At 39.8% G+C, this 72089-nt stretch overlaps 3 long non-coding RNA genes across 5 annotated transcripts; 2 read left to right on the forward strand and 1 right to left on the reverse strand.

Moving 5' to 3' along the window:
• Nucleotides 1–27952: 27952 nt before the first annotated feature.
• On the reverse strand, nt 27953–36059 carry LOC144305145 (uncharacterized). Its single transcript, XR_013372181.1, has 2 exons — nt 34516–36059; nt 27953–28338 (listed from the first exon to the last, which is right to left on the reverse strand). It is a non-coding gene; the product is annotated as an uncharacterized LOC144305145 (long non-coding RNA).
• On the forward strand, nt 35701–38152 carry LOC144305146 (uncharacterized). Its single transcript, XR_013372182.1, has 3 exons — nt 35701–35780; nt 36549–36709; nt 38023–38152. It is a non-coding gene; the product is annotated as an uncharacterized LOC144305146 (long non-coding RNA).
• Nucleotides 38153–41538: 3386 nt separating this feature from the next.
• LOC144305170 (uncharacterized) lies at nt 41539–43926 on the forward strand. 3 transcript variants are annotated; one of them, XR_013372209.1, is made up of 4 exons: nt 41539–41797; nt 42130–42261; nt 42412–42523; nt 43257–43926. It is a non-coding gene; the product is annotated as an uncharacterized LOC144305170 (long non-coding RNA). The 3 variants fall into 3 exon arrangements; XR_013372208.1 differs by having other exon boundaries at nt 41545–41797; nt 42412–43926; XR_013372207.1 differs by having other exon boundaries at nt 41548–41797; nt 42130–42222; nt 42412–43926.
• Nucleotides 43927–72089: the final 28163 nt, after the last annotated feature.

Genomic DNA, 72089 nt, shown 5'->3' on the forward strand with positions numbered 1-72089 from the left:
AACTCAGCCACCTTAGGATTTTTGACTTGGTCAATCAATTATTTGAACTCTGAATTTTGGATACAAATTTCTAAAAAACAACAACAACAAAAAGTTTTACAACAAGAACAAAACTACCTGTAATAGAAACTGACTTTTTTATTTGCAATAGAGATACAAATAAATAAAGACACAAATAAGTAAAGATACAAAGAAATAAAATTTCTTTGAGATCTTCAAATTCAGATTATGGTTTGTATTTTTTCTACAAGGAAGTTGAAAACTCTTCTTATAGCAGATGTATTAAATGTGTATGGAGAATAAATACAGATGTAAAACATTTGTGAATCTACCTTTATTAAGTAAATTTCTAACCAGTATATAAAATTCTGTCTGGTTTTAGAACAAATATTTGCTTTAATAGCCACACCATAAATATTTATCTGTGTCTGTTATCATTGTAAATAAGTAGATTTCATATTTTATAAAACTGAAAGAAACTTGTATTTAGAGAAAGATCAGTTCCAAATGGGATGATTGGTGAAAATTTTACTGAAAATGCATTTGAGCTGTCCTTTGGAATCTAAATGGGAATTGGACAAATAGGTGTGGGGAAAAGGCATTTTGTATTTTTGTGAACATGGAAAAAATACAAGTTATTAAAAGACAGTGGTTAAGGCCAACAGTTGGGTAAAGGATTAAAAAACAAATGGTTGGCAAGAGGAAAAGGAAGCTCTGATAAGTATAGACTCTAACTTGTTACTGAGAAAACTTCAGAACACAGCTTCCTTCTGTCTTTCACTCTTCTAGATATTGTACAAACCAACCCAGAGCCATCTGGCCTTAATATCATTTCTTTCAACGCTTTCTTTCTTGTTTGACTTTCAGTACCGACTATACTACAGGCCATATATTTCTTTATCATTAAGTAAACACTGATTTTTGAGGCAGGCTCTGTGCTGGCAAGGGCATAATAAGAAGAGTTAAATCCTATGTAGACTCCTTGGACTCTATTATGTACTCAAAAACATAAGGATGATAATGAGAGAGTCCTGTTCTCAAGGATTTTGTCCTGGATGGAAAAAAAAAAGGAAACACATGAAATTTCTAAGTAAGCTGATTTTGTTATCTCAAACACTGCATCTTTTATGACGTCTTGGTATCCACAAGCAGATGTGATGCATGTAGCATCCATACCTCCTTATGCCATAGAGTCTACCAGCAGTGGAGCTGGCCAAGCCCTTTCCTTATCCTCATCAATTAGACAGAGTATGCTTATTTATCTTTCTACCATATGAATTTAAGGAATTTAAGGATAGCCTATACGCCTACTATGTTGGTTTAAATCATCTGAGGAGTGAACTCAGCAATATCAAATAATGTTAAAAGGTCATGGAGATTGAGAATGTGGGCAAGACCATTGAAATTAGAGTGGCATTGGTGACTCTAGAGATACCAGTATCAGTAAAATGGAGATACCAACATCAGGTCAAGAACAGCTAAAGATAAAGTACAACCCATTCTGCTCTAACCTGATTCGTGCATTCCTAAATTTTGCCACTCTATGCACAGCAGAGCAGTTGCTTCTATAGCACTCACAGAGAAACTGGGGTTAGGATTGTAGCACTCAAAAACTGTCAACAACACATTAAGACAATAAAATGGAATAGAAAACTTTGCCAAACTAATAAAAACTATAACACAGTTTTAAACTAATTAGTCCAGAAATCTATAAAATATATTTATATCAACAAATAAATGTAAACAGTTAAGAAACATAACGTATGACATGTACTACAATAAATATGACACTTAACCTCGAAAAAGCCCTGGGATTTGTTTATGGAAGTGGACGTAGGGAAGGTTGTAGTAATCTGAGTCACTATGAAAGGATAGAAGGAAGATAATCTGAATGCAGACAGAAACTCACGACAGCACAGGGCCCGGGTGTGCTTGTAACACCCACAACTAACACTCAATGGCCAGAGGTCCCTGCTGATGTTTGGGGTGCGTGCAGGTGTGCGTATTGTGTATTGTTCGGTGGCTAGTCTCAGGTGAGTGCAGCTTTCCACATCCACCTAGCGCTTCTTGTGGACAATATCTCGCGTAAGCAAACACAAAATCTACATTTCGCTTATATTGTTCCTTAGCATATCACTCTTATTGGAAAACGTTCCATTTTCAAAACAAGCATGAGAGCAGAACTGACTATAGGTTGTGAGAAAGTGTGATAAGCTAATGGGTCATTTGTTCCCCTTGCTAAAATATCTCAACAGAATTTACTTGGACATAGCTATGACAGTATTCCGAGAGCAATAGTAGTAGTAGTATTCTGAGAGCAAAGCAATATTTTACGTAGAAAAATTATGAAAACCAGTAGATTTAACTCAAGTAAATGAAGAAAGGCACAGGGATCAAATAAATTTTGACTATCTTATAACAAGGCTCCCAAACATGCATATGTATCCTCAGGTCCCATACAAATTGCATATTTCTGTTGTACATAAATTCCAGCACCATATCCCTAGTACTTTCCTAATCAAATAGAGAAATTCTCCGACTCTGGTTCTCCATATTTTACTTAAGCTATTTTTCCAGGAGAGTCAGTGAAATTCACGTCTAGTTCAGTTTTTAATGTGTCACTAAGAAGACTTCATTCATTCAATCATTCATTCCTGGAAGCTATAGGCCTTGTTCCTTTCATAGCAATAATCAGGCATTTATTCTCTGTTCTAATTTCTTTTTCACTTGAAGATTTTAATTGCCAGGATGGGGGTGTGCGTGTGTGTGTATATGTGTGTGTGTGTATATGTGTGTGTGTGTTATGTGTATATACATTCTGTATATATGTACATATATATCCCAGAAGACATAGCAGCATTTGTGTATGTTATATATAGAGAGAATTTTAGTATATTACACATATACAATTTTTTTAAAACCCTATCCCTAGAAAATATGAAAATGAGGCCACAAAATCCAGTGACTATTATCCATAGATACACAAAGGCATATTTCTGTTCTTATAAAATGTTGCAAAGCTTTAGGCAGGCACATTTACATATCTAAATCCCTTGGCAATATAATTCAACCACCACTAGAGTTATTACAAATGAACTAGGGCATATGCTTATCAGAATATGTTAAATTCTCTTATACTGATAGTCTGTTTCAGCAAAAGCTTAATTTCAGATTACTGTAAGTGGCACGTGGAATGTATCCGGTGATGTACTTCAGTAATGACAGGATAAGAGAAATATGCAGGGGCACATTTCTCACAAACTGAAAGACACCATGGGCGATAGATCTTCTTTTCAACTGAAAGGTATTTTTACTAAAACCTTAAGTTTGTTTTCATTATTTCTTTAAAACCTCATGCCGAAAAAAAAAAAAAAAAAAAAAAAAAAAAAAAAAAAAAAAAAAAAAAAAAAAAAACCTCATGCCGTTTTATAGAAAAAAATTACGATTTCCACTGCTGGGGAACTGTTACCAATGCAAGCAATGGCAACATCAATTTCCGTCCAGTCCTTTTTTAAGTTTTTAATTTAAATTCTAGTTAACATATACAGTTGCTTTTTTAAAATATAAAGTTGGACTTACAGTCTATTATAAATCTCTAGGAGATACGAAGGGATTCATCCTAGATATTAGAGCTACAGCACAAAAACGTTACAATAGTTGTGTAGGTTTCTAATCTGAGAAATGGTGCCTAACACCCACCTCTGAGTTCCACTCACGAAAGCTGGCGAATCCGATTGTGAAAATAACTGCCGAAGGTGCCCCTCAAGATGTTGTTTCTTGTCTCTCAAATAGTTGTGATTTACTCTGCGTCACACAATAACCCTCTTTTAGAAATTTCATCTTTAATATTTGAGTAGGAAACATTAGGTCAAGTTACGGCATTATCTATATTATATTTATGGTGGATTTCTGATGAATCCAGTTTTATTGTGTGGTATACTAAGCATTTTTATGAACTCCCAAGTAGGATCGAAAAAAACTGGAGTTATTTGAGGCTGGAAAAATGTTTGAGTGGAACCTGAAACATAATCTGCAAACCACGGTTCCTCTTCATTTTATGTATATTTCAAGGGAAATTTAATTCATATGTTTCCGATTAATGCACACTTAGCTCATCAAACTTGTTGTGCAAGAGTTACTTGATTTCCAGGAAGCCTTTCTCTTTGCAAGCCATTTCCCTCTGTACGAGGAAGTCTAGTTCTGCCTGTGTTAGATGCTGTGCAAAACTGGAAACACTTCTGGTGCCTTTTTTTTTTTTTTAACGTGTCTGAGTTCATACTTTTGCTTGACGAGAACTTTTAAAGCAACCACGGCCCTTGTCTTCTTATAAAAGCAGTAAAAAGAAAATAACTGATATACTAGATGTGACTTAATCAAACTCCACAAATTAGAAAAATAATTTGTGAATTTATATTACACTGAACCATACAATCTTTGACTGCAAAATGGCTAACATATGTTAGAAGCAGTAATGGAAAGAAATTGAACCAAAAGTCAAAGGATCTGGTTTCTAACCTCAATCCTGCCACACACTTTCTAGGTGACTTTAGAAGAATCATATTGTTTTTCTTTATCTTTATCTGTAAAATGAGGGGGTTGAATAACATGATTTCCCTGGAAACAATTCTTAAAATTCTGTCTAATTTGTAAACTCAGTATGCATTTTGTCAGTGGTAACATATATATGTGTATACATATTTATATATACATATGTAATACAGCTGTGTCTCAAAATATCATCAAAAATCTATTTTACTTCAAGAAATTATCTTAATTCACTAAAATAAGTCTATAGCAAAATATATCTTGGTCAAAATTTAACTAAAGTCTTACAAAAATATTTTCTATAATTTTTCTGTGACCTGCTTTTATGAAAAAGAAACAAAAGATATGGCAAGGACTGAATTATGGGTTAATATTCTTTCCAGACTAGATTACAGTGTTTACATATAACACACATGTACAGCTATTACATCAGTGGTCTTTACATGACAAGTAATATAACAATGACATTCCTAAAACCCTGAAAATTTTGAGATCATTTTCTTAAATAGGATAGTTTGCTTCACACTACGATAACAGAGTCCCTATGTCTCAGTAGTTTAAAACAACCGTAGATCATTTCAAGCACATGTCCTTTGCGGGTTATCTGGGGCTGGGCTCCATGTCGTCACTCAAGGATCCACGTGGATGGATATACTTCACTTCAGGCTTTATTTGACAATCGTGGCAGGAGTGGGATGAGCATGAGAAATCACTAACGGTTCTCAAGTTTTTACAGAAGCTGGCTTATAACCTCTGCTGTGTATTAGTGACCATTGCAAGTTGCCTAGCTACACGTGACCTTCAAACAGGTGAGAAAGCACAAGTCTAGCATGTACCTGGGAAGCAAATGAGAAATAAGTGGTAGACAGTGTCAGTGACTCCCACAATGCAGAGAAAAATGTGATTTTTAGTGTAGCAAATTACTTAAGAAAAGAAAGTTGACTAACCTTAGATTTTTGAAATCCAGAGTGTTTTTTTAATTGAAATAACTTTAAAAACCATATAATTAACTATCCCCTAATCTTTATTTTAAAATGCTAATTTCAATTAGTACATTTAAGAATACAAAATGTTATTATACTTAATGCTAAAATTATTCTTATAAAATCGTTTTTTAACTTAATAAGGACATTCATGGGTTTGACAAATTTATAATTTTAGATAATAGCTAATATATATCATTTCCTTTATACATATCATACATTCTTTTACTTATACATATATCCTCTGTGCCAACAATTAGTAAAAATTATTCTCAATGTGTATTCCAAAAAAGAAACAATTTATTTGTATTGTCTTTACTCACATATCTTTGAAGTATTGGTTTATTACCATTCTAGATTGAGACATGACCTCTCCAAGTCTTCCTTTTATAGATGAAGAATTGGTAACTCAAGTGATGCCTCCCTCAGTCCTTACCAGTATACTTAGAGCTCAATTTTTTCATTTTTAATCACTTCTTTTCTACCTTATTGAAGTATGATCAACAAAACTGTATATATTTGAAGTGTACAATATCGTGATTTGATATTTGAATATTGCGACATGATTGCCACAGTAAAGCTAATTAACACACCCATCAACACAGAATACTTTTGTTTTTGTAATGTAAGCACTTAGGACCTACTCCTTTTGCAATTTTCAAGTCTACGATACATTATTATTTATAGTTACTATGCTGCATACAAGGTTGTCAAAACTTATTTATCTAACAACTGGGAGATTGTACTCTTTCACCAACATCTTCTCATTTCCCCAGGCCTCAGTCTCTGGCCACTACCATTCTCCTTTTTGCTCTGATGAGTTTGTCTTGTTTGATTATTTTATCTAAAAAATCAATAATGTTTCTTTTGTTTGGACTATTTTAAATATGGTTTAATATAATGCCAAGTAGTGAATTTTCTGTAGGTTATCTGATTCTTAGAACATTGAGCATTCTAATGGAACTCCTACAGTCTGCTGAATATTGGGGGAGAATCTAAGTGCTATCTCCAAACTTTTTGTTGTTGTTGTTAGTTGGTTTGTTGGTTTGTTTTCAGGGGAGAGGAAGGTTCTGCCTCAATGCCAAATGGACCAATGGTATGAAAAAGAGATTCTAGTTCAAAGGCATTCCTTCGCAATATGGTACTGCTTCCTCTTCTGTGCTACCACAGTGCATGTGGTATTGAGTTGAAATTAGGGCTTCTGTACTAGATTGCAAACTCCTTGAAGTCAAGTAGCAGGCTTATATATCTCAATAACTCTAGAACTTACTCCTAATTGGGTGAAACTTAATCTCTATTGAGTAAAATGTAAATGTCAAGTACTTCATAAAGTACTTGCACATATCTCATCTCACTTAACCCCCTCACACACTCAGGAAAGAGGATACTGCCCCCATTGTGCATGTAAGAATATTAAAGCTCAGATGACACAATTGAAAATACCCAATGCTGCATCAGGGTCAGGACAGGATGTAGACCTGGTTATTTTGAAGCCACGTAGGATAATATTTCCTCTATATCCTCTGTTTCATATATGAGGAGTCAGGCACAGAATAAACAGCCAATTAATAAGTGTTAAATGAGCCAATGTGATAATGTTGTAGAATTTTTAGCTGTGGAAGTCATGACAAGTAGTAGATAGTGTAGGATGTTGCCATGTGGACCCAAAGCACAAGGAGCACAGAGCATGGCTAGTTTTCTAGTCAACCACAGGAGGTGCTGAAAGAAAGGAAAGCTACCAGAATAAGGATTGTTAAAAGGTCAAAGCAGCTACATACCACTGGTCAGTTTATTATGAAATGAAAGGCACAGTGAGGGTAACAATGGAAGGACTAATGACCCCAAATTGTTTAATGGTAACTGACTCTTATTAATGATAGTTTGTTCTGTTGTTCTTTCCCTTTGTATAGCTGCATATAAAATTACTGATGTAATTCCTATCACTTTTCTAACCTAGTCATAAAATACATATTTACATTTTTACTTAAAATAATCAGAGTATCTAATAGAAATGAGACCATAACTATTAAAAATTCAATGCATTGCACAGAATTAAATTATTATTTCTCTTATTTCTGATTTTTTTTTTCATAGAAGTCAACTTTGTGGAGGCAAACAATGGCCTTGGGCTAATATTTACACTCTTTTATTTTAGTAAACTAGGAGTTTAGCATAGAGATGAAAAGAAGCACAAAGAGAGATGGATGTAGCTCTAATCTATTTTGATCCTACGTATCTTACTATCAAATTTGCCAACACTAATGTATTTTGGTCCTTATTTTCTTTTGGTTGAAATATTTTGATATTTACTATAATGGGAATTATGACAGTATGTGTATATATATATCTTCATACATGTATCTTTATACAATTTTGATCTCAGTAATTTCTAATAGAGTCTATTTTGTTTTTCTATATAGCTAACATTTTGGTACATTTTGTTGTACTTTCCTGTATAGCTCTTTAATATGTTCTGCTCCCTTAGTTTCTTGGGTATATTCTTCTAAATTTAAAATATGCTTCTGCTCACTTCAAGCTCATTTTGAATTCTGGACTTACTTTCCAGGGGGAGAATAAACACCTCCTTTCTGAAACATCTTCTCTAGCTTCTGTCAACAGCAAACATAATGAGTTTGCTTCTAAGACATCACTTAGGACACCGATGAAAATGCTAAGTAGCTTGTATTGTTGATCTTGGAAGCAGTATAGAATCAATTCTATAATCAATCAAGGCTGTATTTCTGACATTGTAGAGCTCATCGTGGTGATCATGACTCTCAGATAACACTTATTTGACTTTACAAGGTGGAGACAGGTACATCTGTTTATTACATGATGCAAAAGTAGTCTGACCTTAGATCACTGTGTTTCTAGAATAATGTGAAAGATAACAGTATTCTTCCAGCCATTTATTTTAAGAATCCTAAAATATGACTAATAAGAGGTAAATGATTACTTCTATAAATACAGTATTTTTCAATTAAGCCTAAAACATATTTTGATAGCCTTTGAGGGAACCAAAGAAACATACAGGACTTAATCACAATGATCTAAGGGAAGTCTATCATGATTTAGTCAAAATAATTGTACAGAATCCTCTAGTGGCAATATAAATTGAATGTTTGTGTTCCTCCCCTAAGATATCCATATGTTGAAGACCTAATCCCCAACAGGATGGTATTAGGAGGTGGGTACTTTGGGAGACAATTAGTTGTAGATGAGGTCATGAGAATGGAACCCCTATGATGAAGTAGTGTCCTTCTAAAAGGAAGAGACACTAGAGCTTCCTCTCTTCACCATATGAAGACACTAAGAAGGCCCTGCCTGCTAATCAGGAAAAGGACTCTCATGGGAGAACTGAATTGACCAGCATTGGTCCTGGATTTCCCAGCCTCCAGAACTGTGAGAAAGAAATTTCTGTTTTTTAAGCCATCCAGTCAATGGTGTTTTGTTATGGCGGTCCAAGCGGACTAACACATTTGGCATTGTGCTTTACGATTCAGTCATAGACTGAAAAGAATACTAAGAGAAATGGAGGATATTAATGAAAGAAACCAATACAAGTACCTCCGACTTGAACAAAAAGTCAAGTAATATGGCACACTGAAAGGGGCCCCGACCAAGGAGATCAGGGACTTGATTTCTGATATTTTTCTCTGCAACTGAGAAGCCAAGTGATCTTGCACCAAATACTTTACTTACCCCACCTCAATTTCCTTATCTTTAATATAAAATGGCTGGAGGAGATAATTTTTATGATTTGTTTTTAGTACAGAAATCTTACATTTCCAAATATTGAAAAGTAGAGCACTTAATTGTATGCATCTATATACATATGCACCAGTATATATGCACACATCTATGTATATTTAAATGTATACATGTCTTAAAGATTTGCAGTAAAATGCACAGTATCATGTTTTCTCTCCTTTCAATAAAAATACAAAGATCAATAACAAGAGGAGATATAAATTTATGTGAGAAGGATATGAAATGCATTTCTTAATGTCTCTAAGAATCAAGAATTTGTACAATGAGCTAATGACATAAATCCAACCAAAGAAATCAAGTAAATCTTTAGGAGCTACTAAAATGGACATAGTGAGGGTGGTAGATTTTTGAAGAGATGGGCATAAGGAGGAGGTTACTATTCTAAGGATCAAATTTTGCAAATGATTACTTATTATTGTCTCACTTTAGATTTAATATCCTTTATTTTTTACCTGGCTCAAAGATGTCTTGTTATAGGACGGCACAGCTATCTTTTCCTCACAAAAATGTATACATAGTTCATAAGTCTGTGAACTGGAAAATAATTTTTAATAAATATGTATCTGTTCCTCCTAACTTCAGGGTGTGGCTGAAGCATTCTGAGGTACGTTGCTTGCAAAAATGATACGTGCATCACACACCTGCTTCTCTGGTTTGGCTCCGATGCAAGGCACGGCTAAAAATGAAGTTTCCTCACTCATGTCGGTCTACAGGGTAATCACAATAGCTCTTTTATGCTATGTTTAACAGTATACTTTGTAAGCAGCACTTTTTCATATATATCATTTACACTTCTAGTACCCTAACTTCTTAGTCTACCCAAAAATCTAAGCTCACATCTTTGAATGGCAGAAAAAAATAAGCTTTTTAAGTTTTCAAAACTCTATTAAGGCCATTTGCTAGTTTTAAGGGAGAGAGACAGTGAGAAAAAAAAGAGGAATAAAGGAAGATAGGAAGGAGAAAGGAAAGAAGGAAGGAAGGGAAGGAAGAGAAGGAAGGGAAGGAAGGAAGGAAGGAAGGAAGGAAGGAAGGAAGGAAGGAAGGAAGGAAAAAAGGGGAGAGAAAAAGAAGAAAGAAAGGCCGGGTATGTGAAGGAGAGCATCGAATGAAGAAGGGTGAATATTATTGACCACAACACACCAGTACAAGATTCGTTCTTCAAACCACAGAAATCAGGTTACCAGTTTATTCACCAAACTGATTCTAATTTTGAGTTTAATGAAGAAAAATCATCTGAAAAACCATGCCATGTAAATACGGTCTTTATTTCAACTTTTGTCTACGACCATGTTTCTGTGTATGAAACGTATTTCCCCCCCTGAGTGATTTTCCACATTTGCCACACACACTGCCCCCTCCTCCTGCCTTGAAACCTGCCTGTATTTTTCTTTTATAAACTTTGACAGAAAAATTGGAAACTTTCTTACCAATTAGATAATAAAAACAACTTCCCCTATTTCTCTCTATTACTCAGGGAAATCTCAGTTGTGCTGTTTTCTTATTTCCTCAGGTTATATATGATCTTAATATACGCTCATTAATTCAGACACACTGAACATTTATTTTATTTGTAATTTTTCCTCCTTGGTATTCTCTGGAGATGCACATCTCAAATTTATGAGTGACTTGGGGGTAAGTAGTTATGCAGTCATGCTCCGCCTGCCTCGGTGTCACACATTCATAACGTGGAACACTCCATCTACACCCCAGCCACACATCACAGTCATGGTTCCAGTCGCGCAGTGTCCTATTGCAGCGTTTCATGTCGTGCCTTTGAGAGAGGCAACTCCTGATTAGACCCTGGGTTTCCCCTGTTTCTAATGACTGGACCCACTTGGCTGCTGTCCTGGTATAAATGGGGATGGTGAGCACGTCTTTGGTCTCCTGTAGCTGCAGAGGGCTCAGAGCAGACATAAAACAGGCCTACAGCTCTACAACATCTGAACAGTGTTTCCTGTCTGTAGTTCTCATTTTTACACTTGGCATGAGCTGCGGTGACCTTTGCCCTGTTCTTTAAAGAGATGCCTTTTATGGAGGTTAAGAATGACTTGGCCCCCAAGCTAACGGAGTCCTAGGCTCCCACTGAACTCCAACTGTGCCATATGTGCGTGGTGCCGTGAATGCTGATTTAGTGGTGTGGGCAGCAGTCCACCAGAACCGAGCACACTGAGATCACCACAATTATGTGACTTGAAGATATTTGTGTGCCCCACTGATCATTACCAGAGTTATGAAAGTTGGGCTTTGGGTTGCACTGAGCTGCCGAGTCGGCAGCATTTTGACCACATGAATTAATGATAGCGCAGAAAGAACATGCTACAGCTACTTGTGAGTATTCGCATTAAAGTCAAACATGGGACTTATCCTGGAAATAGTGTCTCAACCACTTGCTTCTGGATAGGGCTGCACACATTTGCTGTATCTCGTTCTCTACGTAGTTTTGACTCCACGTGCATCCCCGTGCATGGGATTCACTTGACTAAGAATCAATAATAAATTAAATGTATGTTTTTGCATAAAGTTGCATCCCTAAGAGATGATGAGAAAAACAAACGCTTCCTTTTGCTGGCCATTAGTATGATCATTTGGACATTCCTGAAAACTTTTGCAGGACCGAGTTCCTGGGAAGTAAATGTAATGTTTATGACATGAAGAATTCTCATCTTTTCAGAGCTGAAGTACAATGTTGTACCGTGCAAAATCTTTATTGAGATTGTCGGAGCATTGATTTAATATAAAATATTTTGATACTTTGTTTAATCAAGACAATGGAATACATATAAAACTATTTCCCTGACAAATTTCCCTTGATCTGTGATCAATGTGAAGGTGCTATCTTAATCATGGCATCTCAGAAATAGAGACCTTGCTACTTACTAGTTCTACTTACTATACTAACTAGGTCTATATTACTATTTACTATGATAGTAAATCTATTGTAGATCACTTAAAAATATATTATCTTGTCTGCCTTATTTCCCTCCAGGCCCTTGGAATAATAATAGAAGTGACTCTTGAGTTAATTAGTCCACTATGGCCAAATGCATCTACTTGTAGTAAATGAACAAGCAGAGCGCAATACTATGTCTCTTCCATTTATCACTCCCATTGACACTTTTTGGGCTCATTCAATGAGGAGTCTCAATCACAGACACTAGAAGTGATAAAAGTTAAGGAAGCAGATTCACTGTTTTCTGATATACTGTGTCAAAAACAAACTCCCAACATCTAAATATCTTTGAGGTCATGAAACGAAGAGCTAACAAGTAATTTTTATTCTCAAATTTAGGTTACTGAAATGTACTTCGACTGAATCTTTAGAATAAGAAATAAGTACAAAATCAAGAGAGGGCATTCTTTGGTGTTTACCCAAAGAATATCTATACCAAAACCTGCACAAGCATGTCTACAGCAGTTCAATTCATATTACCAAAACTTGGAAAAAAAAAAAAAAAACAACCAGATATCCTTTAGCAGACAAATAAACTGGATAACAAATGGATTTATAATAAATGGATAAACTGTATATATTTAGACAATGGAATATTACTCAGTGCCAAAAAGAAATGAACTAGGAAACCATAAAAAAGACATGAAAGAAATTTAAATGACTATTACTAAAATTAAAAAGCTGATCTAGAAAGGCTGCATGCTGTATGGTTCTAACTCTATAACATTCTGGAGACCACAAAGCTATGGAGACAACAAAAGGATCAATGGTTGCCAGAGATTGAGGTGGGAGGGGGTGGGGATGAGAAAGTGAAGCACAGAGGATTTTTAGGACAATGAAAATACCTTACGTAATAGTATAAATGATGGATACCTGACATTATGCATTTGTCCAAATCCACAAAAATAACATGAAGAGAGAACTTTAACGTGAACTGTGGACATGGGGCAATATGGTGTGTCAGTGTAGGATCCTCAGTTGTAGTAAATGATCCAACTGCCAAACTGGTGGGGTGGGGGTATTGATGGTGGGGAGGGCTACACACGTGTGAGGGCAGGCGGTGGACGGGGAATCTCTCTGCCTTTTATCCAGTTTTTCTGTGAATCTAAAAAAATGCTCTAAAAATATTTAATCAAAAACAATCAAGTAGACAAGAGTAAAAATCTGTATCTTGGTGTTAAAGATAAATTACCACAACATCCAAACTTGGCTTGGGCTAGACCATGAGCAAGCAGAGAGCAGGCTTCTATTTCATTTGTTCCTATTTCAGGTATCACCTAATCAAGTGTCTGACGTGACGTTGTTCAATGTATATATGTTGAATTGAATTGAATAGATATTAATTGCTGTTAACTACTTAAAATGAAGAGAAAAATAAATTGTATATCCTTTCTGGATGAGCCTTTGTCTTGAAAATCTTTCTCAAATAATTTTTATCTTTCCTTTTGCATTTATACTTTTCCCTCGCAGTTTCTTTTTCCCATTAGAAATGTATTTCATATAATTGGATGCCTGAATTCTTCTTTACTTGCCCAGAACAAATTCTCAATAGCCAAAGTTAAATGAAATCTCTAAGTCCAGCTAAATTTTCAGGAAGAAAATTTAAAAACCTGATTTTTATTTTAAGATTTTGTTTAGTAGATGATTAATGCTCTTTCTTAAGCAGTAAGTGTTGTGTACATAGAAAATAAGTATGTGTGTGTGTGTGAGGCCTATGAAATTCAATGACTTAAAAAGGAGATTTTAATTAGTATTTTAATTTGGCCATAAAACATGAGATTCTATAGCATGATACAAGAGTAAAAAATGTCTCCTTGACTTTGATTTGCTCAAAATCAAATGGTAAATAAGTCCAAATTAAAAATGACTAAGCATTCGGAGGTAGCAATATGTTTAAAAGCTTATGGTAATTGCATAAATTCAGAGAGGCATTAAGGGATCTGGCAACATGAGTCCAAAATTGAATTGCTCTGCATTATCGAAAAAACGAATTCCTTCCAACTATCAACTTCAACATTTGAAGTCTTAACATATAGATTCTGTGGGCACTTTGCTACCTGCAGAAAACCCAGAGAAAATGGAAAATGGTTCAGTCAATATGCTCGATAAACTGCTCACCTAATAGAGGGAAGGGCAAAAATAACTTCGAGCATTTCATTTCATGGAGAGCCAGCCGCGGGGACAGAGCCTCCTTGCTGCTCTCCGGGTGAGCGTCCGTGCTCCCCTCCCCGGATGGCCCAGCTCCGTACTCCCCCTGCCTGGATGGCCCAGCCCCGTGCTCCCCTCCCCGGATGGCTCAGCCCCGTGCTCCCCTCCCCGGATGGCCCAGCCCCGTGCTCCCCTCCCCGGATGGCCCAGCTCTGTACTCCCCCTGCCTGGATGGCCCAGCTCCGTGCTCCCCCTGCCCGGATGGCCCAGCTCCGTACTCCCTCTGCCCGGATGGCCCAGCTCCGTGCTCCCCCTCCCCGGATGGCCCAGTCCTGTGCTCCCCTCCCTGGATGGCCCAGCCCCGTGCTCCCCTCCCCACGTGGCCCAGCCCCATGCTCCCCCTCCCCGGATGGCCCAGCCCCGTGCTCCCTCTGCCCAGATGACCTTTCCAGGGGCTGTGTAAACAGGCTTGGGCCTTGGATCTTAATCCCAACTCAACTGTGAGAATGAGAAACTGTGTGTTGCTTTCTGAATGGTCTTAGAGAGTCGTGATGTATGAATTCAGGATTTTGCGATCAAAGCCCTCAGCCATTGTAGGCGCACCTGTTTCAGGCTCCGTGATTCGAGTGTTCTTCAGGAGCATTCCTGGTAGGAGACGCAGGGGGAGCGCCTTCCCATGGCACCTGCTTCCCCAGACGCTGCTGGGTTAATGGGCAGGTGCAGCGGCGCGTCCCGAGCGCCCTACGGGCCCAAGCGCCGGGGCTAGTGCTGGCGGGTGAGGCTCTGGCACCGCAGCGATCCGCCGCCTCAAGGCGGGAAACAGGTGAGCACCTATTTTTCCCAGATACAAAACAATGGGATACGGAAGACCTACTTACCGGTTATTCACCCTGCTGCCGTAAACCCTCGGTACCAACTTTATCCTGACTTCATGTAAAACCCGTGTATTTAAGACGTTGGTGTTCGGGAGCTCCTCGTGACCTGGCCCCCTTTTGCACGGGTAACCCCAAACCGAGCGAGCACTGCAGGTCCTGGAATATGTACCCAAGTCCTTCAGTGGAGAAGTTTCCGCAACCAAGCTTTGCTTTCTTTCTTATTCCTCAATACTTGTCCGACTTTTGGCAAATAAGCCCTCCCTTGCTGGTCGAAGGCACTGTAAGGGTAGAGGATATTACTTGTACCCTGCTTTAGATTTTTACTTTCTATTTTTTTTCCCTTTGACTTCATGTTTAAAAAAACTGCATCAGCCTTTTCAATGAATCATAGAGAAGCACTGCAGGACGGCCTACTGAATGCAGCCAAGGATCTAGGGCTGCTTCACTTCTACACAATCTTGGTCCAGGCCCAACACAAGTTAGTCAGTCAAAACCTTGGATCTAGAAGGTGGTGAAAGACAGGGGGGGCCCTGCGCTCTTGTGATACGGTGATGCCAGCAAACCAGGAAGGGTTTGCCTCGTGGCTTGACCTGACATTGCAAAATGCTTTGAAGTACTCTTCTCATGGCCTTTTGGCATCTGGTTTCACTTGTACCTAATAATATTCGAAAAGACTTGTGAAACACAAGTGGTAATTGTTTTTTCCTTAGCCACCAAATCTGCTGAAACAGTCTTACCTTCTTGTGAACCAAAAGACATCATATAACTAATATGTCTGGGTGCTGAGAAATGGGAGAATAGGAACAGATACCTGTACATTAAGCTGTAAAGTGAACTTAGACACTATTCACCTAATTATTTAGGAATTGTCATCCAGCTAATGGGACAGCACAGAATTCTCAAAGTTGACTCAATGCCATCCCACCAAGAGTTTTGTTTTTCTACCTTGTGATAAGAAATGGAAGCTTCTCCATGAAAAGAACATGCATGAGGTCTGTTTGCAAGGCAGATTTCAGTTGGTGCAAAAGATCAATCTTTTGCTTATTGTACTCATAAGGACACATAAGGATCTCATTAATTACTTAACTGAAAAAAGTGATGTGGGTAATAACTCCATTGACCATTGACAAAACACAACCATACTTGGTGCCTTTGAGTAACAAATGTTAATGAATATGGGCGCTTATACAATAAGGTAAGATCCATAGATTTGAGTATATGAACTCCTTTAGCTTATACACAGTCAAGACCAACAGATTCGTGGAAACAAACAATTAACAAAACAAGAAATATAATGGCAATAAAATGAATTCTTATAAATAATAAATGCCCATATAAGAGGAGACATAATTGCTTACTTCTGTAATGGATATAGAGTATTTAGTAAAGGAGAACATCTAGTACTAGATTCAAAGTATATCAAAAAGATTACTTGAGGATTGTATTAATAAAGTACAAATTGCTGGAAGTAATTTTGAAAGAAATTTTGGCTACTTTTCATAATCTGAAATGTAGTCTGATCCTTAACTCAGGATTTGCCTTTAAAAACTTATTCAGGGGATCCCTGGGTGGCGCAGTGGTTTGGCGCCTGCCTTGGGCCCAGGGCGCGATCCTGGAGACCCGGGATCGAATCCCACGTCAGGCTCCCGGTGCATGGAGCCTGCTTCTCCCTCTGCCTGTGTCTCTGCCTCTCTCTCTCTCTCTCTCTGTGTGTGTGTGACTATCATAAATAAATAAAAATTAAAAAAAAATAAAAATTAAAAAAATAAAAATAAAAACTTATTCAGAGCAAATGAAATCTGCTTGTTCTAGAAGCGATCTATAATTGCATGTGACGTATCAGACAAAGGGCTAGTTTCCAAGATCTATAAAGAACTTATTAAACTCAACAGCAAAGAAACAAACAATCCAATCATGAAATGGGCAAAAGACATGAATAGAAATCTCACAGAGGAAGACCTAGATATGGGCAACATGCACGTGAGAAAATGCTCCACATCACTGGCCATCAGGGAAATACAAATCAAAACCACCAGGAGATCCCACCTCACACCAGTGAGATTGGGGAAAATTAACAAGGCAGGAGACCGCAAATGTTGGAGAGGATGTGGAGAAAGGGGAACTCTCCCTCCTGCACTGTTGGGGGGAATGTGAACTGGTGCAGCCACTCTGGAAAACTGTGTGGAGGTTCCTCCAAGAGTTAAAACTAGAGCAACCGTATGACCCAGCAATTGCACTGCTGGGGATTTACCCCAAAGATGCAGATGCAATGAAACGCAGGGACACCTGCACCCCAATGTTTATAGCAGCAACGTCCACAATAGCCAAACTGTGGAAGGAGCCTCGGTGTCCATCGACAGATGATGGATAAAGAAGCTGTGGGCTATGTATACAATGGAATATTCCTCAGCCATTAGAAATGATAAATACCCACCATTTGCTTCGACGTGGATGGAACTGGAGGGTATTATGGTGAGTGAAGTAAGTCAATCAGAGAAGGACAGACATTATATGGTCTCATTCATTTGGGGAATATAAAAAATAGTGAAAGGGAATAGAAGGGAAGGGAGAAGAGATGGGTGGGAAATATCAGAAATGGAGACAGAACATGAAGACTCCTAACTCTGGGAAATGAACTAGGGGTGGTGGAAGGGGAGGAGGGCGGGGGGTGGGGGTGACTGGGTGACGGGCACTGAGGCGGGCACTTGATGGGATGAGCACTGGGTGTTATTCTGTATGTTGGCAAATTGAACACCAATAAAAAATAAATTTATTATTAAAAAAATTGCATGAGCATAGAAATAAAAACAGCCAATAATAGGAAAATGCCTGATTGACTTTTGTAGCACTCCATGATACACTATTATTCAGCAGTAAAAATTCATGTTTTCAAAAGTATTAAGACGTGAAAATGTTCCTACCCACGTCAAAGGTGAAAGTATAAAGCTACCTACAGAGTCTGATTCACAGTCTATAAAATATCTAATAATATGATCTAAATGACAGCTGAGGTGACCCTGTCATTAATATATAAAGATGCTTGAGTCTCTCAAACACAAAATCCAGTTATTATCAAGATTTTTTTTTTTTTTTGCTTCTCAGGAATTTGAGTCTCAATAGTCACTTAGTGATTTCTCCTTCTTATGGATGGTCCTACAGTAATTAATAATATTCTTCTTTTTTCCTTTAATATTTCCTTTTTATTTGGTAATATTTTAGTTGTATTTATTTTTGCTTCTGATATTGGTAATTTGTATTTTCTCCTTTTTTCTTAATTATAGTTTCTTTGTGTTAATCAAGTCTAGAAATCTTTTCTTTTTTTTTTTTTTGTTCCTTTTGTTTGTTTTGTCTAGAAATCTTTTCAATGAACCAACATTGGTCTGTTTTCTATTTCATTGACTTATGCTCCCATTTAACTACTTGCCTTCTACTTACTGCATTTTTTTGTTACTTGATTTTCTGTTTTAGAATTCCTTAGCTATAAACTTAAATTAAGATTTCCTTCCTTTTGGATATAAATAAAGTATAAACTTAACACTATGCACTGCTTTAGCAGCGTTCCACAAATACATTCTATTTTATTACCATTCAATTTGACATATTTTCTCATTTTCATTGTATAGTTTTCTTTGACCCATTGGTGATTTAGGATTGTTTTAATTTCCAAATATTTGGGTATTTTATAGATTTTTTTTTGTTCTTAATTTTTCATTTAATTTAATTATAGCCACCTATAAAATAGAACCTATTTTATAAGGTTTTAACCTTCTGACATTTATGGAAACATTCTGTGGTCCAGTGTATGGTCTATCTTTTAATTGTTGAAATGTTTGGATTTAAATCTATCATCTTGCTACTTGTTTTATATATTACAGGCAATTGAAAAAAACGTATTTTTCTGCTGGTGATAGATGTGATGTTCGGTCATTATTAATTAGGTTAGCTTTGTTGGTGTTTGTGGTGCACGTGGAAATGGGCTGTCCAGTTTTCTTTCAAGGAAGAACTAGCCATAGCACAACACACTGAGAATGTTTGTATGTCAGCCCCTTCAGATCCTACCTCAACCCCAAAAGTCACCTAACCGGAGGTCATGTCGTTCCTGGGAAGCTCACTTGTAGTAACCAGGAGAGGTGGGGAGATAAGGGCGCTGCTGGTTCAGCCCGATGTGGACAACTCTGACAGGAAATATTTTCTCCCAAGATTCTGTCTTGTGTTAAATGGAGAACTTGTCAGACTCACTTAACAGTTTCACTTCTATTCTTAATTCTGCTTTCTTCTTCCTTTCACAGGTGCTGACCTTGAGTATTAGATTGCCATGAAATCCTGCCAGAGTTTGCTTTAGGAGATCTACCTGATAGTATTGTTTATATAATTCTTGATTTTTTGCCAACTGTTTTTTTTAAATCAATTATTGATAGAAAGGACTATTACAAAATCTTCAGGTATGGTCATGGATTTCTCCATCTCCCACTTTTATGCTGTCAGCATTTCTTCATGAATTTGAAACTCTGTTATTAAGTCATACATATTTAGGATTGTTATGTCTTCCTTATGAATTATTCCTTAAATCATTATTAAATGCCCCCTTTCCCTCTTGTAACATTCTTTGGCTTGGAGTCTAATTTTTCTGATGTAAATATGGACACAGAATCTTTATCATGTGTATAGTTTGTATGACAGACCTTTTTCTGTCTTTAAATTTAACTTCTTCTTTTCTTTAACATTTTTCTTTTAAAAAACATAGAATTTGTTCTTGTTCACTGTCCACTCAATACATCTCCTTTTTGATTGGAGTATTGCATTCAACTATGTTTATTGTAGTTATTGATACATTAAATTTATCACCCTTGCTATCTTTTTTTTATATATTCTGCTTATCTCTTGCTCTTTTTCTTAATTTTCTTTGGAAAATGGAATAGCTTTTAGCATTCCATTTTATTAACTCTATGATATCCTTACTTACAATTTAAAAATTATTTTCTTAATGGTTGCTTTAGGGATTACAATATGCATCCATAACTTTTTATTGAAAATAAAAATCAACTCAGAAGTTAGGGGGTCTCATGATGGAACACTGATGGAAACAAAATAATCTAATTATGTTTTAAATGTATGACATACCTCCACCCAAGAGGGTAGGTGGAAATAATGACTTAAATAATTTTGGAAATTAATGAAAATAGTAAGACTAAAGACAAAAGGAACTCTACATAAACCGTATACTTTAATTGGTAAGCTTGTTTCTTACTGGGGCATAGGCTAACAATTCTGAAATCACCACATATACTAGGATTGGATAAATAAATAAATGGACGACCATTGGCAAGAGTCAGGTTTCTTACCCCTGGAGAGAAAAGTAACAGATGAGATAAAGGGGAGAAGCTAGAATGAACTTTCAGTACTAGATTAAAGTCAGAGAGCCATGTTTATCTTGTTATAAATGCAGGGGGGTAGATAAACAAATTATAGATCCATGCGTAGTCATATGTTAATATATACACATATATTTCCCAGCTGTGTCTGTTGAATAAGCCTAATGCGATTATATTATGGTAGCAATGTGGATACCCAGTGCCCAGATATTGATTTTTAATATCAATCCCCAATAAAAGGAATCAGGCCTCCTTCCAGAATGGCACTTCCCCTCTTTGGTCTTCCTTCCTCAAATCTATGACCTCAGTCTAATCACCAGAAAAACATCATATTTATCCCAACGAAGGATAGTCTATAAAATTCCTGATCAATTCTCCTCAAAACCATTGAGCTCATTGGGAATACCAGAATCTGAGAAATTGTCATAGACCGGAGGAAACCAAGAAGTCATAATGAATACATGTAATGCGATATTCTGGATAGAATCCTGGAAGTGAAAAAGGATATTGTTGTAAAAAACAAACAAACAAACAAACAAACAAAGCATAGAGCTTAGTTCGTAATGAGCTACCAACACCAGTTCATTAGTTGTGACAAATGAAGCATAGGAATGTAAAATGTTAATAATAGGGGAAACTTGTGTGGAGTATGCAGGAAATCTCTGTACTGTATATATTCTAAAGTAAAAAAAAATTATTTAAAAAATCTATTCAGAGCTAATAGCTTCCCACTTCATAGTTAGTATACCACCTTGACACTTCAAAACAATCACATGACCTACTTTGCATACATAATAACCTTACAGTAGTAGAATTTCATTTATTAATTATATAATGTAAGTCATTTTTACCATATTTTCTTCATTTATATATTTATGAACCCATTTTATAAAGTTAATTTGTGTTTAAACACAGTTGTCTTTTAAGAAAATTACAGAGAAAAAATATTTTATATAACTCATCCAGTGCTCTTTAATAGTTCCTCTATATCTGAAATCCATCTTATGTCATTTCTTTTCAATCTAAACATCTTTTTTTATGGCATTTTTGTGTACTACAGGTAAACTGGTAAAAAATTTTCATAGTTTTTGTTTAAAATATTTTATTTCATTTTCTTTTTTAAAAATATTATTTATTAATTTATTCATGAGAGACAGAGAGAGAGAGAGAGAGAGAGAGAGACAGGCAGAGGGAGAAGCAGACTCCATGCAGGGAGCCTGATGTGGGACTCGAATCCAGGACTCTAGAGCCACGCCCTGGGCCAAGGGTAGGTGCTAAACCACTGAGCCACCCAGGTATCCCCCTATTTTCCTTTTCTCTATATTTTCATTTGACATAAATTCTGGATGCATGGTTTTCTTTTGTTTCTGTAATTTAAAGATGACATCCCATTATCTTTTGCTTTTCCATTGTTTCTAAAGAGAAGTCAGTCATAACTTGCATCACTGTTTTTTCCATTTGTAAAGTGTCTACCTCCTCTGTTTTCTTGGTGTTATTAGTATGTTTGCTTTTTAACAGTTGGGTTATCATTGATCTAAGTGTGGTTTTCTTATCCTACTTGAGGCTTGCTGAGGTTCTTTGATATGAGAATTGTTTTTTTTATTCTATTTTTAAAAACTTGTCAGATACTATTTTGTCTGACATTTCTTTCTATTCTCTTTCCAAGACTTGAGTTACATGTATGCTAAACCATTGCTATTGTCCCTTAGGCTTTGTTCATTCAAGAGACTTACATTAGCTTCTTTAAAGTTTTTGTCTTCCAAATCCAGCACCTGTATCATATCAGGGTTAGTTTCCCTTGAATGTTATTTCTTCTGAACATCTGTCATATTTCCGGTTGTGTACTGGCAATTGTGGATGATAAAGAGACTCTAGATTCTACTGTCTTCTCTCTGAAGAATGTTGATTTTTCTAAATCAATTACTAGATGATCATACTGAAAGCATATTGGCTTGTTTTTATATTTTGTGAAGATCAATCTATGGAAACTTCAGTATTCTTCAAACCCTTCAAATTTGGTAGGTCTCAAATTCCAAAGCGTGGACTTCTTCAAGTCTTGATTTTAAACTTTGTTGAAATAGACTTCGAGAAGGCTGTACTCTATAGTGTGGTCCTTTCTTCATAATGTGGCAGTTTTGCGTCTCTGCCCAGTGCCTGAGGTCTTAATGAAGTGTTAATGATGTCTCTCCGTTCTGGCTCAGCCAGACCTCCAGCATCTGCTTGTTCTGATTAAACTCTAAGAACTCAGTTCTATTCTCAACCCAGAAGAAACTGTTTCCAGATAAGCCGGCCCTACATATGTGAAGTCCCACTCTCAGCCAGGATGCATGAAGGAGGACCTCGGACTGCCCCCTCCCAGTTCCCTTTTTCAGCCACATCACTTGTCCCAGACCCCATCTCATCTCAGCAGGGTGTATCTGCCCCTCTTGAGCTCTAGTTTCATGCCATACTGATAGAGAGACTGACCAGGGAGCACACGGAGCTTCTTTAGGAGTTTCCTTTTGTCAGAAATGACGGAATTGTACCGCTGTTGTCAACATTTGCAAGTGACTAACACAGAGAAAGTGCTTAAAGTTTATACTTTGTATTAAAAGAAGCATTTGTCTCATATATTTTGCCCAATTTTATGATTGCTTGCTGTGTAAGGCAGTTCAGTACCAATGTAGTATCGAAACCTGGATGCTCTTAATGAGCTCCTGATCTCAATTACATTTCATCCTGCATGGATGTTCTCTTTTCTCTCCTCTGTATTGACAGATAAATGAAATCCAGACACTTTTACTTGAGTTTTCCAAAAATAAGACAGGATATTTATATTTGTTATAGAATTTACTGAATTTTGGGAAAGAGAAGAATCTACATCACACAAATGCAAATGATCTTAAATTACTTGCTAGGTCTGCCTTTGATTTAACACGTTTTTGGGCACTGCAAAATTTCAAATGATCATCTTTCTGTCTGGTTTTCAGGCTCCTCGAACATGATCGACCTCTTTCTTCCTACCTTCACTTCTTCTCTTTTCACTACGTTCCCACCTCTAAGTGTCTCATCATCATTTTTTTAATGCATCAAGTTTAGCTTTTAGTTTTATTTTGCTGTTTATTTTTACAGGAAAGCCTCAGGGTCTCATTTTCCACATCAAAGGAGCTTAATTTCCTAAATAACATTCCCTCCCTAAGAAGAACTTTGGTGCCAGTAGATAAAATAATTATATCTATAAATGCATATTTGCAGAGATTAAAAATATGAATATTCAAATATATTATGCAAGTATCAATTTAAGTCATTCATTTGACAGGCATTTATTGAAAGCTTTCTGTATTTCATGTGCTGAGATTAAAAAGATGGAAAATGCATGATCTATCTTCTCCATGAACTTCCCATTCAAATCTGGAGGTTAAATCAATAGAAAACAATTTATCAAGTTCTATATCTGATTTGTACAACATGGTTTGCTATGGGAACATAGAGAAGATAATAACTCAGACAATTTGAATGGTGATCTGAGCTCAGATGTCTCTTTCTGAAGCTTTCCTTGGGTCTGATCATATAGCTTTGGTATTGGCTACCATCCCTCTCTTTATTCCTCTTTATAATTTTAACCACATTAATATATATGCCTCTACCACTAGAAAGCAAGTTCTGGGATGTTGGACCTTTGTTTGCACAGTAGCTAGCACACAGTAAGTGTAAGTATACTCAGTAAGTATACTCTGAATGAATAAATAGTGTGTGTCTTGTAATATGTGTCTTTTGATGCTTAATATGTGGATTTATTTGTTGATTTTTGATAAATGATTAATGTCTTCAAAATACAGTCTTTTATTAATCTTTTATGTGTTCATGATTGATTCTCTCAAGAATCAAACATATTTTCTTTGCTTTTCTTAATATTTATATAGATAAAATTATGGTCTTGATTTCTATGCCTTCATTTGTAAAGAGATATGCACGCTTTTGTTTTTAATCTTGTTATGCATATGATCTGAGGAAAATGTTTCCTTCTTTGTACTGTTATTTGCTCTCTCTCAAAAAAGGCAGTGTTGTTAGGTCTTTGAGGATTTCTCTCATTGATATATTCAGAAGATAGATTATATTCCTCTTTGATTGACTTCATACTTGCAATTGTAGCAGCAGGAGAAAAAAAAAAGTATTTTTAGGTGTGTTAGAAAGAAGTGTCAAAGCACCTCAGGCTGAGCAGACAGGCCAAGATCACACTCTCTCCTGATGTTCAAGACAATCTGTCCTTGCCTTCTCCCCACTCTGATTTGAGCTCATGCACATTTAAACAAGAAACCTTAACACTGATAGATGCATATTTACATAAGTAAATAAGGTGACAAGAAAGCCTTTAATTTTGGAAGTTATTATTGCTATAATAAGAGGGTGCGCCGTCTCCTTCTGCAACAAATTAATGTTTAATTGTTCAGAATCTGTTTAGGGAACTAGGTATCTTGAAAGATTTATAATGATATAGAATTGTCAGCAGGAAGAAACACCAGGACTCATTAGTTAGTTCCCCAACTTGTAGGCAGGACTGGATCCAAGCCTACCCCAACATATGGATAGCCTTAGGAAGGAAGACTTCTCAGATTATTTTCATACCTAGTCTAGTGCCTTGAAATGTTGTGTTGTCGAAAGAACTCTCTATAGGAAATCACAGATCCGACTTCTATTTTTAATACAGTTATTGGCTTCATGGCATTTTGCTTGCAAAACCTACCTGATTTGCTTTTTATCTGTAAGATAGCAGTGGTGAGACACAAGTATGTGGAAAGCTCCCTTGAGGGAAAGGTGTGTTTGGAAGAATGACATTATTTTCTAACCTTATAAAACAATAACTCTGGAAGTTATAAACTGCAAATATATGCCTTTAATATTAGGATATCATGATAATTCATTGATTTCATTTTCATAATCCCTTCTGGTGTTGATATTCAAAGTTCTTTCATAAAATTATGAATTTTAAGGCTGAAAAGTAATTTTAAAGTGTGAATAATATGCTCATGCTTTTGGTGAAGTGATTCATTACACATCCGGATATCTAGAAAGAGGAGAAATGCCTTGAACCTTTTAGAAGAAAGAAAACAACTAAATGCACATTCTTATTGTTGTCTAATCCAGGAATAGAAGGAAATATTTTCTTCAAGGAGATAAAACTAACTATTCTAATTCTTAAGGTAATATTTGGTATACTGGGACCCTCAGTGCTAACCTTGCATTCTGAGAATCCAGGATGACCACTACACACCCTCGCTCTGTGGACCTGTTTCTTCTTCAGAGAATAGCATGGGATGCTTGCTACAGATCATATAACTCACAGCCATCCCTGGTATCTGAATCAAAGTCTCAGAGAATGGGACATTTGTTACAGACATCTCAAGTGGTACTATTGCAGTACGTGCAGTTGATTCAAGGACCACATTTGGAAAATACTGTATTTGGACAGTATGAGTAAGAAAGAGGTATTAGCCCTCTGCAGCCACAGTGTGAAGTCTACACAGTGCAATGACTAAATTCAATGCATTCAGTCACCTCATGCTGCTGTTCTCTTCTATGATGCCTCATCTCTGACATTTCTATTTACTAATTATTTTTCTTGACGTATATTTTGGTTACATCTATTAAGCTGCGACTTATGCTCATTTTTCTTTCCTTCAAAACTTGGGTGCCTCAGAAAAGAGACCCCTTCAGAAGAATCTAAATCTTTAGGAAGGATCTTTGTGGTACTATGCAAAAAAGACCACCAGTTTTCCTCCCTCCCCTGTATCCATGCCCATTGTAGGACTCTTCCACTCTTGGCCTGAGCTTGGCTATTTGACTTGCCTTAGCCAACAGGACAGTGGGCAAATGTGACACAAGCAGGGACTTGAAAAGTGCTTGCATCCTTGCTGCTGTTGGAATCCTAGGAGCACCATGTGGAATGGCTGAGCTAGCCAACTGTGGGACGAGAGAGGGTGGCCCTGTGACTCCTGTGACTCTGCCTATAGCTCCCAAATACAACGCATGTGAATGAGGCCCTTTAGGTCACCCAGCTCTTTGGAGATCCGTAAGCAAAGTTGTTTTGCATATTTAGGGTAAAACTGCAGTATTGTGGCATTAGACTCATTCATTAATTGAAGTAAATAATTAACATGTTAAGATCATGAAAGTTGCAAGAGATGAGTTATTAAGGTATTTTCAAAAGCCAGAAACATTCTGGCTTCTGGTCGTGCAGTATTTTGACAACCTGCTGTGCTTGTATTTATAATTAAATAATTTATATATTTAAATTAAGTAATTGATCATCCCATTGCAAAATTTCTAAATATCCAACCAGGGAATACGGATGCCTGCAAAGCAAATGACATATATGACAAAGATGCCTACTGTGCATATCTACATGATAAGTTTATTGCATATTTTATATGAGATGAAACACAGTGGAAAATGAGCATATATGTGGTTAATAAACTACATACATGGTTTTAAATATGTTAAAAAATATAATTGTTAGGATAATTCAAGATAGGGTATTTTCTATAGTATATAAATATTATATACATACACATATCTCAAAACTTTTAAAATTGACTTTAGAGTAAATATTACATCGTTGCCAACACCTAAATTTAATACTGAAAACAATATAACCCCACTGAATACGCCCCTCCATGCCAAGATTATTGTGCTATTACAAATGAGACACTTGGCTTTTAGTTTGCTGAAGCAGTTATATGCAGGTACCTGAGATGCTTCATGTCCAAACAGGGAATTCTTAGGTACTTTGGAAGATTAGTTAATTAGAAAAAAGTGTGGTTTTGCATAAATGTTTGCACATGCATCTGTGTGCATTACCATAGAAGACATTATTCATAATAAGAATATTTATTTTACTTACTGTGCAGCAGCAGGAGGAAATTATATTTTTAGGCATTTGAGAAAAAAGTGGCAAAGTGCTCTGGCTGAGGATACCTGAGTTTACGTATCTATTTCAGTGTACGGATCTTGTACCATAAATGAAACTGTAAATATGGGCGATGGCCTCTCTTCAGCACTTACAGAGAAACTTCACACTGTATAAACATTTCTTACATTGACGAGAGCTTGTCTAGCTCCCAAGACATATGTCAAACCCATACCTTTTTATGCAACACTCTTACCCTAAATCCCATGGAAATACTGAATATGGACAGTAATAAATCTGTGGAAACAGACTGTAGAACAACTATTACCTCTAGTTTCCAAAGAAAAGTATTACAATAACTTTTCTTTTAAAAATAAATCAATTCCCTCTCTGGTTCCATAAAATTTTAGTTCACACTGGGACATGTGGACACCTGTTTATTTACAAAGCTTTCAGTCATGAAGACAAAGATTTAGAGAGTTGAGACAAGAATAAAATAAACTGGATGGCCTCCTTTTAAATCCAACTGTGACTTTCATCTTTGTCACAAAATAAGCACAACATTTGGCAAGATTGGAAGCCTCAACACCAGGCCAGTCCAAGTTGGCATGGAATCACCTTGACAGGCTCCCAGATCAGCAACAACTCTCAGCTCTGAAAAGGCTCCTTTTGCTAAATTTAACTTTCCCAGTGTAAAATGAATTAGCTGTTCCCAAGGAGAAGAAATGGCTTTAAGATGGAGGAGAGAGGGCATCAGGCTCCGTCAGCGCATCCAGGTATGTGAGTTCCCAAGACTGGTGAGAACAACCTGCACAAGAGAAACACAGTGTAAACACATTAGGATCCGCCTGCAAGTTTGGGAAGATAACTGATTTACTCTGCTTTGCTTTTCCTGTAGGACTGCATCATTTCCACTCTCTTTGGAGGCCATCGGGCCCAACAGAAAAAGTGGGAAAGATGGATAATTATGTTGTGTCTCTATGCAAGCAATCCGATGATGGGTCTCAGGGCTATTTTCAATGTTAGGTTTTATGATTGGAAGGAGCTCCAACTTTCTTCTGCCTAAATTAAATCTTTTCCTAGAATAGAACCCAAAGAAATACACGTAATAAAACAGTTGCAGTTCTGGCAGGGCTGAGTCATGCACACAGCAAGAACTTTGAAGTCAAGGATTATTTCCTCTTTATTTAGGTTCACGATTTGCACAGAGGGCTGTGTCTTTTCCCCTGTCACACAAAACATGTTGGTAAAACCCTGATGAGATGCTATAGCATAAGTGTGGTTATTTTAGGAATCATTTTGGCTCATGTCACTATAGAGTCAACCAGCTGTCAAGCAGCCTAAGAAAGTTACTTAAACTAAAGACTGTCTTAGTAAATTAAATATTGATGAAAAAGAGTCCTTAATCTCCGTCTGCCTCTGGACATACATTTGCTTAATTTCAGCTTAATTTACTTAAATTCTCAGTCCCTTTTTCTTTATTAGATAGTAGAAACAGAGAAGTTTATTATCCTGCCAGAGACAGAATTCTGTGCCACATGATGTAACTTGTTCCCCTTTTTTTGGACAAGTATGGCTCATTATATGCTCCTAGCTTTAATTTCCTTAATCAGTCTGTATGGATGGAAGCTCTCCCAGGCTTCATCTCTGTGTCAGTGCAGCATCAAGCACTGTTTGCTGCATTGTAAGTGCTGTGGCGTTCTGCAGCGAACGTCTTATGTATTTTGCTGGCTGGTATTTTCTTCTTGTTCATTTTGCTCTTCAGAATGCAATAGGCAGAGAACCTTAGGAAGCATCTGCTCTACGTTGTTCACTTTACCAGTGAGGGAATCAGATCTCTATGATGCACAGAAACATATCCGCACTCACACTGCTCATCAGAAATGTCAAATCAGAAATCAGGGCTACCTGTTCCTGGTTTTGCTTTTTTTCTTTCTGATAAATATGTTCCCCGGGAGCTCCTAGGGCTTTTCCTGGAGTCCCTTTCTATTCTTTTTTTTTTTTTTTTAAAGATTTTTATTTTATTTTATTTATTCATTCATGACAGACAGAGAGAGAGAGAGAAGCAGAGACACAGGCAAAGGGAGAAGCAGGCTCCATGCCAGGATCCGGACATGGGACTCCCTCCCGGGACTCCAGGGTCGCGCCCTGAGCCAAAGGCAGGCGCCAAACCACTGAGCCACCCAGGGATCCCCGAGTCCCTTTCTATTCCTACATCAAAAAACAGAGGCCTGTCCTATTTATCACCCCTTGACCGTACATGAAACTTTCTGCTAGAAAGATGAAATGTTAAAAGATGCTAAACACCTACATGGGTATCCCCAGTCTCATTGCCTTGCAGAGTGACTTAGACACGGAATTTTTATTCTTATTTTTACTTTTTTTTTTGCATTTTTATATTTTTCAGTTTTTTAATTGAGAGGACTGCCCCCAAAGAAGAAAAGCAGATAAAAAACAGGAAGCATGGATGTTCAATGTTATAATTTTTAAGGAAACATTTAAGTTCATCTTAAAAGTTCATTTTTAATTTTCTTGGAAAAATTATTTTTCAAAAATTCAATTCATTTTAAAATCAAGAAGAAAAATCTGTTGGAAATACATAATAGAAATAAATATATTCCACTGGAAGTTTTCCTTCTAGAAGGATGTACTTCTCCCAAAGGACTGGGGGTTCCCTCGAGACTATGAAATGGTCTCGTCCTCATGTACATTATCTCCAGTTTTTGTATTCTTATGGGTGAGAAAGACACAAAGTCAACTCTTCATGCATATTGAATCCCAACTTTGTTAGCCTTCATGCCATAAAGTCACTAGATGGCAAGAGCCTCTCTACCTTGAACACTGGAGCCCCCAAAAGGCTTGGACACACAAATGAAGTGTGGGTTCTCGGCAGCGCCCTGTGCACACTCGCCAGCCGACTTCGAAGGCCTCCGGACTTCTGCCAGGGATGGGTGTGGGTAGTCGCCGGGGCGATGAGGCCACCGCAGGGTGCGACACGGCCGTGGACAGCCGCCGGACTGAAGTCACATCAAGGTCTGTACACTATTTCTTTCATCCCTCAAAACCGTATGGGGCGTGCTCTCGAGCATCCTGAGTGTGAAGCCCAAGAACCCAGGAGGCCGATGCTCCGCTGGTCGGAAAAGCCCCTCGTGTGGGTTTGGACGGGCTGCGCTGATCTGACCCCACACATTAAACTGCCAGGCGGTGTACACATCTGTGAGTGTACACTGGGGTTTCTGACCCTAATATGCCTTCTTCCTCCTTTTCTCTTTAAGATTTTATTTACTTATGGGGGGGGGGCAAGAGTGGGGCAGTGGCAGGCAGAGCGAGGGGAGAAGCAGGCCCCCCGCGGAGCCGGGGCGGGACGTGAGGGGGACGCCCAACCGCTGCGCCCCGCCTTCAGAACTGATGCTCAACCCACCTGGAAGACACTGATCCTCGGCCTCGGCCTTGCCCTCAGAGGCCTTGGCTGGACCCTAGCGGGGTCTCCGGAGGGCTTGCGCATCCCGCTGCATCTTAGGGTCACTCCTGCAGCATCGCTCCTGGACCGAGCGCAGGGCAGGTGCGCAGGGATAAGAAGTACGAAAAAACTCAACGTAAGATCTAGACGTAAGAGTATTCCTATTGTTTATGTGTTTCCTTTCGTGTGTCTTTTTATTTCTTGTTTTCTGAATTCTTCATTGTCTAAAAATAAGTGTCTCTTCTCTCTCGCTCTTTCCTTCCCTCTGCTTCCCGCAGAGGCCACTTCCCGCGGGAGCCAACCGGGTGCGAGCGGCTTCGGCTTCGGCTTCGGCTTCGGCTTCGGCTTGGGCGGAGGCAGCCCGTGGTACCCGGGCCACGTGCCGTGTGTCGCCCAGGGGCCGTTAAACTGGGTAATTGTCTACGCGGAAGGGGTCGGCGCTAACAAGCGGAGCTTAGTCTCTATGTTCGATCCCTAAAGCGACGTGAGCTGTGCGGGGCTGAGGGTCAGCCTGGGAACCGCGCTCACCCACCGCAGCAAGCGCGCAGCCCCGGGACCCACTTCGGAGTCAGACCCGCTGCAGTCGCCGCAGGGCGGGGCGGGGCGGTGGGCGGGGCCGGGCGGTGGGCGGGGCCGGCCCGGGCGGGGGGCGGGGGGCCGGGGTGCCCGGGCCTCTGCGCGGTCGGTCCGGCTGAGCGCTCGTACGCCGCGTGCCGGGGCTCCGGGATTCCCCTGGGGGCCCCGGCGTGTTCCGGGGCCCAGCCCTCTCGTTGGGGCGACGGGACGAGGACTTGGGGTCCTGTTCCGAGCCCGCGCGGGCGAGAGGCCACCGAGGAGAGGCAGGCGGACCGCAGGCGGACGGGCGTCGGCGGGCTGTCCGGGGCTGGCCCTCCCGGCCCCGCTGCCTGCTCGGGGCTGCGGGCGGGCCTGGCGGGGTGAGGCCGCGAGGGCGTCGGGAGCTGCCCCCGCCGTGAGCGCGGCCACGAGGTCCAGGACCCGGCTGCTCTCCGCCCTCCGTGAACGTGTCGGCCCCGGCGGGGCCGTGCCCTGGTGCTGCGGCCCGCGTGTCTCAGAAGCCAGACGGTCCGGGTGGCCGAGCTCTGCGACGCCTCATTGAAAAGAAGAGCAGGGATCCCTGGGTGGCGCAGCGGTTTGGCGCCTGCCTTTGGCCCGGAGCACGATCCTGGAGACCCGGGATCGAATCCCACGTCAGGCTCCCGGTGCATGGAGCCTGCTTCTCCCTCTGCCTGTGTCTCTGACTCTCTCTCTCTCTCTCTCTCTCTCTGTGATTATCATAAAAATAAAAAAAAAATAAAAAAAATAAAAAAAGCAATTGGCTGGTCGACCGTAAAGAGAAGGACGTTTACGGTAATAAAAGAAAGAGGCTGCAATGGCAACGAACCCAAAATGATCATTTCGTAAGTGATGAAAACTGTGTGAATTTAGGTGGCTCTGGCGCCCTGGATGTCACATCTCATACGGTCACAAATTAGGAAAGAAATGAGGAAGAAAAGGGAGAGAAAACATTTGGAAACATAACTAGTGACAGGGACACTCTGCTTTGCCTTGGGACGGGGACTGTTTCAGATTTGAGGTTCTAAGGAAGAAAACTATTTTTGGAATGTAAGCATCCAAGCCCGGGGCCGCGCCGCCTGGGCAGGGGGAAGGCCGCGCTGCAGGCCTCGCGGCGAGGGGAGCAGCCTGGGCGCCCCCCAGATCCCTCAGGGGAAGGAACCACACCACCAAATACCAATCGAAAGGTCTCGAATAATTAGGACAACCTAAGCATCGTGCGGTGACTGATGCGAGGGAAACAGGAGCCTCATGTGCTCTTCAAGCAGAGGCACAAGCAGTTTGACTGACCTCTGTTCCAAAGACAAACACGTACTTGGTACAAAGGATTTTTTTTTTTTTTAAGACTTATTTATGAGAGAGATTGAGAGAGAGAGGCAGAGACACAGGAGGAGGGAGAAGCAGGCTCCATGCAGGGAGCCCGACGTGGGACTCAATCCCGGGACTCCAGGATCGCCCTGGGCTAAAGACAGATGCTAAACCACTGAGCCACCCAGGGATCCCCCAAAAGACGTTTTTAAAAGCTAATGAGTACTTTTTTTTTTTTTTTCTATTCCTAGGATAGTCGATTTTTTTCTGGATTTCGCTTTTCCCTTCAATGGAACTGATAGGAACCATTTATTCTCTATCCAGAAACTCCGAAATCAAAGAAATAAGAAGATTTTCTAAGTTTCTTGCTTCAAGTAGAGAAAAGCCACCAGAGAGAGGACATTCTCAGTGTAATTTCCCATGAATATTTTTTATAAGAACATAACTATATTCTTCTTAGTAATTTCTACTTGGGCTTTTGAGTTGGAGTAGCAATAGGCAAATATTCACGTTTTCGTTTAAGAGAACAAAACTTGCCTTTCAAAGTATAGTGTCCAGAAACCCAGACTCTGTATGGGATCCCATACTGACTGCACTGGTTTCTCTCTCTCTGTTCCATGCGGTCGCTTGGGATCCTAGGCAGGTGCTCTACTCTGTGCCATGGAAGCCTCATTCATCTGGGGGCCTAGTAATAGCACCCATCCCCTAAACAATGAGCCTTAAACAAATTAGCATTTCAAAATAAATTACTATTTCCAAAGTCTTTTGCTAAATTCCTGGCACATAGCATTTGCTATGTAACTATTAGTTATTTTTTACATATTTTTTTCTTTCTTTCCTTCCTTTTCTTTCTTTTTTAAATAAGATATTTATCTAGATAAAATATCCAACTAGAAAAGCACATCTGAGCTTCATTTTTATAATACATAGCTCCTCAACTATATCTTCAAAATATGAAGCTCCCAACTATGTCTTTTCTATACCTAGAAAAATAATCTAAGTCTGCTAACCAAAGTGGAAAATTAGGTATAACACTTACCTGCAGGCTTTCCAGCCCCCGCAGGGCGGAGCCTACTGAAGTAGCCCTGCCTGTATGAGACTCTTTAGAACATTTAGCCATTTTCTTTTCCTTTTTAAAGCCGTTGACATTTGTAACATTGAGACACACTACCTATCAGCAATGTAAATGTAAAGAATGAATGCCCATTACGGTATTTCCTGTTAATAATGTACTTCTTTAACCAGATCCCAAAGTTGTAATAGCTTCCTGCAATAAGTGATATCATTTGCATCAAGAATAAAAATCACAGGATCCCTCGGTGGCTCAGTGGTTTGGCGCCTGCCTTCGGCCCAGGGCCTGATCCTGGAGACCCGGGATCGAGTTCCGCATCGGGCTCCCTGTGTGGAGCCTGCTTCTCCCTCTGCCTGTGTCTCTGCCTCTCTCTGTGTCTCATGAATAAATAAATAAAATCTTCAGAAAAAAAAATCTACTTTTTCCCTACATTTATAAAATAAATAAAAATTAAATAAAATAGAAAATCACTGAAACTGGCATATTTTTTCTAAACTCAGATTTTGATCTAACACAATGCTTTTGTCAAACAGCACTAAATACATAGCGTTTACAATCACAATGTACTTTACCTCAAGCTTTTGCCGTGAAGCAACAATCAACTGATCACAATGTGAAATTAATTCTGGTTCATCAAAGTCATAGTGGAGGAAATATTGTATTTGCCCATGTAGTTTTCTTGCCTTGAATACTTATAAGCAATTATAACTGAGATCTAAGCTCATTTGACTGATGAAGCATGGCACACAGTGGAGACAGTGCTAAATATCAAGTATATCATTCTTCTTCCTGAGATGCACCATATTTAGAGCAATTTCTTTTTCTCTTTTAAAGCAATACTTGGATTCCCAAATCATTTGAGTTTCCTTTCAGGCCCAAAAAGCTGCGTTGTTTAGTACATGAATAGGGAAACATTGTCAGTACTGTCAAAAAAATCAGTGCCTCATCCTAAATTCATTCAGTTTTCAGGAAGTTTACTCTCCATCCCTATTCCCTCTCATTAAGAGCAATATATTTAACAATGCCCATCTGTGAAAGACAGTCTTCAGTTTTACAATCTTGCTCAAGCCATTAGCTATTAAAATCTATCAGTAACCCTTTCTTTCAGGAGATTTCAAAGAACAAATTTTCTGATATTCCTCTTCAGCTTATTTTCCTTTAGAATCTTCCTCTTGTATAATGTCAAGTATGAATGTAAGAAAATGAAGGAGATAGAACCTTGAGAAAAAGGGGATAATATGAAAGAATGATGTCTCAATCGATGACAAAAAAAAAAAAAAAAAAATCACTGAAAAAAAAAAGAGCAACCAAAAAAATAGATGAGAGTTTTTTAAATTGATAACATGAAAAAGTCTAAGAGGTAAGGAATTCAGGAGTGGCTAAATCCAGAAGCACAAATACCGTGTCTAGTGTTCATGCTTAACTAGCTCTATGTTTCTCTGTGATACTCTGATTCTAGGCCAGCTCGAAAGCCTACTGTATGAGAGTATCCTTTCAGGCTTGATATATTTACTTCTCTTTTGATCATGGCAACTGAGTCCCTTTCCAGGAGTTGTGCCCAGCTGAAGAGATCCACCTTCTCGAGGACATGGTCTCTCCCTGGAGGCAGCCTACATCCAATGACTCCCAACAGGGAATACAAAGTCCCTGGCTTCTTGCCTGGAGTGACCCTTTCTAAAGAGCCATCGAATTCTAGAGCTTTGGAAGACCAATTGAGGCATTGTGACTCATCTCAACTCAATCCTCCCTCTGCCTGATTCTACTTCCTTTACTCTCTGCTATGGTCTGACTGTTGGTGTCCCCCCCAAATTCACATGCTGAAATCCTAGCTCCTAAGGTGATGGTATTAGCATAAGGCCTTTGGGAGGTGATTAGATCATAGAAATGGAGCCCTCATGAATGGGGTTAGTGGCCTAATGAAAGAGGCCAGAGAAAGCCCTCTTGCTCTCTCGCACTACATATGTGAGAGCACAGCAAAAAAGATGTCATCTATGAATCAGGAAGCGAGCTGTAGCCTGACACCAAATCTGCAAGACTGGATTTCCCAGTCTCTAGGACTGTGAGAAATTAATTTCTGTTGTTCAGAAGTCACCCGGACTCTGATTGCCTTGTTATACCACACTGAACCAACTGAAGCACTCCCTTTCCTTAGATGACCTGGAAGGTATCCTCCAGGAAACTTCCCTGCTCAAAGTCTGTTTCCCTTGGGGCAGCCCCGGTGGCTCAGCAGTTAAGTGCAGCCTTTGGCCCGGGGTGTGACCCTGGAGACCCGGGATCAAGTCCCACATCGGGCTCCCTGCATGGAGCCTGCTTCTCCCTCTGCCTGTGGCTCTGCCTCTCTCTGTCTCTGTGTCTCTCATGAATAAATAAATAAAATCCTTAAAAAAAAAAAAAAAAAAAAAAAGTCTGTTTCCCAGGTAACCCAACCTGGGACACAGTTCCAGAGTTTTGTCCTCCTAACTCCAACTTCAGCAGAAAGGTAGCTTTGCTTCCGTATTCAAATAAAGCCAAGGAAGTGGTGCCCGTTATCCTGGCCCATTGGAAGGCCAGTCACTTGGGACGGCAGAATGACAGGACCAACCAAACCATGTGTTCTCTTCTCAAGCTGCCGCCCGCGGAGGATGGTTAGACAACCCCACCCAAAAGTATGAACTGAGAGTGAGAGAAGGATAATTCCCCAGAAGAAAATTGATGTTACTCACCAGAAGATGAAATGGTGTGGAAGGAAACAAGCATAAAACACAACATCCATACACGACTAACAAGGTGTACATTTATTTTTAATAATTCTAATTTAAACATATTTTGTTATTTTACTCTTACATTAAAATAATGAAATAAAAGATAACAATAGCTAACAATTGAGTCTTTACCAAGTGCTAGCTACTCTGCTATATACTTCTATATACTTTTGATTTATTGACACATTTTTTTAAAGATTTTATTTATTCATTCATGACAGACACACACACAGAGAAAGAGAGAGAGAGAGAGAGAGGCAGAGACCCAGGCAGAGGGAGAAGTAGGCTCCCTGCATGGAGCCCAATGCAAGACTCGATCCCACGGACCTGGGACCACACCCTGGGCCGAAAGCAGGCGCTAAAGCTCTGAGCCACTCAGGTGTCCCAACACATTTTATTTTAACAATGATTCTACCAGCTGGAGACTAAAATTCCCACTTTATAGATAAGTAAACTGAGGCTTAGTGAGGTTAAATTGCCAGAATTACATAATTTAATATTCTTTCACTACTCCTTACTTGTCTCTATTACTAAATTTAGTTCTACAACTAAATTAAATTTCTTCATAAACATGCATGGGGTTCTGTGGTGGTTTATATTATCTTTACCTGAATCACCTTATCTCCTTGTCTGACATATTTTATAGAAGCTTTACATAATATTTCCATCCCACTGAACTCAAATGTACATGTGATTTGGGCAGTGAAATTTGGAGCGTCACTCCTGGGAAGGAACTTGACATCTAGCACATGGCTTGCTATGTAATTTTTATCTATTTGCCACAATACCACCAACCAATATCCAAGAGAGAGGCTGTTCCATCAGCCCGTGTTTCAGGATGAAGATGCCGTCTAGCAGAGCCAGAAAGAGATATTTGGTATTATTAAGAAACAAACATTTATTCATAGTTTTGGAATCAAAGAGACAGTAATAAATATTGTGCGTTTTCTGGAAAGACCCCTCTGTATAACTTCCTTGTGAACTCCTGGGAATAGGTAAGATTGGTGAGATATTGGAAAATATGATCCAGAACAGGCAGTTGTCCAATTTCTCAAAAGGTAAATTCATATAAGTATATGATAATGAATCTGACATAATTAAAAGGTCTTACTAACACTTAGAAAAGTAACATTAGCGTTATGAACCACAGTAGACTCTTTAAGAACACATGGCTCTAAAATAAATTTATTCTGTTTTTTTCATGTTATTGGACTGACTGATCAAGGTAACACGATGCATGTACTATATTTGAATTTTGCATCAATATTATACAAAAACATGGATGCCCTTTATCTAAGTGTAAATAATTTTAATATCTGTTTTCATCCTGTAAAACAGATACTGCCCTTGTTATAGATGAGCACACCGAACCTCAGAGAAATCAAATAAATTTCCCAATTTCACACAGTGGATGATTTGGTTTGAAACCAAGACAGACAAGATGGAAAATAAATGCTTGCTTAATATAGTGTAGGTAAGTAAATTCATAGATGACAGAAAACTTTACCCTTAAAGTGTCAAGTAAGCTGAACTAAGATTTATTTGGTCTGAGAACATAGTCTTTTTAGCAAAGCAAAAAATAACAAAATTTCTTTTCAATGTATATTCTGTTTTGTGACATGATTTAGAAATAGAAATTGTATATTCTCTACATGTGTTACCATATCTGTATTGTATAGAAAATATGACTAATCTCTCCCTCCAAACACATAGAATATCGTTTTTTTTTTAAAAAAAGCTAAATATACCAGAATTACATGGACTCTTCTGCACTAATTAACAAGGTCATGTAGATCATTTGTTGTCCCTGATAGAGAGGAGAATTTCTGGATTTCTCTGAAACTTACTCCTTGTCAGGTGACAGAAAGTGACATACTTTTTAAGCAGTCTTTCTTCACAAATCCCCCATGTGTGTCAGAGAATCTGTTATTCTGCTGATACCTTAGAAGTAGAAGGTGTCTGGTTTCTCTTTTTCTTCACTTCTTTTCACTCCATCAGATTAAATATCCCTTAGCTTGTCAATACTTTTTTGACAATATCCTTCAAATTTGACCATTCCTCTCTACATATATTACAGAGTCCCTACTTATTCCAGAAGAAGCAAACTAGCTGGAGAAAACAACTCAAATATCTCTGTAGCTTAACAACATAGAAGTTTATTTCTTGGTCATATCATTGTCTAATAAAGATTGGGTGTCTCTTCTGGAAAGTTTTCCTTTAGGGGTAAATATGAGGAATGAGGTTTATATAATGTATGTCTCTTTTATCTAGATATCTTCAAAAACTGCCATATGGATGGGACAGAGAAAAAGTAGATAACCAATAAGACATTTTATGATTAAGGCTAAAAATGATGTCTTCACTTATGCCAAATAGTCCACTGCTCAGAAATCTGTCAAAAAAGTCCAAAAATAATTGATAGTTGGCCTGGGAAATTACAGCTGATGATGACATTACCTTGGCCTCACTACCCCTAGAAATATTTACTGCTTCCAGCATTACTATGGTGCTATTCTTGTTGGTTTTATTTTTTAATTGACCACCCATCTTTATAGAGATATTTCATAGTAATTTATTTCCTCATTCAAACATGTCATCTGGTTATCTATTATCTGTTTATGGAGTATATGCAATAAAGCATATTTGTTGACTTTAACTGTTATACCCAATTATAGACAATTGAACTTAATGCATATCTATATTACTTCATTACTTAACTGCCATTATAAATATAAATATATGCAATACATAAGGGAAGTAGTTGAAAGTATGTATAATTTTTTAGAAGAGGTGGCAAAAATACTTAGAATTGTTTCAGGAACAAGTGTGCCCATATTTGAGTCAGTATTCAGAGAGATCAATATTAAAATCATCCAAAGTACCACAAGTGCTTGTTTTGGATTTTCTGAATATTTTCATACCAAGGAAAGACTTATGCAAATAGACTGAGTAGGATGCTGCCTGCACAGTTTGATTTAAGATGTGAATGACTCCTCTATCTACCAAATTATCCTTCTATCTAAAATGACTAATTCTCACCACTGAAGTCTTTGTATTGAAATAAGATTTTGTTTTCCAAAATAATCTTTTTTCTTTGGAAAGTTTTGTGCTGGAATTCATTACCATTCAAGTTTAAATTAGCGTGATACCTAAGAACCTCGCCCAGAGGTGTGCGGGGAGGGGATGTGAAAAGTACAGAGAACTGAAGGGACGTCCAGGAATGGGGCCATCCTGTGAGACTCCAGACATTCTGGCCGTAGAGCATCACACTTGGTTTAGGGGAACAGAAAGTGAAGATGTGAATGCAAAGAGACGTTTCACTTAATTCAAAGTTTTTTGATGCACCTGAGATTGGTGATGTGTGTGTTAAATGAATGGTGCATTGATATTTTCCTTTATTTTGCACGAAGATTTTCATTTTCCTAGAAAAAGATGTGCATACAACACCCACGCAGCAAGAATGCCAGCTGTTAGGGTGCCGGCCTGGCTTTCTGAGAAAAGGGAGGTCGCGACAAGGATCCCAGTGCAGGGGTCAGGTCCCCAGTGCAGGGGTCAGGTCCCCAGTGCAACGGTCAGGTCCCCAGTGCAGCGGTCGGGTTCCCAGTGCAGGGGTCGGGTCCCGATCTGCTGACTCCGTCTCCGTTAAGTCTCTCACTGGGTCAAAGCCGGCTGCTTCGCTGAGTCATGGCATTGCCAGGGGGGCTGGGGGCTGTGACGTGTCCGGCATCGCAACCACAGCCCCTGCAGCTGCCACCAACCCCCTCAGCGGCCGCCGGGGAGGACGTGCCCGTCCTGGCTTGGGAAGGTGACGAAAAGGGTGAGCTGGGAAAATAAGGTGACTGTGTGGCAGCCACGGCTTTTCAACCCAAGTTAGAGTGGGGTTGGTAGCTGGGGCCACGCAGGGCAAAAAACTGTTGGGCAACAATCTTGGGTGGATTTCTTCCATTTCTCCCCCCTTTTGGCCTTTGGAGCAAAGGCGCGTTGACTCATAAGCATGCCTTGGAAGCTAAGGTCTCCCTGAGGGCAGGGACTCCAGGGTATTCCAAGGTGGTAAGTTGCCTCCCCCCCACCCCCCTCCCCCCAGGGATATTTCATTACCTTCCAAGGTAAGGAGTAATCCATTATTTTGGAGGGGAGGATGGGCGGATATGCCAGCAGACATCTAAGAGCATCCTCTATTCTAATTGTGGAGCTGTGGTTTTCTTGTCCTTATTGTTTTGCTTTTTTGTCTGAGGTGCAACCTCTTGCATGTGCCCTTAAAGCACCTGGCCCTCCTTGAATTGCCCTGTGGGAATGGGGGCAGGAGGAACTGATGCAAGTATTGCGCTGGCTGCAGCTTTTCTGCTGTGAATAATAAACTGTCTGTGTCTTTGACCTAGAACATGTGCATATGAACCTATAACAGGCTTGCTTATTAGTTTGCAATCAGAGTAAAATCTTAGACCCTTAACAGTTCCTAACTCAACAAGAACAAGGGAAGCAACAAAAGCCTTAGGGAATCAGGGCCGATGTATAAACCCAGACCAATACAATTTATGATGCTATATTAAGAAATAGCACACTATAATTAATTTTTAAAAAAATAATTGACTTTACACACTAACTTGATAATTTTTATAATCATTTTGTATTCATTTGGGTCTTTCCTCCATGATTCCATCTTCTGTTATTTCCTTATCTTTCCTTTTTAGCAAATATTTACTTTCTAAAAATTTTTCAAGTTTTTATTTAAATCTAGTTAGTTAACATATAACATTAGTTTCAGGCATAGAGTCCAGTGATTCGTCACTTACCCACGACACCCAGTGCTCGTCACAGGGGCCCTCCTTAATGCCCATCCCCCATATAGCCATCCTCCTACCACTTCCCCTCCAGCACCCTCCATTTGTCGTCTATTCTTAAGAGTCTGTTTTCTGGTTTTCCTCTCTTTTTTCCCCCCATGTACATCTGTTTTGTTTCTTAAATTTAAACGAATATTTGCTTTACAGATCCATGCTCTGCCTTGTAAACCACAAAAAAAAACAAACAAACAAACAAAAAAAAACCTGGAACACAAAAGAGACCAACAGGTACTAGTGCATAGAACGTGGTGGCATCATTCTCTTTGTTCTAGGTAAGAATCATTTGATTCTTAAGACTCCCATAGTAGAATCATTATTATCTACATTTTAAAGAAGGAGAAAAAAGAGCATAATAGGATTTAAGCAAATTGTTCAAGGTCACACAGCCAATGAAGGATAATGCCTTAATTTGAAACAAGACTGCTTAGATTTAAATCTTTACACTTAAAAGTTTTGATTCTGTCACATTATCTTAAAATTTAAGGGGAGCTAATGAGGTATTTCTACAAATATTTCTAATACATCTAAACATGCAAAAGGTTATTCTGGGAGGTTCTGAAGTCTCTGAATTGACACCTCTTCTCATTCTTAACACTCTCCACAGGCTTCTCATCAACACATTCAACTTCATTTGTCATCCATCAGCCACGGACTTCCCCACGTGTACATTCAGTCCAAAACTCTCTTCTAAACCTAAGTACGTGATCAGTTTAAAGCCCTATGAATAGCTCAAAAGGTAAAATCCAAAATCTTAAAAAAAAAACTCTAACATTGTAAAAAGTCTTGTACTTCCCTACCTGTTCTAGATTCTTCTCACAATTTTCTTACCCTCACTTTTCGAAATCTCATGGGTTTCTAAACCGTGTTGTGTTGCCTTCTAATATAGGTCACCGTGCCAGGAAATCAGTTCACTCTGCCTCCATCATCCACCACTATCACCACACACACCTTCAGATGGTTCACTCCTCTTCAGACCTGAATTTTAACATCATGCTGTTGTAGGTTCTCCCCCAATCCACCCAAGATGAGATCAGATCTCATTGTCATGCAGCATAGTGGTATCAGTAATTTTTTTAGTAGTACAAGCTATTTGTAACTGTGCATAATTGTTTCATAATTGTCATACTGGAATGCAAGCTCATGAGAATTGAGACTTTATCTTGTTTTTATTGTTCTTGTATCCCTTATACTTATTACAGGCTAGACACAGGCATTAGTACTTGAATGAATGAATGAATGAATGAATAAATGAATGTGGAAGTGATTAAGACAGAGAAAGAATGATACAAAACGCAGTAAGATTTCAAAGGTGAAAGAGATTCACTCACTCCTAACTTCACTGCTTAGAGAAAGTTTTATGGAAAATATGACAACTGAAATGTATCTTTAAAAGATGTTGGGGATTTTGACAGAGATGGGTGAAGTATGTTACAGTTTGATCAAAATGGTTTAGCAAGAACTAAAAGTACTGCATTAAAGTAGTGAAAGATAAGTGTAGGAGTTATACACCATGTATTCTACTCCCTTTAAAGTCATACTGAAAAGCCTACCTCAGGAAGAGAAGAAATCATAACTCTGTGGTCTAGCAATTGAGTTGAAGATGACAATCACTAAATTAAGATTAACGTAGCTGCTAGTAATTTAGAAATAGTTCTTTATCAATTGATATTCAGTTACTAAACAATCATGAACAAGAAAACATAAAATATATGAGTTGAAATGGATTCATAGATCATCTAGCACCTGGACAGACGAAGATGAGGTCTAGCTTGACGAAGCGACATGCACAAATTCACAAAATGGGTGAGTGATAAAGTTGAGAACTCCGATCTCTCCATTGCCAGCTAAGTACATAGGGCAAAAAAAGGCCCCGCAAGAAAAACACTTGCCAGGCATAAGTTCATATCGTACTTAGCAATACTCATCAATATAAAGAACTGCCTGCTGCTACACACAAGTAAGTAATAAATCTCAAAACCTTATGTTGAACAAATGAGCCCAGATACAAAAGCATATATTCTGTATGCTTCCCTTATAAGAAGTTCTAAAACATCAAAAACACATCTGTGATGATGAAAATGAAAATAGTGTATAGAGTTAGGCAAGGGGGGGGTTAATGGAGAAAGAAACTCAAGAAATATCTGGGGTAATGAGGCATTACATATCTTGATTGGAGTAGGGGTTAAGTGGGTTTACACATTTATCAAAATGTGTAGTAATGAAGCATTGAAACTCGTGTTTTGTAAGGAATGTAAATTATACCTCGATAAGGGGAACTTGGGTGGCCCAGTTGGTTAATAAACTCTTGATTTCTGCTCAGGTCATGATGCCAGGGGCGTGAGATCGAGCCCCATATCAAGCCTGCCTCAGGCTACAGACTGGGCATGGAGCCTGCTTAACATTCTCTCTCAAAATAAAATAAAATAAAATAAAATAAAATAAAAAAATAAAATAAAATAAAAGATTCTCTCTCTCCTTCTGCCTCCGCCCTCCCTCCTCCCCTTCAAATAAATAAATCAATAAACTTCAATAAACATCCTATTGCCATAATCATATAATACACTAATTTTATTTAAAGAAAGGCTAAAAGAAAAATAAACTGACTGCCTGACTGTGATAAGCATGGCCAAATATTCAGAGAGATGATAGATAATAGATACATAGATAGATAGATAATAGATGATGGATGGATGAATGGATGGATAGATAGACAGACAGATGTGTAGTTACAGATGCAGGCATAGATATAATAATCATTTCTGTACTTCTCATTTGTACTATGACTTAATACAAGCCCTGATCCATTTTGATAAGTAGGTTATCTACTAAATTATAAAAAGGGGTAAATTATAAAAAGGGGTAAGAAAACTAGGATTTATTTTGTATTCCTGTTTGGACCTACTCTTTTCCTTTGATAGTTTTTCAATTCTGTGATAAAAGGCCAAATAAAACAGAATTTTCCTTTGTACTACCATGCCTGATAGGAGTCTTAATTTTTTATTCCATTGAAAAGGTTCTCATCAAAACCCCCATGTACATTTCTAGACTTCTCTGAAAATCTCCTTTCACTTCAAATATGCTGTTGGGCATATTCCTTCCCTTATTCTATCAACTCTACTCACCAGCCTCTAAAAGCATAATCGAGATAGAGGAGATATAACAAGAAAAGAGACAGGCATCTCTTCACCATTTGTGAGCATAATGAACCCCTCCGTCTGATTGTATTATAATTGCGCCCCCTCTGACACTGGTCTTTGGATCTGCCCCCAGTTATGCCAACCTCAATTTCTGGGCACATTGATGCATAATCTCAGCCGGCAAATCTCTACTTTCCAGGCCTGTTTATTGTAATATCGATGAGGTTTTCCTTTTACAGCTCCCTCTCTCCAGAGGTAAACAAATTTGGTTAAAAACAAAAGAGACTATTAATTAGCATCTTTCTAAAAAGGAAGACTGTTTTGTGCTGGTTTTTAATTCCCTCATGTATACACCATTCTTTCTCTCGCTGCCTCTGTTTTTATACAACTCATGCCTGCTTACACAGATGATAACAAAAGATAATTATCCTCTGTTTGTATTTTTAAAATTCATTTTGACATTTAAGAAGATATTCATAGATCTTGGAAACTAGCCCTTTATCTGATAGGTCATTTGCAAATATCTTCTCCCATTCTGTAGGTTGTCTTTTAGTTTTGTTGACTGTATTCTTTGCTGTGCAGAAGCTTCTTATCTTGATGAAGTCCCAATAGTTCATTTTTGCTTTTGTTTCTTTTGCCTTGTGGATGTATCTTGCAAGAAGTTACTGTGGCTGAGTTACTGTTGCCTGTGTTCTCCTCTAGGATTTTGATGGAATCTTGTCTCACATTTAGATCTTTCAACCATTTTGAGTTTATCTTTGTGTCTGGTGCAAGAGAGTGGTCTAGTTTCAATGTGGATGGAACTGGAGGGTATTATGCTGAGTGAAGTAAGTCAATCGGAGAAGGACAAACATTGTATGTTCTCATTCATTTGGGGAATATAAATAATAGTGAAAGGGAATATAAGGGAAGGGAGAAGAAATGTGTGGGAAATATCAGAAAGGGAAACAGAACATTAAGACTCCTAACTCTGGGAAACGAACTAGGGGTGGTGGAAGGGGAGGAGGGCGGGGGGTGGGGGTGACTGGGTGACGGGCACTGAGGGGGGCACTTGACGGGATGAGCACTGGGTGTTATTCTGTATGTTGGTAAATTGAACACCAATAAAAAATAAATTTATTATAAAAGAAAGAAGATATTCAGTTGGTTGAGCATAGTTCTTTCCTTTACCAGACTCAGCATTAGAAATGGTATTTATCAGTTACTAAATCACAGACATTCAGTATATACATTTAACTACAAAAACGGATGCACTGAGGCAGATTGATCACAAAGACATCTCCAACTCTCCAACTCAGTGAAATGATAGAGCACTCTCACCTGAAAAAAAGAACGGTTTTCTCTGTCTCTTTTTTTTAAAAGATTTATTTATTTATTTGAGAAAGAGAGAGAGTAAGCAAACACAGGGAGGGGCAAAGAAAGAAACGTTAGCAGACTCCTCACTGAGCTGGGATCCCAATACAGGGTTCCATCCTAAGATCCTCGGGTCATGACCTGAGCCAAAATCAAGAATCAGCCACTTAACTGACTGCACCACCCAAAGGCCCCTCATTTTCCTCTCCTATGTGGGAGGAAAGATAATTTGCCTTTCCTATTTGTTTAAATGAAATAGCAAGTCTGGTCTGTATGGTTTCCTCCCTGGATCTTTAAAAGAATTTCCCAAAGGCAACAATTAAAGAACAAATTTATGTAAATACAATAACTATTTGACAGAGAATCCTGTTTATTTTAATGTCCTTGATTTGGTTTGCTACTCTATAGATCTAATCATTTGGAGAGATTTCAGTTGTCCAGATCAGTAATTGAATTGTAGAGTACTTTCCAAGTTGCAGAAAAAAAATGCACATCATTTGCTTCTCCCAAGTAAAGTTAATTAATATTTTCTTATTCTTAGCTTCAGTTAATTCATCTAAAAGTGAAGAGAATTCCAAAGTTCAATAAGGAAATTGCTCCTTGATACCAATAAAGGAATTGCTTACTACTTTTTCTACCCATTTTGAGCTGATATATATACAGTCCTTACTTATTCAGGTGGACCTAGGAGGAAATTACCTGCAATCACATAAGGAAGCACAGGTTTCTAACTTGATACACAATTATAATCTGTAGTTTTCTTTTTTCAATGAAAAGCACTGGACAATTAATTTGGGTGGGCTTAAATGTGCAATAATTCATTGCTCATTTTAATCCACCTTGGGGGCTAATTTGGAAAATAGACCACATTAACCTACCACTCAGAGATAATTGCTGAATGTCTTCCAAGAGTTAGAAATTATCCCATTATGTACATTTCTCTTTTCTTATTTCCATTTGAGTCAATGAAAGGTAAAATGTTAAGTAGGGTGAACTAATTATTCCAGGAGAACATTTAAAAAGATGTTTCTCTGCATTTAGTCGAGTGTTCTGCACATAATACAGTAACAGACTGCTACTTATGCCTTTGATTATTATGATCATGTTGAATGGCAAGGTATTTGTAAAACATTTCTGGAAAAGATTGGCTTAAAGAAAGGTATAGGTAAAAATAAATCATGATTCAAAGGTTATCCTGCTAGTAAACTACTACGTGATACCTGTTTATTCAAAAGTGTAAATTGTTTCTTTTTTCCTAAACCTTCAGCGATTCCTGTGACAATAAAATATATTCATCAGTCTTTTGCCTTCTCTAGTTAATGTTTCATGCCTTTATCACATCGGAATATTTAAAGTTAACATAGCTCTCAATACACATTGAAACAAGAAGTTTTTCACAGTTATTTATATCTTCCCAATAGCTTCCTGGTTTTGCTTTTTAAAACAAACAAGTTTATGAGCATAAAAAGGGCCACAGACCCCAGGGAACCAACCGTACAAACAATTAACTTTCTCATTAACAAGTTTCACAAAGCTTGTAAGTTAAAAAACAACAGTAATAACAAATCCTTATTTCTGAAATGTTAAATCATACTGTGTTGCCTGTCATTTCAAGTTATAACCTGTCCCAAATTCACAGACTCTCAGGCATGCCCTGAAAACTGAAAATAAAAACTAAAAGCCTTCAGAATGGAAATCAGATTTCAGATGTCTAACCAATTAGTATAAAACCTAAAATATAAGAAAAATAGATTATATTATGAGAAATTTTTCTCGACCCAGTTATTTTAGAATCTCCAAATCGAAGGAAAATACCATAGAAATAAATACTTGTCTCTAACCTTTGCCTTAAATGCATCTTAGGGTAGTTATCAGATTTAAAACATAGATGTGAAGTAGGAAGGAGACAAGTCTAAGCAGTTGGGTGCTGAGTCGATGCACAGAATGAGGGTAGGAGTGCTGGATCCAGAATCTGAAGTCCAGGATAAATTTGATTTGCAAGTATTGACATGATTGCAGGAAAAATCTAGAGGGAATCATAGGCAGCAAAAGAAATGCAAGTCATCTCATATGGTTACAACTTGAAAAGAAAAACCATGTAAGCAGAAATATCTAGGAAAAGACCCTCAAGTTTCTTAGTAAATGGACCTGCTTGAAATTAAAAGAACAACTAATGTTTAATTTTAAATTTAAATTGATTACTTTCTATGTAACAAACTAGGAATGACAATGAATAAATTAGAGTTTCTGTCCTAAAAATATCTCACGATCTAGCTGATACTAATATCTGCATGCTTCCTTAAAATTCAGTGTAGGGGTTTAGTTCTGCTGGTTCTTGTGAAGGCTGACCAGATTAGTTAGAAGTCATCACCTTACTGAAGACAATGAAGAAACTTGACATTGGAGAGCTTGGGTGACTCAGTTGGTTAATCATTCAGATACATGATTTTGGCTCAGGTCATGATCTCAGGGTCCTGAGATAGAGCCTGGGGTTGGGCTCTATGCTACATTCAGAGTCTACGTAAGATTCTCTCTCTCCCTCTCCCTCTGTCCCACCCCCCTGCTTGTGTGCTGTTTTTATTTTTCTCTCTCTCTTAAAAAACAAAAAACAAAAAACAAAAAAAAACTTGACATTTAAAGAAAAGGATATGAAAAAAAATGTACCTGGATATCTAAAAAGACAAGAGAAAATAATAAGGCCGGGGGTCATAAGAACATAGAAATCAGAGATGTGAACCTAGCATTTGGGGCTAGTTTTCCCTTAAAATGTCTTTGAATTTCAGGAAAAAAAGTATTTAAGAAATTGGCAAGTTCAGAGTTCAAAAACAAAAGAATAATAACTTCCTGCTTTGGGATTGGACTGTAAAAGACCTACATTCTCAAAGTGAACTAAGGAAGAAAGGCCCTGTGGAAAGGTAGCTCAGCTTCAGGTCATTACTTTAGACCTTAAATTCTTTCTCTATTTAAAAATTGCCAAGAGAAATATTGAATGTAAATCAGTTATTTAAGAAAAAAGAGTTGTCAGACACAATCTTTGGCTACTCTTGAGATATTCCAAGGAGGTGAATGATATGATTAGAGATTTTAGCAGAAAATTGGAAATTATATAAGTAAAAAAAATAGAAATCAGAACTGAAAAAATATAATAAACAGGCAAAGCTGAAGAGAAAATTAGTAAGCTGAAATATGCAAAGAAAGAAAAGGTCCAGAATGAAACAAAGAAATAAAAGGGAAAATACAAAACAGAGAATCAGAGACACAGAAAATAGAGGAAAAAAATCTATATGGAAACAGAATCTCCATGTGGATGGAACCAGAGTGTGTTCTGCTAAGTGAAATGAGTCAGTCAGAGAAAGACAAGTACCACATGGTCTTACTCACATGTGGAATTTAAGAAACAAAATAGATGAACAAAGAGGAGCAGGCGAAAAAATAAAATAAGATAAAGACAGAGGGAGGCAAACCATAAGAGACTCAACAACAGGGAACAAACTGAGGGTTACTGGAGGCGAGGGCGGTCGGGGGATGGGGTAACTGGGTGATGAGCACTGAGTGTGATATGCAACTGATGAATTACTGAATTCTACCTCTGAAACCAATATTCCACTATATGTTAACTAACTGGAATTTATTTTTTTTAATTTTTATTTATTTATGATAGTCACAGAGAGAGAGAGAGAGGCAGAGACACAGGCAGAGGGAGAAGCAGGCTCCATGCATCGGGAGCCTGACGTGGGACTTGATCCTGAGTCTCCAGGATCGCGCCCTGGGCCAAAGGCAGACGCCAAACCGCTGTGCCACGCAGGGATCCCACCTAACTGGAATTTAAATAAAAATTTGGATGGATAAAGAAAAGGCCACACACATACACACACACACACACACACACGCACACACGATAGATATTACTCAGCCATCCAAAAGATATCTTGCCATTTGCAATGACGTAGATGCAGATAGAGTGTATTATGTTGAGTGAAATAAATCAATAATAAATGAAATAAGTGAAAATAAGAAATAAGTGAAATAAATATCATATGATTTCAAAATATGGAACTTAAGAAACAAAACAGATGAACATGTGGGAAGGGGGAAAAAGAGAGAGGGAAGCAACCATCAGAGACTCTCAGTGATAGAGAAGAAACTGAGGGTTGATATATATATGGGTGATGGGCATTAAGGAGGGCACTTGTGATGAGCGCTGGGTATGATATGTGAGTGATGAGTCACAAAATTCTACTCCTGAAGCCAATATTACACTATATGTCAACTAACTAGAATTTAAATAAAAACTTGAAAGGAAAAATAAAACTTGGACAAGGGTTATTACCGACTATACTCATGTTTCATTTTTATTCCATTAGTTTTTATCTTCTATCTCTCTACATATCACAATTTTATTTTTGTTGATTTTCCTTACCAATATATTATTACTGTCTTCTACAGCATCCCTCATCTAAATCCCCCAGCATTCTCCATGATCATCATCTTCAAAGAACTGTAGCCAAAGACCACTATTATTTCTCCACTTGTTGACCTTTTGTTTTTCAGTATATGTCCTTCCCACCCTGCTAAAAGGTTTTTCTTCAGAAAAGTCCTTTCTTTCTTCAGAAGTCTTCATTGACCTACATATTTTCTTTCAGTTGTCTCCTAGTGAATAAATTCACAGCATTTGTCATCGTGGATCATTCCAAAGACGGAATTCCACCATTCTGCTAGATCTTTGTTGGATATCCTAACATTAAACTATCCCATCTATCTTGCAATTTCTTAACATCTCTTCCTTTACTCATACGTATGCCTCTTTCCCCTCCATCTTTCTATTATGCTAATTTCTAAGAATCGGTCCACAGCTATTTTTTTATGTGCACTTTCTGTCTCTGGAGTCTTGCTTGGCTAACTCTGTGATTTCAACTACCATCTCCAAATCAATGACTTCCATCTCTTTCCTGAAAAACAGCTGAATTTCTAACTGTACATTATTTCCACTTTGAATTCAGTAAGTCTGAAATTAAAGTCTGTCACCATCTTTTTCACAGTTCCCAAGAGTCTTAACGCACTTTTTTCCCATCTCTATAACTAAAAATTGCTGAATTATTCTTGTTTCTTTCCTCTCTATTGTCTCTAATTATATACATATCATAATACATATAAAAACTGCATATATATGTGTACATATGCAAGTACATACATAATATATATTATACATAGGGTTTTTGTGCATGGAGTTCTTCTTTCTAACCCCCTCTTCACCATCCTAGTGAAAATAATCATTCTTACTTGAGGCCATAATTAGTATTTTTGAAATATTTTCACTCTCACTCACTTCCAGGTACATGGTAAGAGTGTCCTTCCCTGTGTTCTCTGAAGTTAGGCCATGAAATGTGACTTCCTCTGGTCAGTTCAGTGTGAAGAGAAGTGTTACATGCAAATTCTGGATGAAATCTCTAACGGCCACTGCAGGTCTTACTTTGCCCACATCCTTTCCCACTGCAACGACAATGGAGAGCATTTTATAAATCATCCACCATTACCCTGGATCCATGAGCAACAAGGAGGATTGCCTGCTGGTATGTGTTGGGTAAGTTGTGTGAGAAACATTTAAAGACTCTGAAAACCAGGATTTTGTTTTGTTTTTCAAATAAACTTTTAATCAAAAGACTTTTTACCTAAACTTTGTTTTCTATATGAAATTTTTCTCATGAAAAATACATATAGTATAAAGATTAAAGGAACTCTACACTCAGCATAGTGTAAAGTATAGAGTTGTCCAATCACTATTTTGTATACCTGAAATATAACACCATATGTCAACTATACTTTGAAAAAAATTTTAATGTGCATATGGCAGTATTTTTTATTATTTTATTTTTCCTCGGTCAAATGAATGATTTGAGTTACCCCCAAAAAAACATAAAGATGCAAAAATGGCTTAAATACAGAATTCAATCAAATTAAAATTAAGGGGCACCTGGGTGGCTTGGTCAGTTAAGCAGCAACCTTTGGCTTGTGTCATGACCCCAGGGTCTGGGGATCGAGCCCCCTGTCAGGCTCCCTGCTCAGCGGAGAGTCTGCTTGTCCCTCTGCCCCTCCCCCCTGCTCATGTGTCCTCTCTCTCTTCCTTTCTCTCAAATAAATAAATAAATAAATAAATCTATCTTTTACAAAATTAAGATTAAAAAAGGTGTACAATATAGCCAGAAACAAAAGCATAATATGGTAGAGGAGTTGTTAGGAGGTCAGTTATAAGGATGGAAAGAAGATTTTAAAGGCTAATGTATAAAGAATAATTCAATAAATTACATAATTCATATATTTCATAAGACAAAAATGGTTCAATTGCTCAAAATTTACCTTTGAGTATATAGAACAGATGAGTTATTTCCCCATTGTTCAAGGTGAAGCTTCTGTTAATGGAATACATTTGTAACTCCGGAGAAACTTACTGATTTATTGGCAGCAGATACTCAAACCCACAAGTCTCCTATTGCAGAACATGAGAACAGGGGCTAAGTCTTATGTGGTTTCCTTTACTGATTATTAGTTTCAAATGGAGTAACCTGTCTGTCGAATAATCAGGGAGTCATGTCAGTTGGAGAAGGCAGGGAGATGAGGCAGGGAGATGACTTTGGTTTGGGGATGGGATTAGTACTTGTAGGCTTTCACTAAATATGCTATTTTCCCTATCTTGAAGCACATCTTCACTCAATTTTCAGTGATCATTATGTATGTCAAATTCCCATTTCTTAACGGTTATATCCTCATTCTTGATCCTTTACTTTGTGATACCTTCAGAAATCTCCCTAAGCTGGACTGTCAGTTTGTAGACAATCAATAATGATGAGCCAGTGCGATTTATCTTTCAGTGCTCCCTCACCACCTTGCAGTGGATGGCCTGGTTTTCCCAAGGTACATCCCTAGGTCCATCTTTTTACTCTTTTCCTATCTACAACAGCAACCTTCATTAAATTGTTTTTCTCTACTCAAGGTTTGAGCAAATATGAATCAGTTTTTAACATCTAACATTCTGGATCTTGAGATACATTTTGTGGTTTATGATTTTGAACTGCAGCTGATTCCTTAAGTGAGTACAACCTTAACAAGTAACAAAACTCAGACGTGTAACGGACAGCTTTATTTCCTATAACGTTTTATATTTTAAGTCCAAATTTGGTTCTAAAAGTTTATCTAGATACTTTTTAGATGTATTCATCATTTCAGGATTCAACCAACGTTTTTCACTGACCTCCTCCTTTTCCCTAGAGAACTATTCAAATTCCTCCTGGCTTATGTGTCTAGCCTGAACCTGGGAAAGGTAAAACCACATGATCATCATTGGTTCACTCTGGCACCTGTCGAGGTGAACGATCCAGTCGGAGTCTTGAATGCATCATCTGGGGTGCCTCAGCCATAGCACCCCATTGATACCTGCTAGAACCCGACAACCATGCCAGGTTGGAAACACTTCTCCCCTTCTTAGTTCCTGGCAGTTCTCCTCAAACTCCCATGCCTTTCTCAAGGCAAGAGAAAATATAACTGCTTTCTCATAGTACTCTGGCCACATGTGACTCTTTGAGGGAACACCTGTCCCACCTGCCTCCAGAGACTTCTATATGTAGAAGCCATCCTGCTGCCAGACTGTTGGTGTTCAGGAACATTTACAAGTCTGAGGGCATCGAGGTTCAAATGGAAACCGCATATGAGTTCCACCTCTTTCAGATTTACCCCAAAACATCTGGGGAGTTCCTTCTTCACCTCCTTTCTCTGGAACGAGTTCCTTCTCAAAACCCACATCTTGAAGCCTTTCTTTTCTGCTCATCCAGTTCATGGGGAAACTGGCACCTCTATCATATTCATTATTTCCAAAGTTGTGCGTACTCTACTCATATTCTGTCCTGTATCCTTCAACATATTTTGTAACCAAAATAAAGTCATCTTTGGCAACTCAAATATTTTCAAATGATCATGTTACGTGTTTCAGGTGACAAATCTTGAGCTCAAAAGTCAAGAACTTAACACTTCTCCTCTGTTGTTCGTCTGTTCGAACTTTGCTGCTTGGACCCATATTCCTGGACTCACATAAGTGCTTCGTGAGATGCGGAGACTAGATGGGAGCAAAACAGAATTCTGGTAATAAAAACCACATTGATGAATATCAAAATATCACACTGATGTACTTGTTTCATTAAAGATAGACTTCTTCTCTACGTGTATTTTTAAAATTTTGTCTTATTTTTCGTGGGTGTGAAATTGGACAATGAAATAAAAACTGCTTTTATTGCCATATCTTCAGCCACAAGTCCCATTGGCTTGGAAGTATGCTGATAGCTCTGCCAATTGGAACTACTTCTCGTCACACTAATAGTACCTCCCAGCTACTGCCTGAGTTCCTTTCTCTCAGTGCCAGACTTCTCCACGGAATCTTCCACACTTGGAGTTCATGTCTTTACGGCCCTTATCTTTTGAAACAAAATATTCAACCTAAAAGCAATGTTCAATAAGCAAAATGTTTACCACCACAAAATCTCAAAAGGCGAAGTGACGTCTTCAGTCCTGTGTGCTCTGGTCACTACCTGCCTCTCTAGTTACATTCCATAACATATTTCCTCTCGTGTTAAGGTCTTGTCACGTATCCTCTTCCACTTGGCAAAGTTCCTTTCTATCCTGGCCTTTGTGCAACCAATTTTTTCTGCCTGAAATGCTCTTCCTCTTTCTGCTTCTTTAATTTAAAAACCTGATGAAGTGGCGCTCAGTCATTGAAGCCTTTTCCAGTTAATATACAATCTCTTAAAACGATGTGCTCTCTTTAATAGCACTATCACAGTGTTGATTTTACAGGCATCAGTAATTATTTGATTAAGATCTAGCTCTCTTACTAGACCAAGAACTGTGTACGTTAGGTTCCCTATTTTATTCCTAGAAATTGGCATGGTTTTTGGTTCATAATGGACACTCGATAAATACGTGTTGAAAGAAAGAATGAATCTTTCTTTTTTAGGAAGTCCTTTGAGGAGTATTCCCTGACAAGTAAAGAGACTGTTCAGTGAATCAAGACGTCGTTCCTCTGGCATATTACAAGACAGTATTTTGAGTTCAGCTAGATGCTAAGTATCTAAAAGTTGCAGTATCGAAATCATTGCTCTTTTATTATCCTTTGTAATTATTCTGGGTGGACTTTCTAAGTGATTGCCCTGACAAAATTCATAGGGCAGTAATAGGACAGTTATCATTTGAATGTATATATTTATATGCACTTCCTTCCTCAAAATATTATAAAATTTAAGGCATAACATTTAGGTATTAAATCTTAATGGGCTCCATCAGTTCTTTCAATGCAGTCCAGATTGATATACACCACTGCAGAACAAGGGGAAATATTATCGTAGTCCTCTATGGTGAGTAATTTACATTAATTTCATATTAAAATAAACGGGTACATTGTGCAATGATTGTCCAAGATTTTATGATAAAATAATAGTCTTTAAGAACCACGTAAACTTCTATTTATGATTATCTCATCATTTATTTAACCTCTCTTGTCATTGGATATTTAGGTTATTTCCCAGTTTTTATTAATATTAATGATGGTTTGAGTAAATTTATATGTATGTACCATAAGTACATGGATTAATCAGTACTCAAAGAGTGACATAAAAAGCAACTGCATTGTGTTTTCTCCCACTCTCCCTCTAAAACCACTTAGTGCTGAAAGTTTTTTGAAATCACTTTTAAGTAAGAGAAAGTCTTCATAACTTTAAATCACCAAATGCAATCTCAGTTCAGCAATTAAATGCATTTAGCCTCAGGTAATAATAGAAATTTTGAACTTCTTTCTTTTTTTTTTTTTTTAAAGAGTTTATTTATTTAGTCATGAGAGAGGCAGAGACACAGGCAGAAGGAGAAGCAGGCTCCCTGTGGGGAGCCCGATATGGGACTCTATCCCAGGACCCTGGGGTCACGACCTGAGCCAAAGGGAGACGCTCAACTCCTGAGCCCCCCAGGGTCCCTGAACTTCTTTTAAAGATAAATATTTTCTACAACTTTTTCAGACCTTGTTTGCCATAGATGGAACAGCTGACTTCAGGGATAGAAGGTGATTAGCTTTTTTCTCTCTTTTTGAAAGTCCTCCTTCTCCAAACTACTGAATGGTTTTCATTGTTTGTTTGTTTGATTTATTTTGTTTTGTTTGTTTCTCCTCTGGGGTTGCAGTAGAAAAAGAAAATGCTAAGGAAAGCAAGATATTTTTTAACTTGCTTGGCATTTTTAGAAATTTGCTTGGTACTCTTAAGACCTGACAGATGTTTAAAGGCTATGCTTTTGTGAAGATGTTTCTACATTCACCATGGCCACCACTGAGCAAGTTCTATTGCATTCTGAATAATGTGCCTCTCAGCTGTCTCTAATTTCTTATTAACCCCTGTGAGTGTGGCCAACTCCCCTCCAGCTTCCACAAGGTGAGGTCTCGTTACCCATTAAAGAAGCGTTACTCAATGCTTTGACTCTCAATAGCTTTTTCTTTCCCCTGGCCCGTTTATGGATCATGTAAAAACTTAAGCATTTCTTATTGGAAAAAACTCTAATACTGTAGGCTTTTTTTAAGGCAGTATCATTTCTATTTCACTGAAATAGCCAGTATACCTCTCATCCTCTAGATGTTCTGGGCCACAATTATTCACCATATTCCACTAATGAAAGGGAAACAATAGTAAGCTCTTCCTGTATCAGGGCCCCTCATGCAATTGAGGTAAAGTCCCCATGGGTTCAAGGTGGGGAACCCAAGAGAGTTCTCTCCAGAGAAATCTTATTTATCTTTCTCTCCGTCTCCACCAATTGCCTCCTTTATGGTCCCAATAGGTGTGACTATCTTACTGACTTTTAGAACCTGCTTTGACACCTGTCCAGGGTGGTGTCAGATAATCCACATTGGAATTTAATGTCTATTGTGCTCTTGCTTTAGTCAAAATAAACATATTTTTGCACAAAAATATTTTCAACACCAAAATTGTCCTCAGTTATTGGCCAAAGACTGCGACGCTTTTAAAGCTCTTGGCACATGTCTGTCAAGTGTTCTATAAGGTGGGAGCTGTCGGTTTACACTCCGCACTCATCTAAAAGTGTTCCTAAACATAGAACATGGCCTTAAAAAAATCCCTGTCAATTAATAATTTTATGGTTTTAATTTTCATTGTTTACTATTGATTTAGAATATATATTTTAAACATTTGTTTTTGACCAGTGATCCTTTCTTAGAGAATTTTTATTACTTCCTTCCTCGGGTTTCTATTGGAATAATATTATTTCCTATTAACTTTCAAGTCTTCTAAAAATCTGAAGACTTTATTCCACATCTGTCACATACATTGCAAATATTTGTAATTTGTCCTATAGGCAATCTAAATAATGATTCCTCTTCTCCCGAGAGTCCCCTATGTCTTGAATCTCTCTGCAACAAACTTCATGACTTTCAACCTTGACATTCCAAGGAGTTTATTCTTGCTCCTAAAGGGTCAGCTCTACACTGCCAAATAAAGTGGGTAAAAATTCAACCTGGCATTCAGAGCTCTCAAAATGACACCACCATTAACAGCAACGACAATTTTTACTGAATAATATGGTAATTTATTTATACTATTTTTCTCATTTGAGCCCCAGAACAATGAGGTGAGATAGTATTATTATTATTATTATTAAATATTTTATTTATTTATTTATTCATGAGAAACAGAGAGAGAAAGAGAGAGAGAAGCAGAGACACAGACAGAGGGAGAAGCAGGCTCCCTGCTGGGAGCCCAACATGGGACTCGATCCCGGGACCCAGGATCACACCCTGAGCTGAAGGCAGCGCTAAACCGCTGAGCCACCCGGGCTGCCCGAGATAGCATTATTATTATCCCTATTTTACAAATGAGAAAAAGTTAAGGTCTGGGAATTAGATAATGTTCCCACAGTATGGGAGGTTGAATAAATGGTCCCCCAAAGATGTCCACAGCTCCATCCCCAGAAAATGTAAATAGATGTCTTTAATGGTGAAAAGGGCTTTGCAGATGTGATTAAGGATTTTGATATGGAGAGATGATCCTGAATCATCTGAGGGGCTTAATGTAATAATCTGAGGGGCCTTATAAGAAGACAAAAGGGACGGAGGAGCTGGAGAAGATTTGATGACAGAAGCAGTCAGAGAAGAGAGAGATTTGAAGATGTTGTGTTGTTGGATTTGAAGACAGAGGTAAGCATGACTAGCCAAGGAATGTAGGTGGTTCTCTGAGCTACAAAGAGCAAAGAAATAGATTTTCCCTCAGCACCTCTGGAAGAAGTATAGCTCTGCTGATCCATTTTGGACTTCTGACATCCAGAACTGTCAGGTAATAGATTTGTGTTGTTTTATGTCATTAATTGTGGCAGTTTATTAGAGCAGCAATAGTAAACTAATACACAGGGTCACAGGACAGATAGGTAGTGAAACGATGACTAACCATTCTCTGTTTGATTTCTAAATTTCTCATCTTCTTCTCATGTGACCAACATATCTTTCCAACTACGACTGAATCAATGACAATGACGAGTCTTAACTGCAAATATCTCATACTATATTTAAACCGTGTGTCAAATAATTACCCTGATATTTTCTCCTAAGATGGTATGTCTGTCTTATAGCCCAGCCAAAATGTTGCTTCCTGAAATGCTAACTGTAATTCTTTCAGTACTTTCTGAATTTACTAATTTTTAGCTGTAATCCTGCCCCCTGCTCTCTCATCTCCCAACACATACACTGGTCATGCACCATTTCATCAGCGCCCAGCTGAAATGCCACTTCTCCGTGAATGTAGTCCTGGTTTTGTCAGTATCTGCGACTCCCAGTGGTGCTGCGTACCTCTTTTACCATCTTTTATCATACGGTGCCATGTGCTACAGCTATTTGTATCTGCCTTCTTTCTCTACTAGGTTTTGAGATTTTGAGTGGCTTGAGTCTGTGGATGATATTTGCCCCCCCTTTTTTATTTAATAGATGTGAGTTCCTAGTCTATGATATGGCTCCAGGTAGGTGATCAGTAAAAGTATGTCGAATTGAACTACGACTGTTAAGAGCCGTGTCTCTATAAGCCAGCTCTCACCCATTTAATAACTTCTACTTCTGCCACAAGGCTTTAATAAATATGGTGCAAGCCCCAAAAATGCACTTTTGGGTCAAATATATTGAGTTCAATCCTCTTCTCCACAAATATTGCTGAAATGAGCCTGGATTCCATCCCAGTTTCTGTCAAAGGGAACTTTATAGGCAACTCCTGGCTTTGGCTGAGGCCTTTATCCCAGGGACTCAAAGGCCATTACAGCTGCAAATGCTTCAAATCATAACAGAAAAGGAGGTTATATTACTAAATTATGTGAACTTTTTCAAATTCAACACATCAATCATTCTCCTTAAAACTGTAAATTCTCTATACAGTGCAACACATTTCTGAAGTAAAGAAAAAAAACGATTTGTATCTAGCTGGTTAGCATTAGGAAACATGGCTATTTTTAAAATTTTCTATCTAGTATTCTTTGATTATTCAGTTCCAATTGGAAATGAATCATTAGCAGATAAATATTTTTCTTAGTTGTTGTAGATGATCTTTTCCTTTTCTTGATGTAGAGATATCTACACTAAGTTATTTTAGACATTTATTTGGATTCTTCTCCCATGGAATATCATGAAACTCTGGATCAATCATGATACCTGTTTTATTTGTCTTATGCTTTAACTTGTAGTTTCCTGAACTGCTTTAGTGGTGGTTGAGAAAGTCTTAAACATATATGTTCCTCATGGGATGTTTGAAGGTTTACATCTCTATGTAATACATAACACTTTCTATATGTACCATTCTGGGTTGGCCTGTGCCAGCTGAAGAACTCCAAAGGTATCACTAGATCAGAGTAGGAATTTTGTAATTGTGGAAGGGTTCTATCACATTAAAATTTTATATTTTAGTGCCTTAGGTAATTTTTTAAAATTAAATTAAATTAAAATTTTTATCCTTCAAATAACCTCTATCAATACTTGCCATCCCTGGCCTCAGATAGACTCATTCCTAAAGTTTTTTCGCTTGAGTATCTGTGGTAGATCATACACGGAATGGCATGTTAAGAAATCAGATCTTCAAAGCCCACTTTTCCCTAAAAAGGTTTACTTTTGGAGCGATTTCTGCTCCTTCACAACCAGAATTTCTAGGCAAAAGCCTTGGGTGCTGCCTTGGGTATTCTCCATTCGGAATTGGAGAGTATTCCTGAATTGACTATTTTCAGTATGCAGATGAATACACCCATTTTTGTGATGGAGAGAAGGGATGAACAGGTCAAAGATAGTTTGGGGCCTTATAATGTTTGTTGTTGATATTTTTGTTAACCAATTTATTTTCGAGACCCTGCCCTGCCCTCACATACTCAAAATATATTGCTGTTACTGCTTTGTGTCAATTCAACATAGTAGAGGGGGGAAGGTGAGGATGTTAGAGTCAGACACACTTGGTGTAAGTTCTTGCCTATGATCTCGATGGAGTTGTGTCAGCTTCCTCGTCTGCTAAAACAAGGGAAAACGTATCTGTTCTGGTATTATTGTGAGATTCACAAATGATATTTTACCTGCAGTTCCTGACAGGTAATGAGCATTTCAAAAATACAGTTATTATCATTCCCTGCTGATATTTATAAAGAGGAAAATGAGGCTGTTTTCTATTTTCATTTGGAAATTATGCATGTGATGTGCTCCCTACGTCACACTTGACACAAAGAAGTCTAAATTTTATTTTATTTTATTTTATTTTTTTAGAAGTCTAAATTTTAATTAATGACAAGCTTTGAATATTGTCAAACACTCTTCACTAATTTTTAAATTGTGGTCTTGGATATATTCCAAGATTGCGGAAAGGGGTTGTAGCTATAGGCTGACAAAAGAAATATTAAGGGAAGAAGCACAAAAGACAAGATGTGATAGTTGAGGAGCATTAGGGACAAGAGAAAATTCAGAAGGGAATTTTAAAAATATGTTCAGTATATTCATAATCTTTATTTAACTCCTCCAAATATAAGTTCAGGAAATCTGTATCATTTTTTAATATTCTTTTAATTGAATTTGTACGTGTGCATATGCGTGTACACCCACATGCCATTGTGTCTATTTCCTTGACCACAGTAAAATGCTAAGGTAAGATCTAGTATCGTTCAAAGACACCCACGTCCAGGTGGGTTATATTTCCCGGGCCCACCGAAAATTATGTGATTCTATATTCGTATTTTAATAATTTTCGATGTATAGTGTCATTGTTCTAAAGCAGAGAGAGAGAGAGAGAGAGAGAGACAGGCAATTCATTCAATGATCCACTTCTTAAGAAAGTTAACTGAATCAGTTTATGCTGTCTAACTTCATGAAGAACTTCCCACTGAAACTGAAATATCACCTCACGGAGGTAGCTGTCACGGACAAACCCTCGCAGAGTCTCTCCCACCTGCATTTAAACATCGGGACATCAGTGGGCTCCACCCAGTAATGTGGCGTCTGTGCCTTCGTGTTGTGAATTTCTTCAGTCTAGAGACTGTGACTCACTCAGTTTTATGTGCTTAGATCAACAAATGTTTGTTGAATTGTTTGCTTTAACAAAAGTTGATGAAATAGAAAACCAATGGTTCACATACAATACAATTATTTTAACATTCTTTTCTGGTTCCTGGAATACTTGTATTTGCAAACTGTGGCATCTTTTTCTTACTATAAAAATATATGCTGAGCATGCAATCCAGGCAAAGAGATCTGTGTGGTCTTGAGGGATATTTCATTTAGGCTGTGGTAGAGCTTGGAAAATTATCTTTGCTTTTCTATAGAGTACAACTTTCTAATGGCTCAAGTGCTGATGCCTCTCAAATAATGTCTCATTCTCATTTCAGTAATACTAGAAAAATACTGATTTTTTTTTTACTTTATTTTTCCACAATTCCATATAGAATGCCATGCTCCTGAGATAGTGTCCTTTTTTAAATGAATTAAAATGGATTAAATCATAAACCTCTTGATTTATAATAAAGTTACAAACCATCTCTTTGTGTGGGTTAATTCTATAAATTATTAATCTCTTTACCATGAATTTATTCGTGTGCTGAGAGAGTGACACTTCATGGCCTGGTCCTCAAATTTCTAGAGCACGCACTTCACAGGGCCTGCAGATGCTCTCCTACTCATGAAGACAGCAATAGACAAAATGCAAAGTCTTAGGACATTTGCCGTCTTCCAGATTTGGAAAAGAAATTGCTAAGAAATCAACTTCTCTCTCTCTGTGCATGTCTTTTTCTGAAAAGTCAGGCAACGAAACAATTATTTTCATGTGTTAAAAAAACTAAATTGAATGAGTAGACTAGTTATTTTAGTTTTATGTAAGTTTAACATGAAGGTTAAGAGGAAATAAAATTTGGGATACCTACTGAGTTAATTTCCATATTCCTGTTAGATCTTGGTCTTACGCCTTCCAGCACTTTTAAAAACATCTGTAACTAGTGAATTGGGACAAAATAGTGAACTGCAGTATCCAAATGGAACTACAGAGGTTTGGATTTCCTAATGGAAAACTGGAAAATATGTTTTTTCATACTTAGTCAACTCTCTTTCAATTGGCAGAATATTATACTTTAGGCCATAAATGAAAGAAATTAAATACTGCATCAGCAAATGGTGACAGGGAAATACATACAGATATAAACATATTCTTACAAGGAAGCTAGCTTTTGGGTGGCCTGAGGAAAAAAAGAAAAAGACCTCAATTAAAACCAAATGTTTAATGTGTATCCAGACTATAAAACTTACCTGTCAAAATTAACCCCATGCTTAGCCATTTAAAAGATCCAAGTCTGACAAACAAGAAAATGACTAATTCCAACCTCAACCCCTGTGATACAGACTATGGAGCTCTTGCCATCTTAGTGACCCTCTGGTGTCTCCGAACAGCGGCCCTACTCCCGTAGTTTCTAATAGGAGCACTTTTTCTTTCTTTTTCTTATGCATATTGGGTTTTAATAAATGGGGAAGATATTGTTTAATGAATAAACTATTCAAAAATGAAATTGCCCTCAGCCCGCCCGAGATGCTTGCACGCATGAGGGAGCAGAGCGCATCTGCCACCCGAGCAACGTCCCGGTGGGCCCTCTTCCGGACGCACACTCGGTCCTGAGGCAGGAGTGCCTCACACCAGCGGTGACCTGTGTCGCTGTGTCGCTGTTCATTCACTCTGCGCGCTTCAGCTTTCACTCCCACCAGAGCCTGCCTGCGCCCACGCGAAAGCTGCAGCTCGGACTGCCTGAACCAAGTCTCCATCTGAGGTCAGTGCCTCGCTGTGTTGTTTTCAAAGTCTTTAGCACTTACTCCTCTTTTTTGGTTTTTTGTTGTTGTTGCTTTTTTTTTTTTTTTTAACCACCTTAACAGCAGCTACATTCCAATTGATTTGGTGAGATGAATGCCATTTACACTTCAGTTTGCACCTTTTTGAAAAAATGCTCAGAAGGGAATAAATCTACACTTTCCAGAATGATTGTGCATAAGGAAGTCTGGGGCTGCTAAGAAGAGGTGTGAGACACGTATGGGAATGTATTAGTTACAATCACACCTAAATCTCAATGATTTCCAAAGTGATAGAACTAACGTGTACAGGAGAGCCTGAGAGAGTTGGCAGAGATTTATTATACTAGATTTTTTCTTGCTTAATTATAAACGGCTAAAACTTTGTAACTCCTGTTGGGGGTGCGTTTGGCTGCAAAGCTTTGTGGAAACAAATACAAGAGATAATCTCGCCATCAGTAAGCACACTGAAGCTGCTCCTTTGTTGGAGGGAACATATGGACTACAGTGTCCTGGCATTAAAAGGACTGACAGTTTATAAGAAGCAGACTATATGGATTCGCGGAGAACTCAGTATGATCATTCGACCTCTGCAACAATCGCGGTTATGCCATTTGCTCTCCTATCGTGATTTGCAGGTCTTCAAACAACACTAAGAAAAAAAAAAGTGGTGAACTTGACCTTGAACTTATGCTACCCCCAAACCAGGCATGTAGGGGATGTGGAATAAGAGATTGAATAGCTGGAATTCAGAGGAGGCGGGGGGGGGGGGGGGGGGGGGGGGGGGGTGGCGCGGAAGAGGTCTTAAAGCAAAAAGAAAGCTGCTGATGCCTTGATGCCTTCAGCAGGAAAGAACAAAGCAAGCCCCGGAGCCAGCCTGACCATGCCAGAAAGGCAAATGTGTATTGGAAAATTCTGGCTGTGGACACAGACAGACTTGGATTCAAATCCTAGCCCCGCAATTTGTTTTTCGTGTAATCTGAAAGCATCTTGAAATCCATCACTTCTAAACTAATGGAAATAATACCTGTTTGACTACGATGTCATAGAGAACTCGGGCAGGGGAGGAACCAACACAGAAGACAGAGATGAGATGGGCAGCGATGGAGGCAAGAGTCTGGACGGAGTGTTGACACAGGAAAAACGAGTGTTTCAAGAGGGAGCCGAAATGTTGCTGAACATTACAGAAACTGAAAAAAAATCCATAGGGTTTTGTACAAGATGAATGGAAAATGCCACAATGTGAATGTTTTCATGTAAATAAGGGCTAATAGAGAAGGAACAATAGATCCAGCCTGGGGTGGGGAGGCCAGGGAAACCAGGATGAAAGAAAAAAGGCTGATGAGAGTAGAGGGTGGCTAAAGGGTTAGAAGAAGGCACCACGGTAGGAGCAGTGCGAATGTCACATGACCTCAACATTTATTTGTCACTCTATTAAAATATGTCAACCTTTCATGAGACATGAACCCTCTTAAATTAACAATCTAAAAACACAGTATCAGTAATTACGATATGAAATGCTATGGATTTCCCTAAATAAGCATTGGAGCTATGGAACCCACATCAACGCGATGCGCTTGAACAGTGATAACTTAGCATTGTATGTTACTTTTGCCATATTCACTGTAGCATCCGTCATAGAACCTAAAATTACTTTTGAATATTAAGGCAAACAAAGTTTTCGGTGAATAAGTGGCATTAGTGATAGGCAGTCATGCAGTTCATGAGAGGTAATGTTGATAAAAAACATTTAGCCTTCTATTTTTGCTTTTGAGTAATACCAAGAAACTAAGAAATGATATAACATCAAATAAAATCACTTAATTATAATCAATATAGCATGTATTTGATGACTGGGTATTTTTTCTAGATTTCTGAAAGAAAAGTATATAAAATTGAGATTCAGAAAGCATTGTCTCAAAATAGAATTGATTCTGATAGCAAACAGTACATCAAAGAAAATACAAAGAAATTCAGAATTCTTGTGGCAGGAAGTGGTTTTGAACACAGTCTTGCTTGAAGAAACACATAAGATCATTTTGAATGGAAGATGAAAAATATCTGTCCCAAATTCTTTCTTATGAAACCATCATGACATTTCACCTGTGTAGCTTCCTTTGAGTTCCGGAAAATTCCAAATGGGGAAATTGTGGCGTGGTGGAAAGGAAGGAACCCAGCCTTCCATGAATGAACTCCAAGCAATGTTCTAAAAACATACTCAAAAATAAACTTCCAAAGCACCTATTATATGCCTTAGGGATAAGAGAATAGAGACTGCCAAGTTTTATTTTATTTATTTATTTTTTTGAGACTGCCAAGTTTTAAAATCCGTTTCTCAGGGGTTTCTAGCTTTGTAACACACTTGAAGTTTAACAAATGAGACATCTTCATTTGGAAAAAAAAATTTTGAGGAAACTCTCTTACAAGGATTTTGGGTAGCTCTTACAAAACTATATTTTGATGATCTAATTTTAAATGGATTAGAAACATGCAGATTAAATTTCTCTAGAAAGAAGCTACTTAAGAATCAAGAGTGGGCTGCTGGGCCAAGGATAGCTTGGCACTGGACAGCCCCCAGTCTTTGAAAATAACCCTCAAGTATTCGATGAACCCAAATGACAGCCAGGTTCCCAGAAAGTGCTGGGCCAGCCGTGGTTACTCACGTGTGAGTTAAGTCTCCTGGTGGATTTCCAACGGCTGGGACAGGAACCACGGGTAGGTAAGGGAAGTGAGCGAGCAGAAGGGAGACAAGTAGGGCTAGTGCTCCTGTTCTTTATATCCAACTGCGGCATGACTTTGGCCCCCACGTAATAGGAGGTGTGTGTGCCTGTTACTTTGAGTCCACCGTCTGTGGTCTATGCTAGTGCCCCGTGTGCTTATGTCGTCTCCCCTCATGCCTATTGCTTTGCCATGTAACTTTTAAAGGAACAAAAAGTAGTTTAAAATTCTCCAAAAGCTCATAAAACTTTTAATCCACTTTGTTTTTGTTTTGTTTGCTTCTGGAAACATGAGAAGAAGAGCAGACATCACATGCAGAAAGGATGAGCCGACCACCTCCGAGTGAAGTGCCACAGCTCCCGCCCGGCCGCGCACTCTACTGCCGCCATCGCCCTCCACTTGCATTTCTTCATCTGTCAACTAGCTTAAGGGCCTCTCATGTCTTCAAGTGTATTATACCCTGTTTTCAGGGTAATTTTTAAAAAAACATTAGTTTATGTCTCCTGCAAAACATTATTTGGTTGAAGCTGTCACTCACCTCCCAGCAGGTCTCCACACCCGTGGCCCAGCTCTTGGAGTCGCTCGGTTCATACCTCTGCAGATGAGTGTCTACTTTGCTACTATGGTGCCCTTCCTCTTGCGTCAGCGAGCTCTGCCCATTCAGCAGGCAGTCGTGGTGTCCACCTCCTCTCTGAAGCATTGCGTGACCTCCCCAGGTGACATGAGGGTCCGCATCTCTTGGTTTCTAGCCTGTGTCCCCCACTGTTCCTATAAAGGGAATAGGCCCTAAGTAAGAACAGGCTGTAGGTGTATCCCTGTATCCTAGTATAGGGGAAGTGGATAACCCTGCAACAAAAATCATTCTCTCTCCTCTTTATGATAGAATTAAAAAAAAATAAATAAATAAAAACTACCCAAGCAGAGTCTTTATTTCCTGAATCCTCTTGCATCTGAATGGAATCCTTCAAGTAGAAGGGTATTTGGCTTTCCCAGGGCAGAGCAATTAGTCAACAACGCCACCTTGTCCCTCCTCTTCTACTCCATCTTGTGATGAGAAGCATGGCACCCTGAGGCTCTGGGGGACAGCAGATCCGTGAGGTGGGAGGGACCCGGGTCTCTGACCCTCCACCTGAAGGAAAGCCACATTCCAAACAGGAGCATCCACCTTCAACCCCAGAATGCACTAAACGTGCATTCTGCTAAGCCACTGAAGTTGGGAACTTCGTCGCAGCAACTAGAATCATCCTACGTAGCAAGAGCAGGGACATCAGGTCACTCAATGCTTGCTGAAAGAATAAATGAACAGTGGGGTAGGTCAGTAAGCAGAAGGGCCCGGCTGCCCGGGAACTCCCTCCAACTACATGTCACAAGCATCAGCCTGAGAGTTTGTCTTTAGTCTCTGATCTCGATAAAAACACAAATGACACGGGAGAGGAACACGGGCCTGTTATCAAATGTTGTGGATGAAAAGTTTCAACCACGCTTCTTAAGGCTTCTCAGAATTTCCCATGTTCTTCACTTTCCACAATGGCACGTGCCGTTGGTCCCCGCCCCCCGCCCCTGGCGCCGCGGCTGCCATCGCTACCCCCCGCAGAGATGCCTCCGGGCATTGCCAAGGCACCAGGCACCGTCCTGGGCACGTCGGGTGCGTTCACTCACGGCATCCGACAGCAGTCCCGTGAAGAATGTGGTGGATAAGGAAACTGAGGCACAGCAGGTTACGCGGCTCCAGCTGTGGGGCCCCCGGGCTGATCCTGCGTGAGAAGTGTTTGCAGACTTGAACCCGCACATTAGGGTGGGGGGGGCGAGGCCAGGCCCGAGGGGCGGGGGCGGCGCAGCCGTGCGCAGGTCGTGGGCCCCCCGGGTAGTCCAAATAGCCTCTGCTGAGTAACATCCTAGACGTTTCATTTCCTGGCGGGCGACAAAAGGGGGTTTGCGGCGTCCCCAGCCTGCGTTCAGGCAGCGCACGGGCTCCCGCGCCAGCGGGTCGGGCCGCACAGACGCCGCTGCCTTGGGTGGCTTTGGGTGGCTTTGGGGCTTCGGGTGGCCCGCCGCAGGGGCGGGACGAGGCTCCTCTTACAGGTTCGCATCCAAAAACGATGTTTTAGAAAAACAGGAGAGGGAGACACAAAGCCGTCTCTAGCCCCGTGAGGCTCCATTATTTGATCCCTTTATTTCAAGCTGAGCAGGAACCGTGGGTCACAGGCTGGCGCTGCCGAGCCCGAGCCCCGGCCGCGCGGCTCCGGGCCCCTCCGCGCCCGCCCGCGCCCGGCCTCCCGACAGCACCCGCGCGGCCGGGGCCTGCAGGTGCCACCGTTCGGCGGGCGCGGCTGCGGCCTGCAGGTGCCACCGTTCGGCGGGCGCGGCTGCGGCCTGCAGGTGCCACCGTTCGGCGGGCGCGGCTGTGGCCTGAAGGTGCCACCGTTCGTCGGGTGCGGCCGCGGCCTGCAGGTGCCACCGTTCGGCGGGTGCGGCCGCGGCCTGCAGGTGCCACCGTTCGGCGGGTGCGGCCGCGGCCTGCAGGTGCCACCGTTCGGCGGGTGCGGCCGCGGCCTGCAGGTGCCACCGTTCGGCGGGTGCGGCCGCGGCCTGCAGGTGCCACCGTTCGTCGGGTGCGGCCGCGGCCTGCAGGTGCCACCGTTCGTCGGGTGCGGCCGCGGCCTGCAGGTGCCACCGTTCGGCGGGCGCGGCCGCGGCCTGCAGGTGCCACCGTTCGGCGGGCGCGGCTGCGGCCTGCAGGTGCCACCGTTCGGCGGGCGCGGCTGTGGCCTGAAGGTGCCACTGTTCTGCCCGTGCGGCCACAGCCTGCAGGTGCCACCGTTCGGCGGGCGCGGCCGCGGCCTGCAGGTGCCACCGTTCGTCGGGTGCGGCCGCGGCCTGCAGGTGCCACCGTTCGGCGGGTGCGGCCGCGGCCTGCAGGTGCCACCGTTCGGCGGGTGCGGCCGCGGCCTGCAGGTGCCACCGTTCGGCGGGTGCGGCCGCGGCCTGCAGGTGCCACCGTTCGTCGGGTGCGGCCGCGGCCTGCAGGTGCCACTGTTCTGCCCGCGCGGCCGCGGCCCTCGGCCGGCTCCACACGCGTGGGAAGGCAGATCCCGAAGGTCTGGCGACAGCCTTCCAGGTTGTTCGTGGAATTCCGAAGAGAGAACACAGCCCCGAGCCCCGGGAGAAGCTGAGCGCGGTGCTCCTAACGGAGATTCTCGGCCTCCGGTCCTCTTCGGCGAGCGCGACTCCTCCAGACGCCATTCTCGGTGGCGCGCCTGCCTTTCCTATGCCCTTACTTTCTTCCCTGAAGGGGGCTCTCGACAAGAATAGACCAAGCCGTGGAAGCAGGCCTGGCGCCGCAGCAAGGCCCCCGAGAGCGCCCGCAGGGCAGGAGACCAGGCTCTCAGTCCCGAGTGGCGCTGGGAAGGCGCTGACGCCTCGGCGGCGCGCACGCTCTTCGCTTCCCGGCCGTGGCTTTCCCACTGGTCACTGAGGCCGACCCGAGGTCCTCCGCGTTCTCTTCCGGCTCCACCTTCCTGTTGCTCCTCCGGTTTCCTCGTCGCCCGGTTCCCGGTGGCGAGCAGGCACCGAGCGCGCTGCGGGCCGTCCTGGACACCCGCCGCGCCCGCCGCGGCCACAGGGCGGCGGAGGCCCCTCGGCCCGGGGCAAGTGGGCGCGAGGCCGGGCAGGAGGCGCGGGAGCCCGTCGCGTCCAGGGACAGCGCCCCGAAAGCCAACGTGCCTCTCGGGCCTGGAGCGCAGGCTGGGTGTGCCGGCCCGCGCCCCCCACGCAGGCCGGGGAAGAGCCGAAGGTCGCCCGTGTGGGCGGCGGGGCCGGGCTGGGGGAGGCCCGGCGCCCGCCCCCGCACTGCCGGCAGCGGCCGGCTCCCCGCGCGCAGCCCCGGCCTCCATCCCCCGCCGTCCGTGCTCGCTCGCTCGCTCTGGCAAGTAGGAGACGAATTATCGAAAAGAAGGAAAGCCCGTCGAGGCTGGCATTTCAGGTGAGAAACTCCACAGGCAGAGTCAGACGTGGGAGCATGGAGAAGGCACGTGGGGACGGCGAGGCAAGCGGGCGGTTGGGGACGGCGGCCAGGAGCGGCGCACCTCACCACGGGCGCGGGCTGCCAGGCCGGCAGGGACTCTGCGGAACCCAGGCGTCGGCGCCATCGGGCGAGGGCTCCGAGGCCACTGCGCGGGAGGGCGCCGTGGGAGAGGCGCGGCCGCCGGGACCCCAGGCCCAGCCCCCCCCCGGGCTCAGGTGCCCACGTGCAGAGGCCGCAGGAGAGGCGCGGTGGCTGCCCCCGCCCCCCCGAGGCTCAGGTACCCACGTGCAGAGGCCGCGGGAGAGGCACGGCGGCCCAGGCTCTCCCCGCCAGGCTCAGGTGCCCACGTGCAGAGGCCGCGGGAGAGGCGCGGCGGCCCAGGCGCCCCCCTCCCCCAGGCTCAGGTGCCCATGTGCGGAGCAATGAACAGCTAGGCTGTCCCATCCCGCACCTCGCGGCCACGAGCGTCCTGCAAGAGCTCCCCTAACTGACCTCGCCACAGTAAATTTATGAAGAACAGGCTTTTTGAGTGTTGGCTACCTGGATGTTCATCTCACTAATAATCGTAGATTTCTGCAGAATGACCATTCTGGTTCAGACAGCACCAACACTGAATATTTTTTACCACATTCTCACCAATAATTAGTACTGAGCAACTTGAAGGTTTTTGCTAATCTGAGCTGGAGAGCATGTGCTCCTCCTTGTTTCAATTGCACAGTCCCATTTATTCATAGAATTTCTTGAATGTATGTTGACCATTCAGAGCTTCCATGTCAGTCATTTAACTTTGTACGTATTTTAACTATTAACATTATTTTTCTAAAGTGTTTATTTTACAAATTCTTTTAGTTTTGTAGACAGAATGTGTATATATATACCTGGTATATCTAGATATTGTCAATACCTAGTTGGTTCAATTCATGCACAGATCTCCTATGGTGATATTCATTAAAAAATAGTATTTGGTAACATTTATTGTAAAAATATTTTTATGCAACAAAATCTAGTTTTTAATTATTTGGTTTCAGGTCTTGTTTAAAAACAAAACTTTTTGTAACACAAATGGACAAAAATATTCTCCTGTGTACCCACCTTGTAACTTTATAAATTAAAAAAAAAAACTTTATAAATTTATTTTCTCTTAGTCTGCCATAGTTGACATTTTTGTTTAAATATGGACTTCCTTCTGCCTCAGTTAGTCACCAGCATTGGCCCATATACAAAATACTCCATCTATTCCCAAATGAGTGGCACCCACACTTCAAGCTCCTCTTCTCACACAGCACCCCGACCCTGACTGCTCTGCTTCATTCTACGTGCATTTGTCTATCATAGGACAGTATTACTTTGTTTTAAAATGATAGACAAATGTTAAATATATACATGTATAACAATATAATTTATATAATACTCTGTTTAAATATATAATGTAAATATTGTATATATACACATATAGTTTATAAATGATTTCAAAGTCAGCCTTACAGTCAGAAAATATCACCTTTGTTGATTTTTTAAAAATCTATTATAGTCTTCGGTCAGTTTTTGTTCATATTCTGTACAGATTCTGTCCCATGCCCGGGAAAGGGAGGAGCAAACACCCTCGCCGTCCATCCTGTCTGTCCTCCCTGCCCACCCTGTGCTCTCGCCCAGCCTGCCAACCAAGCTAGCAAATGCTGAACCCCTGAGACTCAGAGACTAGGTGCCCAGCCTCAGATACCAGAGAACAGGGGGTGCCCTGGTCCATCAGGGTCACACACGGTGCTTGCTGAGTACGGCCAGTCTTCCGTGTCAGTGGAGCATTGATTATGCACCAGAGCTCTACTCATCACTTGGTACCTAACAGTTCATTAAGCTTCGCAACACCGTATGCAGACCATTCCGTTTCTAAATGAGTGGAATTTGTGAGAGGGGTGCCATCATCATTCCCATCTGATAGACCAGGTTACTGAGGCATGTGAAGGTGAAGTAAACTG

The sequence above is a fragment of the Canis aureus genome, chromosome 35 (genome assembly GCF_053574225.1).
Source record: "Canis aureus isolate CA01 chromosome 35, VMU_Caureus_v.1.0, whole genome shotgun sequence".
Taxonomy (NCBI): Eukaryota; Metazoa; Chordata; class Mammalia; order Carnivora; family Canidae; genus Canis; species Canis aureus.